This window comes from Aplidium turbinatum, chromosome 11, assembly GCF_918807975.1.
Source record: "Aplidium turbinatum chromosome 11, kaAplTurb1.1, whole genome shotgun sequence".
In the NCBI taxonomy this organism is placed as follows: domain Eukaryota; kingdom Metazoa; phylum Chordata; class Ascidiacea; order Aplousobranchia; family Polyclinidae; genus Aplidium; species Aplidium turbinatum.
Genome location: NC_137482.1, coordinates 14360206 through 14432294, shown reverse-complemented (window position 1 = coordinate 14432294; position 72089 = coordinate 14360206). Strand labels below are relative to the sequence as shown.

Here is a 72089-nt window from a genome sequence, read left to right as displayed (position 1 = left end):
TGGAGGTCTTTTTGCAGAACCGGAAATTAGAAAGTATCGCTATGGTAGCAAATTGACTTCGACCTCTTCCAGTGATCTGAAAGAGTTTAAAGATGAATTATCGCAGTGTTTGCTTTACGCGCAAGCTTATGGTCAGCGTGACAAATTGGAAGGACGTTTTGTTTTGGATTTGGCTAAGCGACTCCCGTTTGACGCTAAGCAGCGTTATCTTGACTTTTTAGGTGATCAGTATGGTGGCACTGATGAGCCTACTTTTCAGAGTTTGTTCGATTTTGTTGTGCGAGAGGAAACGCGTAAGTCGACTGATTTTAGCATTATGCTAATGGGCGATTCTGGTGAGTCGCAGCAATTTAAAAAGTTTGGCAAAGGAAAATTGCCTTCATGTCCGGTTAGGCAGACGTCCGTAAAACCCCACGATGATGTGATGTCAGGGAGTTCGCAGTACCCGACTGTTGTTGGCGCACCGCGCGGTGGTGAAGCCAGACGTAAAAACCTACCGGCATGCATTTGTTGTTCGTCACGTGGTCAAGTTGAATATCATTTTTTGTCTAATTGTAAAGAATTTTTGCGCTTGACACCTAAAGATCGGAGAGATGTCATTGTGAAAGCTGGCAAATGCTTGAATTGTTTGCGCCAGCATATGGTTAGGGATTGCGTTCATGCAAATAACTGTCGTAAGTGTGGGCTTAACAACGATAGGAAACACTATTTTCTTCTGCATGATTTTTATGTGACGTCACGTGATTCTCTGGATTCGGTTGGGAAAGATGATGCTCGTGCCAGAGTTCCTGTGCGTAATGTTAAGATTGGAAATGTTAAAGCAGCCTTTAACCGCGTTACTGCTGCTCGTGTTTTGAATCCAATGACTGGCAAATCGAAGTTGGTGTATTGTCAGCATGATCCTGGTTCGCAGTTGACGTTTGTTTCGAGTGACTTGGTGTGATTCTCGTACTGTGTTGCAGTGGGTTAAAAACCCTGATTTACGTTTGAATAAGTTTATTACGCGTCGAGTTGAGTATATTTTATTGTTGTCTGGAGCCCAGGATTGGCGTTTTTGCCCTACCGATATGAACCCAGCTGATGTTGGCACAAGGCCAAATCTTATTACAAAGAAAGAATTTCGAGAGTTGTGGTTAAATGGTTCTAGTCTTCTCTACCAGTGTGAGGAAATTCCATCTGTAGAAAATGCCACTCCAGTACCTGTCCATAGCCTATATCTTCGTGACGAAGAGGAGTCGCTTGACGTTGGACAGGGTGGTCTTCACAGATTGATCGAGGCCGCACCTTCTTTGTATGTTATGAAAAAAAGAATCGCTTATTTGGTTGCTTTTGTTGAATTTTTGTGCTGTAAAACGAGAAAGCGTAGCTTTGTGAAGCCAAAACTGGATGCATCTTATCTTAACAGTGCTTCAGAGTTGGCTGTGAAGTTTGTTCAGAAGAGCGTGTATGGCGATGTGGTACATTTAATGACCAAACGATCGCCGGATGCCCTTGAGGAAGTGATAAAGCGAGATAGTGTTGGCGCTTCGCAACGTGAGAAGGAACGGTTGAAAGAATTACGTTCACTTAAAAAGTACAGACCTTGTGTAGATGACGCTGGTGTAATCCGCATTGAAGGGCGCTTAAGTAATTCTCCCGAGATCTCTCTTGAAGCAAAGCATCCGATTGTTTTGCCTTCAAAGCACCCCTTCACTAGGCTTGTTGTACTGTCGCATCATAATGGAAATGCGCACTGTGGAGTACAGCACACTTTGTTGTCTACGCGACAGAAGTTTTGGATCGCTAATGGTAATGCTTCCGTGAAGAGGTATCTTAATGATTGTGGTGTATGTGCAATTGAGAAAGCTCGGCCTATAAGGCAGCTCATGTCTGATTTACCTTTGTCTCGCACAACTGCCCATAGGAAACCCTTTTTTGATTGCGGCTTAGACTATCTTGGACCTTTAACTTTCGTTGAAGGTAGAAGTCACAAAAAAGCTTGGGGACTCTTGTTCACATGTATGGCATCTCGCGCTATTCATGTTGAGCTGGTTACGTCATTGTCGCTGAGTGATTTTTTACTTGCCTTTACAAGGTTTACAGATTTACGTGGGCAGGTTAATGCTATCTATTCCGACAATGGAAGTACTTTTCAGGCAGCATCTAAGAAGTTACCCGAGTTGATAGAATCAGCTGAATTTCACAACGCCCTGAGACAGAGAGAGATAAACTGGGAATTTATACCTCCGTATGCTCCGGCGCAAGGTGGCGCCTGGGAGGCAATGGTTAAACAATTTAAAATTGCATTTTTTCACATTTTGGACTCTTCAAGTCGTAAGCCCAATTTTATTGAACTGCTTACGTACACAGGCAGTGCCGTTCGGATCGTGAACGAACGCCCTTTGGTACCTTTGAGTGACGACCCTAGGGATTTTACTGTCATCACCCCTGCCTCACTTTTGACCCCATACTTAGACCCATACTGTGCTGTTGGGCAACCACATGATCGTGACCAATTAAGAAGGGATTATCGGTTCAATTTGTCACTTTCTCAGCAGTTTTGGAGTAAATGGATCGATTTTTACTTGCCAGGTCTTCAGGGCCGGAAAAAATGGCTAAAAATGGCCGAGAATTTGGAGCCTGGTCAACTTGTAGTGGTAGGTTCTCTCCAGGACATTGGTAAACGTGGGAAGTATCAACTTGGGAGGGTGCATGAGGTAGTTCCACAAATTAGGAAATGGAAGCCTGTGATTCGTAGAGCTAAAGTTGCCGTCTGCAACTATGATGAGAGTACGAGGAAAGTGAAAGTAGACTATGTGTTGAGGGATATTTCGTGCCTCGCTCCCGTAAAGAACACCTAAGTGTTAGGGTTTGAGCCTGGTTTTGTCTGCGGTGGCCGACACTTGTCTGAGCCCAGAACAGTCGGTTATTATCGCAATCATTGTATATAGCATCATTTTTTGCGTGTACCTAATACCTATGGTACCAATTTCATGTATCGTCGTGTTTATTCTTATTGCTGTTCATTCTTTGCATGCCCTTTGTATTTGCGTATTAACTTAAACGTGAGTGATTCAAACAATTTGTGTATCATGTGTTTTTATTCATTGGCTCACAATTGTCGTCAATTCTTTTTTAGTTATGCCATGTCAGACTGTCATAACTAGGGGCCGCTATGTTCCAGACGGTTGTTCGCCTGGTCAAACGTCATGTAGAAACCGTTCGGGTCTACTGAATATTACGTCATGGAAATTCCTAAAACATGAGCCAAAATTGCACCATCGTCCGTAAGACTCGTGTCAATCCTGTTGAAACCGGTTTAAACATGAAATGTTGCGTCGCCTTTGAGTTATCACAAATTTTTCTGATTCATTCTCGAAGTTGTTTGTTGGAAGTCGGTCGCACATTTAACTGGTTTATTTGGTGCTTGCTAGCTGGACAAATTCTCCGTCTTTTATCCAAGTAATCTGTATCGTAGTGACAGTTTTAGAGGTGTAGGCATTGCATATCCATTTCGATAGCCGCGGGCTAATTTTACTGGAATACACTTTGAATAGACGTTTCGAAGGTGTGTTTATTTTTCGGTCATTACGTACAGACAAACGGATCCGGGAACTTTATGTTACAATTTTCCCACGAAGAATTATGGTTTACCGCTGTGACCAATATGTAATATCCTTCTTTAACAAACATGTGATCGTTTTCTTTCTTCGGTAACTTATCAAGGTATTCCTGGTACATCCTGGTTATGCTCAAATGAGGCGGTAAATATTTTCGAAATGGGTTTTGCATTTGACTGTAGTGTGATTCGTCAGTTGGAAATGATGCTATATGATTTTTAACATTATCCACTACTGCTTCTGGGATCCTGTTTGATCTGTGTGCATGCTTTCCTCTTCCATCAGGTTTCGGACTTACAGTTTCCTTTTTTATTTGAGCATTGATAAAATCTATTCTTTTATCGGCTAAGCACATAAATTTTAGTCAAGGCTCTTTTGCACACGTATGCTTCTTTCATATGGTTATTTTTATTCGTAGCTACCTTAACCGTGTATCGGAATGACATCGCATGATGCTTTATTGCTCTTTTTTTATGTCGAGGAAAGAAGTTTTCGATGCATCCAAATAGAATGCCCTGCTGTGCTTCATAACTTTTTCAATAAAAGTCTGTGAAAAGTTGATGCCTTGCCTAATAATCGATCTTTGAGGAGCACTTCAACCTACATTTCTCAGGGCAAAGCTGATCTTCACATACTTGCTTTAACTCCCCAGCATTGCGCCTCCTTTTTTTGATGTTTCTAATCCATGACACTGGGTTTCTTCACTTCTATCAAGAGCCTATAGCCTCACGTGTTGGAAAATGAGCTGCTTGCAACACTTCATTGAACACGAGATAGCGATTCCAATAAAAAAACAAATCATTTCGAGAATGCTTTGCTTGGATAAGCTAGGATTTGCAGGTTATATGTTCAATTATTGCAATTTCTTGCTTGCAGTAAGGATATATGTCAGACATATATCCTTTTTGGGCTGAAATGATAAAAAAATTATGTGACATATCCCCTTTTTCCTTCGCACTTCGCCTTTTTTGCACAAGACGCGCAGCAGGCTCATGAACTTCCTGGCTTGCTTAACTCAAATTTGGTAAAAATTGACTATGGGGCGCCGTTTGGAAAAACACAATTTAGCAATTTTGCAACACCAATTTAGCAATTTTGCAACACATTTAGCTATATTGCAACAATTTAACTAAATTGCAAAAATACGATTTAGTTATATTGCAGCAATTTAGCCAAATTGCAAAATACGATTTAGCTAAATTGCAACAATTTAGCTAAATTGCAAAATACGATTTAGCTAAATTGCAACAATTTAGCTATATTGCAGCAATTTAGCTAAATTGCAAAAATACGATTTAGCTATATTGCAACAATTTAGCTAAATTGCAAAATACGATTTAGCTAAATTGCAACAATTTAGCTATATTGCAGCAATTTAGCTAAATTGCAAAAATACGATTTAGCTATATTGCAACAATTTAGCTATATTGCAAAAATACGATTTAGCTATATTGCAACAATTTAGCTATATTGCAGCAATTTAGCTAAATTGCAAAAATACGATTTAGCTATATTGCAACAATTTAGCTATATTGCAAAAATACGATTTAGCTATATTGCAACAATTTAGCTATATTGCAACAATTTAGCTATATTGCAACAATTTAGCTAAATTGCAAAAATACGATTTAGCTATATTGCAATAATTTAGCTATATTGCAGCAATTTAGCTAAATCGTATTTTTGCAATTTAGGGTGCAAGTATAGAATCCGACACCCTGGTCAACATGACGTCACAAAACGGACGCAACTACTACATAGGGGGTGAAAAACAGGATCCTGAAAAGCGGCGGAATGAAGGTGATAAAGCGGAATGGACATGGATTTTTTGACAATTTTACTGTGTTTTTACAATAAAAACATTAAACCAACGTCGAGTGTTGAATATAACTATCTAGAATGACATAAAATTTACCACATAGCATAAATTCAACTAAAAATTTACCCAATTAAACTTTAAAAATAAAAATATGAAACGTTTGCAACTAAATGTGTTGTAGCTATCTAATTTCTGCTCGCATTTTAATTTTTACAATAAAAGTACCAATCTAACGCAACTGCAAAGAGTATGTCTTGCTTCAATTAAATAGTAGCACAAAACAAGTACCATCTTTTTCTTGTGATAACTTCAACTTCACCAACTTTTACCAATTCTCAGCAATTTAATTTATACAATAATATTATTTAACTTTTGCAATTGAAACAGTTTGTCTTGCTTTATGCACATGAAAAGTTTCAGGTTTATATCTCATCTACCAAACGAGCAATCGTCGTTCAAACCTAACCGCCCAGCGAAGCTTTTTTTCAATGCATTGTAAAGGAGAAGGGCTCTTTTTAGGGCTACAAAAAAGTCCTTATTATGGGTACCGAAACAGTCCAATGCTTTACATGCAAAAATGTTCTGTTGATAGCACCCTAAATTGAACAAAAGCCTAAAAGTTGATTATTCTCCTGTTCAGGTGGGGGGGCATAGGCTAGTAAAAGCAAGGTTCAGAAAAACCCGGGCTTTTTTAAAAAAGCCCAGGTGTGTTTGGGCTTTTTGTGTCTTTTAAAAATTGCTTGAAAAAAGTAGCTTCACGCTTATTTCACTTCAAAATGAATTTCGGAGTTGGAGCTGGAGTAAATCCTTTCGGAGCAGGAGCGGAGCCGGAGTAAAAAAAAGTGACTTCGTTCTCCTCTGCTAGGCATGTGGTGAATGCAAAAGTTAATAATAAAAGGTTCTTGGTCAGATGATTAATTTGATTATGTTTTAACAAGATGTTATGTTTGAGCCTTGGTGTAGAGAGCTTGACTTGTTGTACCAGATACATAGGCTATACCAGTAACGTTATCGGATTTAATATTTTCGATTAAACACACACAAAAAAAAACAAGAAAAAACTACTAAATCCAACGTTTTCGACACAACATAGTGTCCTCGTTAGGAATAATCATAGACTACATTTAAGAGAAATAAATAGGCTAAATGAATTTGGAAATTTTACATTAAAGCTGTAGCCCACAAGCGACACCTCTCAATAGCACCATCAACAACTGACACACGAATTCAATGCAGGATAGCCCACAAAAATTGGCGAGGGAAGACAGCCAAAAATACAGCAAGTTTAGTTGAAGCACTATTTACCGATCACAGCAAACAGGGGGTGGCGTATAGCCTACTGAATAAGGATCGATTCGCCTTTACAATGCATTGAAAAAAAGCTTCGCTGGGCGGTTAGGTTTGAACGACGATTGCTCGTTTGGTAGATGAGATATAAACCTGAAACTTTTCAGGTGAATAAAGCAAGACATACTCTTTCAATTTGTAAAGGATTAACGATTTTTTTGTAAAAATTGAATTGCTGAGAATCGATGCAAATTGGTGAAGTTTAAGTTATCACAAGATAAAGATGGTACTTATTTTGTGCTACTGTTTAATTGAAGCAAGACATACTCTTTGCAGTTGCGTTAGATTGGTACTTTTATTGTAAAAATTAAAATGCGAGCAGAAATTAGATAGCTACAACACATTTAGTTGCAAACGTTTCATATTTTTATTTTTAAAGTTTAATTGGGTAAATTTTTAGTTGAATTTATGCTATGTGGTAAATTTTATGTCATTCTAGATAGTTATATTCAACACTCGACGTTGGTTTAATGTTTTTATTGTAAAAACACAGTAAAATTGTCAAAAAATCCATGTCCATTCCGCTTTATCACCTTCATTCCGCCGCTTTTCAGGATCCTTTTTTTCACCCCCTATGTAGTAGTTGCGTCCGTTTTGTGACGTCATGTTGACCAGGGTGTCGGATTTTATACTTGCACCCTAAATTGCAAAAATACGATTTAGCTAAATTGCTGCAATATAGCTAAATTGTTGCAATATAGCTAAATCGTATTTTTGCAATATAGCTAAATTGTTGCAATATAGCTAAATCGTATTTTTGCAATTTAGCTAAATTGCTGCAATATAGCTAAATTGTTGCAATACAGCTAAATCGTATTTTTGCAATATAGCTAAATTGTTGCAATATAACTAAATCGTATTTTTGCAATTTAGTTAAATTGTTGCAATATAGCTAAATGTGTTGCAAAATTGCTAAATTGGTGTTTTGCAAAATTGCTAAATTGTGTTTTTCCAAACGGCGCCCCATAATTGACATACCTCCCTTTTGCACTAGGCCCTTCAATTGTAGTTGAGACTTCTATTGTTGTGCAATTGTAATTTCAAAAAAATTAGTCCCAATTACATTCGGTAGTTTGCATGCATGATATCTGTAGTTGGAGCTACTAGTTTGTGGTTTCAAATAGACTTCTACATTGCTACCTAATCTTATCAAATGCAATTATACTTGTTTTTGATGAAATCAAACTGTACAAAATCATCGATGAACATAAGTATTGAAACATTTAATTTTTGTAATTGAATATGTAGCCTATTTTATTATATTTGGAAGTGACTGGATTCGAAAATTTAAAAAAATGTAATTAAAAATTTTATGGTGTTATTGTAATAAAAACTATGTAATGAATCCAACTCTACTTTACACACAGCTGTGTAAAGCTGTGTAGGCAATTGTGATGCAATTATGATATGAATATTAACAATGAACAAACAAACTTTCTTCAATATTATGACGTACTCCTTGTGCTCACGGCAGCATGATACGGGCGTCTGCTGGGCAAACCAGGAATAATCTGCCAAAAATAAGGCTGTGATTCATCTTTAAAGGAAACTTTCATCCTTCTGCAAGCCTTTGTACCTTTGCCAGACCTGACAATGCCAATCACGTACAAGTAGTGATCGAAGTACACAACACTCATCATCTCTCGGTAAGATTCCTGCAATGCAAAAGCAAAGAATTTCAGATATATTAGCTTGAAGTGTAATCTATTTAAAATGTAAACCGTTAAACGAGAATTTGACTATTTTGTACGAGTGACAGAAAGTGTAACTATATATTTTTAGATTACTAAAATAAGATTCCTGGGCATAAGACTCCGGCTTTTAAACACTTCAAAACTGTTTTGTTTAGTCATTTGCCCATCTGTTTTAGACTGTTTTGCACTCTATTTTTGATTACAGTTTCTTTCTATGATATTTTTGATATTATTCTGCAGTAATTTATTTCGTGTTTTTTTTTTTTGTTAAAAATTCAACTTTTATGGCCAAATGCCATAATTGGTTTTAGGCTACAAAGCATGATCAAATTTGAAATACTGGTATAAAAAAACTGCTTGCTTGAACACATTCTCTTCCAATTTTCTACTTTTTGGCAGTTGTATGGTAAAGTCACAAAGTGAAGAACGAGCAAACGGCATGTAATGAATTGTCTGCTTGGACTAGCAAACGTTTAAAAAATTAATCGCTTAACACGTAACAACGCATTGTTATTGACAAAATTGAAAATTGATTTGCAGAGATGACAATATCGGATAAGAAACTTGAACTCTATGAGTCATTCGATTGCTTCGTGCAATTAAAATGGTTTATTTTGTAAGTCCAAAAATATACTGAATGCTAAGAATATTGGTTTTGGAGGGCACTCATCTACTAGGCCAAAGTTTCTTTACGAGAAGTGCTGAAATTGACTCGTGGTTATTGTGAAGTGCTCAGGGCCGTGTGAGCACCATCTTGCCCCCTTGAAATTCAATAGTGGACCTCCATGTTTAGTGACGGCTCTTAAAAATAAGATAAGAAAGCATTAGGTTATGGTCGCAAGCTCGTTTAATGTAAGTTTGGTGAAAAATTTATATTCATCATTTTCAGCAAAGAGTAAACAACTCGAAGATTTTTTAGAAAACAAGTAAATATGCCGGCAATGCCGTAGCTGATCTAAAAAAAGTTGGGAAGTACCAGAGTGGTTTTAACAAAGCAAAATTTATAAGACAAATTGAAAAGCGCAAAATTTAATGTCCGAAAAAGCAAAGCTGTATAGGGAATGTGAGCGCTTGTCCTCCAAAAATTTTGAAAAACATAATTTTGTTTTGGTCGGTCACGTTTAGGCATTGTTGGAGCTATAGTGTGTTTTTTTTATCACGGTGAACACTTTCTGTGTAACCAAATTCATCAATCTAAAATTGTATGTGGGTAGAATGTTTGGTTTAAAATTTAAGAGCCTATCACTTCGACAAAAAGAAACATTTACGACCACAGAATGATTTCAATAGTTTATTTCTTGAAAATTTGTTTAGCCTAGTATGGTGTAGGCCTACCCTTTCAACAGGCTAAAACTTTGAAATCTATTTGAGGTGTGTTCACCTTTGTTTCACCCTAGTATTTTCACGGCACATTTCACTTTATAGCCTATCTTCATTAACATTGAAATTTATCAATTTATTGTTCAATTAAAGATTATTTGAGTCGTCGACCAGTTTATACTTCGCAATATTACTTAATTTTGTAAGATACAAAAAAAATATTGAATCCTTCCACTTCTGAATTTAAGTTATACATGCTCAAGGTTGCTGGTTAAGTGAATACAATGGAAAAAATACATAGGCTATTAAATGTTAAATATAAAATTGCAAGCCGAAAAACGCTGCACAAAGTAAAGATGCGTGGGCCCGCAGACAGAGGTGGGCCCCAGCCGGGCGTTTGAGAAGCAGTGAATACAGATTTGTATGATTTAAGCTAGGGATGTCCAACCTGCAGCCCGCGGGCCGCACTGCGGCCCACCTGAGATTTTTGTGCGGCCCGCTAGTTATTTTCACTCCAAGTAGTATTTTGAACTTCATGAAGAAAAAGAAACAAAATGTGAACTTTACAGAAAATGAAGAATGGTTGAATGCTTTTTCTTTCTTAGTTGACCTCACAGAAGTGTTAGCTGAGCTCAATTTGCATTTACAAGAGAAAGCTCAGTTGTGTAGTTCAATGTTCGAGTAAATAAGTAGCTTTACCAGGAAATTAAAACTTTTCATAGCACAATTGAAAGCTGGCGTAATTGTACATTTTCGTAGTCTATCTGAAAGAGCTCAAGACAGGTCTGTAAACTATGAAAAGTATGCTAAGTTATGTGAAGTTTCGCTTGAAGAATATACAGCCAGTTTTTCTGGCTTCAAAAAGATTGAAATTGAATTAAAATTATTCAATGACCCATTTTCATTTCAGTCTGATAAAGCGCTACCCGAATTCCAACTTGAACTGGTTGAACTGCGAAGTCGAGAAAGTTTGAAAACTTTCCACAGAGAACACACTTTTTTTTATTTTATAAAGAATTACTCTCATATAATGAATTTATTAAATTAGTTAATTTGTCCAGAAAAATATTGTTAATGTGGGGCAGGACATATTGTTGTGAGCAGTTATTTTTATCCATGAAAAACATCAAAACTGCAGAAAGAAATAGATTGACCGACAAACACTTAGCAAACATCCTAAGAATCAAGACAACGTCCTTTAATGCAAATGTTAATAACATCTCAGCTGGAAAACAATGTCAAAAATCTCATTGACTTTGTATTGTAGAAATAAATTTTTGTTTCTTTCTATGTGTATGTTAGTTGTTCCTATTTTCAAAGATGAAATTAATGGTTTTTAATTGTTTCTTTATGTACCTACTTTTCGTGAAATTTAATAGGTCCTGCGGCCCATTGATTTATTTCAAGTGACAATGCGGCCCGCTATAATAAAAGGTTGGACATCCCTGATTTAAGCTATTGATATCGAATTTATGTAGCAAAGTTTTTCTTTTTGAAATAGTCAAAAACATTGAACAGACTAAAATGAGAGGACCCCTAAACAACTGTGACCCTTCCCGGTGGAGGGGGCGCCGGTTTACACCGGGAAGGGTCAAAAATGTATAACGATATTCATAAAATTCTTTAAAACTCCTACAAATACAGTAAGTGAATAAATATGGCATCACCTCGTATTGAAATTGATTATTTTCTTGTGACTTTGCAGCTTCATCTGCTGATAAACTGGAAGACCTTGCAGCTTGGATCCGTTTTTTCTTAGCAAGATGCATTTTGCTGGCATCTTTCAGCTGGCCACTTTCAGTTTTTCCAGTAACTTCAAAGATGTCAGAAGTAAGATCACGTTCACTTGCACATGGTTCCATTGTAGCTAGTGGAATCCAACAGTAACTGTTTGATACTTTGCATTCTATGCTTCCATCTTCTTTACAGGCACTAGAATTTCCTTGAGGATCTTCTGTGTGACTTGGTTGAGTACTGGTTCCTGGTTGCTTTGTGTCATCACTTGCAGCACCTCTTGAATCATGTTCTGAGGTAGCTGAAGTCGAGCGCACCCTTTTTGTTAGCGATTTAAAAAATGCTTTAGTTGGTTGGACGGTTCTTTTTGCGATATTTGACATAATTCGTTTCTTGGATTCTTGTTGGTCGTCGAAGATTGTATGTTTCAAACAAACCATACGTTCTAGATTGACGGAAGCCATTGAGAAAACCACTGTTTTCTTGAATATAGGCTCTTCTAAAAAAAAATGTTTTGTAAGTTAAAGAGATTATATTGACTAAGTATTTAAATGACATAACATTGTTAAAGCAATACCAAAACCGACATCTCATAAAACCCAAACATTTTAAGCTTATTGTAAACCGACTATATCTGAAGCTGAAATTTATGAAAGATTACAGTTTTTTGTTTTTTTTTCATCCAAAACTCCCTCACCCTGAAAATTACATTTCGCGTAAAATTGTCACATATTGTATTGACGTCACTTTTTGTTCATGGCATTTAAAGTTCAAATGTTATTTACTGCTGTAGCCTACTAAAACACGTTAAAAATGTTGCAAGGCAGCCGCAAACAGTTTTTCTGGTCTTGGTTTCATCGTAAAACACAGTGCAGTGTTCATTTCAATTTATGCGCATGACTACGCACTAGCGCTAAAGCGTACTCGAAATACAGATATTCTGTATCCAAGAAATAGAGAGTAGGCTACCACATTAAATTTATGCAAAACTATTGTACAGCTTTTGCCACCCAACACAAGCATGGCTTTGTCAGCGCATGCCATTCTTACAAAAGTAAAACTTTAAACCTTTTTTGTTTGAAAAGATACTGTAGATAGCCAATGTGGTTACCAATGAAGCCACACCGATGTGGCGATAGCTCCACAATACACATAAATTTATCAATTTAGTGCGGCAGCTTACTCTCAATTTCTTTGAATTGTATAAATCATACTAAGCATCTATTTGAATCACTGGGACTGGCACTGCTCCCTCCTAGATGCGCAAATGCGCAATTATGAGGTAAAACTGAATCATTTGTGCAGTGAGATTTTATTCTTGCACACTTGCAACGCTACAAATTTGAAAATAAAACATTTGCCATTCTGCAATCGCAGTCTTTAATTATCATGATGCGGACAAAAAAAATTTTTTTGCTCAGTGTAAAATTTTCTTAGAGGGAGCACTGATCATTGGTAAATTCAAAATGGTTTTACAGGTTTATTCTTGAAGTTTTATTTCAGAATTTTGTATGAGCTGGCTAAATTAACAAATAGAATAAATATAAACAAATTCCTTTAAAATCCACTTCAAAACCTCTACAGGCTTTTCGCTCTTTCGAAAAGTAAAGTGTATGAATATTTCTGTAATTATTCTCGCGCGAATATATGTAAAAATCTATTCCGCGTCAAAATCCCAGACGGTAACACCTTTATTATAGGCCTATAGCCTACGCAGCTTTTTCTCTCCCACGATATAAATAGCCTATTTACTGTACTGTACTTAGGCTATAGCTATATCAAGTGTCAAGATGCCATTAATTTAGAATATGTGGAAAAACAAATAGAACTTTCCGATTTTGACCAGATATTTTGGAGAGTATCAACTTGTGGAAAAACTAATGTTCTTTAAAATTTGGAATGTTTTTTTAATTTCTACCAAAAATTTATTCTTAATTTGGCTCCATTGTGCTCCATTGTGCTGTCATCTTGTAGAGCTAGTAAGCAATGCTTTGAGGAAGTTTTATTTTTCAGACGTGATGATAGGCTAAATTTGTATCATCATAAAATATAATAATAATAAAATAATCAAATGTAAATATAAATTTTAAGTTTCAAATCTCGAGAGAGTCTCTTCAGAAGAGCTGAAAAGTCGTATGCTCCTTTGGAGAAGCAGGTTGTGACCCACTGGACTAGGGTATATAACCTAATACAAGTTACAATTCCAGTTAAATACTTTCACAATTGAAGGGCCTAGAGCAAAAACGAGATATGTCAAAAATCACACTTTTGAGAAAATGAAGGTTAAAGTATATCGTTGTACCCTGCTCTTTTCTTGGCATTACACTAAATTTCTTGGTGATGTGTCAGTCCCTAATGGTTGTTGAACTGTGCCAGTACAGTTTATTGTTGTTTGAAAACAAGTTGTGTGTCTTTATTTTGCGCAAGAAATGACATACCACCTTTTTGCACAACAATTTATTCACATGAAAGGAGATATGTCACACTCAAGAACAGGATTTCAAGAACAAAGCAAAGAGACAATCTATTTCTTGCTTAAGATATTTTAAAAAAGTTCGTTTAAGTTGTTTGGATCTTTTACGGCCATCCTACTCTTCAAATATTTCTGCATCACGTTGTACGAGACGCTGGTAAAACCAGTGATGTTGGTGAGGAACAAAAAGCATTTGGTTCTGGATATCTGCAAACTTTTTACTGGAAGTTCCACGTGAGTAGTTTTGGTGCAACTTAAGGGAATCAATGTTGTAATCAGCAATTTTTCTTTTATGCTTAATATCCAGAGCTTTCCATTCTTCATCCTCAAAATCGTTTTTATAGCAAGTTGTGCCGAATTTCTTGATAAACTTGGACTACTTAAAAGGAGCAATCATTCTTCCTTACAGGTATTCTTGCTCCTTTTAAGTAGTCCAAGTTGTTCACACTGCAGTATAAAGTCATAAAAATTGTTTGCCATGTCATAGACACGGAATTTGTTTTGATGTTTTGTGTCCAGTATGGCAGTTCTATAATGCTCTGGCAAGTACATATGTTGATCTTTTCTTAGCTGCTTCTCAATGAGACGAAAGTCTCTGTCGCAGTCCATGTTGCTATGCCCAACAATCGGAAATTTATGAAAAACTGTTTCGAATCTCCCCGTTTGAACAAGAAAGTGCCAGAAAGCCATCATATAGAAGCATTTGTTCTGACCTCCACTAGAATCCGCGTGTCACCGTGTACCTCAGCTTCTAACATAAAAGCATAGAGAGATGAGATGATCTCGTTCGACCCTCTGCCTCCTTTATTCTCTACCCAAGAGTACATGAGTCCGTTTTCTTCCACTTTACTCGAATCATCATTTTTTCGGATCAAATGCCTACATCTAAAGTTATAGCCTACTCTACATCTATAGTTGTCTCAAATAAAATGCAACAGATGTAGATATTTTTGGGAGAGGCATTGCTGGTTGTAGGTCAAAACTTATAAAAACGATTCCCGCTTTCTGAAAGATGAGCTGCTTGCAACACTTCATTGAACACGAGATAGTGTTTCCAATAAAAAAACAAATCATTTCGAGAATGCTTTGCTTGGATTTTGCTAGGGTTTGCAGGTTATATGATAAATTGTTGTAATCTGTTGCTTGCAGTGAGGATATATGTCAGACAATTTTTTTATCATTTCAGCGCAAAAAGGATATATGTCAGACATATATCCTTTTTGCGCTAAAATGATAAAAAAATTATGTGACATATCCCCTTTTTCCTTCGCCTATCTCCTTCATTTCTCAAGGTACACCTACGGCCTTTTTGCACAAGACGCGCAGCAGGCTCATAAGCATCCTGATGTGCTTAACTCAAATTTGGTAAAAATTGACATACCTCCCTTTTGCACTAGGCCCTTCAATTTACAAGCTAAAAACTGACAATTTCTGCTAAAATCTTACCTTTCGACATTGTTCCTTCAATATACACTAAATAAACAAACGAATCCTGTAGGGAAAATGAATGCCAATAAATAATGAATATTCTTTAACCGCTTGTCGCCTGAGCTGGTCGATTGAGCTATGTAATAAATATAACAAAGTTATGGTTTTATTTATTGTCGCTCTACAACAGCTAAGGTAGCGACAGATCTACCAGCACTAAAACCGAAGGCGTAACCAGTACCACTCGGCCACTGAGCTGGTTCTACGTTATCTGTGAAAGAACACTATCTCGTTTTTAAAGTTTCTGCTGTAACCCGGTCTGAAATCAAACGCAGACCTTGGTTGGTTGGTTGGTTTTGAATCTTTATCCTAGGACTGGCAAAGCCTTGATTGATTGATTGATTGATTGATTGTTATGGTTTGTTTTATGTCGCTTTACAACATCTAAGGTCTTTTAGCGACATTCATTATTATAATAGCTATTTAGCACAGTTAGAGCACAACAGGGCATAGTGAAGGGTGCAATACGACACAACACAACATAATACGATACAGTAGTTTAAATACATCATTAGTGGAAAAGAAATTCTTGTAGGAGGTTAGGCCCACGAAAGGCAGGTACTTCTTTGGAATTGCACGCTTGGTGTTACAAACTGAAACAAAATAAGGAAAGCCCAGCCAGCAAATCAATCGCTTTCCACACCGATTCAATGTCCAAAGACGCTGAATCAATGTAAAAAACGATCGATCTCTGGCTGGGAGCAGACACGACACGGGTGCACTACAGTACAACATGGACGATTACAGTGATTAAAATAATAATTTAAATAAGCTTATTGCAGGAGTTTATAAAAGCCAGCAGATGTGTAGTAGTTGGACGATTTTCAGCAAAATTTTTAACCGATATGTTTATTCCATACGTGCTCAGATTTTGTTCAAGACACTTCCTTTGAGTTGCATATTTACTGCAATGAGATAGAAAATGATTCACAGTCTCAGGGCTCATACATGTGTCGCATAGTCCAGAAGTGTGTGGCATCCGATCTTGAAGAGGTGTTGGTTTAAACGGCAGTGACCGGTGATGAGTCTAAAGACGGTTGGATGGTCAGGTACTTTGTTTGTTCCTGCACTTTTGATGTCAGGATATATAGATTTGTAGAGTTGGCCTGTGGTACTGTTTATATAGTGATTATTCCATTTTTGCAGAGCTAGATCTTTGGTGAGGTTTTTGACTTCACTTAGGCTGAGTTTTGTGTTTGCGGAGATGGGGGTAATGGCTGATGTTGGTATTGCTGGTATGGCTCCTGAAGCAAGTTTTGCTAAGAAATCAGCAGTTTCGTTTCCAGGAATGCCTACATGACTAGGAACCCATAAAAACTTTACTTTTGTTGTATTTGATATAATGCTGGAATGAAGCAGAAGTATGTCATTGATTAAGCTGTGTTTTGTCCAGGTTGGATTTGAAATCGTCCGTAGTGCACTTAAGCAGTCGCTAATGATGACCGACTTACTTTGTTTGGTCTCTTTTATCCAAATAAGTGCAGCCTTTATTGCAAACAGTTCGGCACTGAACACAGATGCGGATCTATTAATTGTGAAACAGCGTTTTATTCCATAGCGGTTTACAAAAAAGGAAGATCCGGTTTTCGTGTTGGTCTTGGATCCGTCTGTATATATGTTGAGAAATTCTGAGTAATTTTTTGTGAGGTGCTCAGCGACTATTCCAGAGATGGCATTTGGATGGTCAAGCTGGGAGGTTTCAGTTACAAGGGTGTAGTCAGTTATGGGTATATAGACTTCCCAGGGTGGGATAGATGGTTCTTGGATGAGGTTTACGGTAATATTCGTGTCTATTGTCTCGGTGAGGGAATGGAATGGTTGGTAGTTACTTGTGCTGATCAAATTTCTTGGCAAACTTTCCTCGAGGATGTCATGTGCTGGGTGGCGTAAAAATGTCAGAATGTGGGCTTTGTAGTTTAGACAAAGTTGCTCGTATCTAAGTGACAAGGGTAATTCATTGCAGTAGTGTTGTAGGTTTGAAATTGGGGTACTTTTCATTGCTCTGGAGCATATTCTTAGAGCTTCATTTTGTAATGTCAGAATTGGTTGGAGTGTGGTTTTGTTTGTGGCAAAATATGCTTCCATACCATATTCAATAACCGATCGTATTATGGCTCTGTAGATGCAAAGCAGTGCTGATTTTCCTGCTCCCCAGTTTGTGCCCTTCAGTACACGGAGGACATTTAGTCTTGATTTGGATTTTTCTGCAACATGTTTAGCATGGATGCTATACTTTCCATTTGACTGAAATGTGATTCCAAGGTATTTGTAGTCTTTTTTGATGGGGATTAACGAATTTTTTATTTCGAGTGTACACGGATCATATTTACGTTTGTTTGTAAACAGCACAACCGCTGATTTGTTTGCGGAGATCTTGAAGCCCCATTTATCACACCAGTCTTTGGTTTTTGAAAAGTCAGATTTGATTATATTAGTCAGAGTTGAGATGTCTTCTCCAGTTTTCCAAAAACAGAAGTCATCTGCAAAAAGTGCTGTAGAAGAGGTAATTAAGTTTGGTAGATCGTTGATCGCTACGTTGAATAGTAATGGACTAATAACGCTGCCTTGAGGAATTCCGTTTTCTAGTTTTCTTGTGGTAGATAAAGCTTTGACAACCTTGACTTGAAAAGTACGATTTGACAGGAAAGATTTGATCCAAGATAGCATGGCTCCTTTGATCCCTAGGTCATATAGTTTTAGGAGGACTGCGTCGTGATAGACCATATCATAAGCTTTCTCAAGGTCAAGAAATACAGTTTGTACTGATTCACCGTAAGATAAGGATTTTTGGATGGTGTCGTGGAGTCTGATAATATGATCTGTCGTTCGACGTCTTTTTCTGAATCCAGACTGTTGAAGATGAAGTAGATTGTTTTGTTCTAGAAACCATCTGAGGCGATTAGTTACTATTTTCTCCATAGTTTTGCAAAGGGTGCTGGTTAAAGAAATTGGTCTGTAGGAGGAGGGTATACCCGTTGGTTTGTTTGGCTTATGAATTGGAATGATGATTGAATGTTTCCATTTGAGTGGCAGTGTACCTGTCGACCAGACGTAGTTAAACAAGTCGAGGAGGATATTCAAACTGCAAGGGGGTAGATGACATAACATTTGATAATAAATGCCGTCCGCACCTGCAGCAGTGTTTTTATTACCTTTAAGGACTGTCTTCAACTCGTTCATTTGCAGGGGTGAATTGTAAGATTTATTGTAGAAATGGGTTGCCAGTTTTGATTGTAGATTGTTCGAAATTGAAAGACTGGAATTTTCACGGAATTTTTTTGAATAGTTGGTTGAGCTGCTAACTGAGAGAAATTGATCTGCAAGGATGTTGGCTTTGTTGATATCACTTTCTGCTTTAGTGGCAAGAGTGGGAATTCTTTTGGTTTCCTTTATGCCTGAAAATTTTTTAATAATTTTCCACACTTTGTCAAGCTTTGTTTTACTATCGAGGGAACAGCAGAAATTGTTCCAGCTTTCTTTTTTTGCTTGGATGATGGTTTTTCTGGCAATTGCCCGGAGGCGCTTAAAGGCTTGGATGTCTGTTGGGTGTCTGGTACGATGAAGACGTTGTAGTGCTATTTTTTTGTTCCTTACTGCTCGTTTACAATTGTCATTCCACCATGGAACGCCACTTGATTTGAATGGTTTGGTTTTAGGAATTGCTATAGACGCGCAGAGTTGGATAGTTTCGGAGAGGTTTTGGTTAAATGTATTTATATCATTTGAGACAACAGAAGAATTTAGCTTTTCTTGGCATAATTTGGAATACTTTGCCCAATCAGCTCTTTGGAATGCCCATGATGGTACAAACTCTGCATTATCTGGGGAAGAAACATTGACTGTAGTAGCGACTATGCTGTGGTCACTACCCAAAAATTCATTGGTGACATCGGTGATGCATTTGTGACCAAGGGAAGTAGAAGCAATAGTGAGGTCTAGAGTGTTCCATCGGATTTCCGGCTTATTTAAAGACATGTGGGTGGGAACAGTGGTGTTGAGGATTACTGCGTCATGATTTTCAACTACTTCAAGTAGAGCATTCCCTCTATTATTATTGTTGTTGCACCCCCACATGACATGGTGGGCATTGAAATCACCGCAAATTAATAATTTATTATGGTTAGTGAAAATACAGTTTATTTGGTCACCTGCAAATGAGTTTGTGGGTGGGTTATATATACTGCATACAGTTAGGTGTTCGATTTTAATTGCAATAATTTCCAGCCGTGGGTCTGCATCCGGGATGGGTAGCTCTGTAAAGGAGATATTTCTTTTAATGCAGATTCCGACACCACCTCCTTTTCCCAAGTGAGCAGGTCTGTCTTTTCTGTAGAGATGATATCCATTAATATTAGGGGAGTATTTAGGAGTTAGGTGTGTTTCTTGTAAGCAAATGATATCCGGTGGGGTTTGTGAGCTTGCTATTAGTTGATTCAATTCCGGGATTTTCCTATAAATTGACCGACAGTTCCACTGCCACACTGTGAAGAACATTAAATTATTAGTGATTTTAGCATGTCCGAGTTTGTTAGAAATCCCATTCTAGAACCTGCTGCATCGGCGATAATTTGAAAAATGTCAATTTCTTTATTTTGGCTTTGAGCGAACGTTGTCTTTGTAATCACTTCTGCTAAAAATGCAAGAAATAGGATTGGGTTATTTATAAAGTGGCCGCTCTCGTCTCCTACGTTGGTTGGTTTCGAGGGTCCGGGTTTTTCCATTGTGACTGGAGTTATATTTATATTGTCATTAGTTTGGTTAGAGGATAGATTTTTATTCAATTGGCTTGTTTGAGTTGTGCTTGCTACAAGAGGAGGGAAGTCCAGATCGTAACTTGGCATTTCTGTATTTACAGCTCTTTGCTGCTTGCAGGCTTCAGCATATGTTAGGTTCTTAGTGGTTTTCATTTTCTGAATGGCTTTTTCTTTCAAGTACTTGGGGCAGTTTTTAGAAATAGCGACGTGATTTCCACCACAATTTGAGCATTTTACTGCTATACTTGGGCATTCGTCATGCTTGTGTTGATCACCGCATCGGAGACATTTGGTTTTAGATCTGCAGAATTTTGCTATGTGTCCAAATCGATTGCAGTTGTAACATCTTAAGGGTTTTGGAATGTATTGCGAGACTCTAAATCGTTGATAACCTATTTTTATTGAGTCTGGTAGTGATTTGCTATTGAAGATTAATAATACAGTAGTAGATGCAATTAGTTTAGCCGATTCAGAATTTCTTTTATTAAACCTTTTAACCGACCTTATGTTCGCATCCTTCAGCGCCGCAAGAATATCTCCATCCTCCATGCCGAGAGGAACATTGTATATTACTCCACTTGCTCCAGGTGGTCTTTTGGCGTAGGCGGTGATCGGAATGTTGATGGTGTTTCCATCCGTCAGTGTCTTTGTTTTGAGGATAACCTCTATCTGGCTTGGGTTTGCATTTATCTGAAGTCCTCCATCTTGTCTTGCTGAGCAGGATTTGTATTCGCCTATTAGATATTGCAGACATCGGTCGATCAGTATCGGCGAATACATTTTTAATGTTTTTGTTTGCTCTCCCGGCTGGTTCAATTTCAATATGACTGTAGTAGTATTGTTGCCATTTTCGTCTGGGTTGTTTTCCGTTTGGTACTCCTCTTCGGAATGCATTCGTTTTCTTTTTAGAGACGGCGTCTCCTTCTTGTTTTCTGGGTCGTCTGTCTCCAGTTTGGTTGAGTTGTTTAAAATTGAGAGCTCAAATTTGTATTTCAAACTGCACCTTCCTTCTTGTTCTGCACCGCGCAAAACACTTGCTTCTCTGGGCAATTCGCAAGCAAAAAATCGGCTATGCTTACTAGAAGAAATCTCACAACCTTCCTCTAGCTTGAAAACTCTAGAATGGCAAAGCCTTGATTGGTTATTCCTGGTAGTTTCGCAAACTTGTAGAGGCTCTTGACGCAGAGCCGGTTACCGAGATTGGCAGAGTGAAGTTTTCCGATTGTTGAAGTGTACTACCTTCCGGCATCAAATCCAAAGGCACTGATCCGGTGAAGTCTGAAAATTCAATGATTGTTGCGTGCCAAGCTGTTTATTGCAAATGCATGGTTTTGTAGCAATCATAAAAACTGTCAAAAATTTTGATTTTGCGACTGATTAATGTTACTTTACGATACATTTAACATTGTAAAACTACGTAGTTTTAAAAATTGTTTTGCCTTCAGTTTTAATTGTATTCCTCTTCTGCTTCTGGTTGTGGAGTTCTTACTTAGCTTGATAACAATTTTCCTTTACACTGTTTTAAAGTTTTACAATATTTATAGAATCATTCCCAAGACAAAGAAAAACTGCCTCACAAAGCCTATTTGTGCAAAACATGAGAAAGAAATGGTAAATGAAGGTAGGTTTTTGAGTAGAGGTTTCAGCAATAGATTACGCTCAAGCTTTGCACATGATTTTTAGAAAAAGATGGTTTATGAGTTTAGCCATAGAAGTTACGCTTTCACAATTTTAATAAATTAGTTTTGTGTGCAAAACTTTCTCAGTGTATTGGTTTTATTTGCATTTATGGCTTTCACCGACTTTATTTTCTTCAAATAAAGCTTTCCGCTAATGATACCATACTTGAAATTTTATTTTTGTTTTCTATAAGTAATTGGACATATCTTGTTTTTGTTGATTCTGTTATCAGAGAAAGCATTTCTCCCAAATCCAGTCAACATTTCATCAGGTATGTAACTTATTTAAAGAAATTTTTATTGATTTCTACTGTGGGCTACCTAACCAAGGGGCCTCAAAACTATGATTAAACAGCTAGTAAAAAGACTCGGATTTTTTGGAGGCTTTGACTTTGTCTGATTTACATCTCAATTAATTACTAGCAAAAAGCAGCAAGGTAAACTCACCTGTTGAAAAGATAAACACCATGATTATGGATATGTTTACTCATTTTAAATTTTGTGCGTTTGTTTTAAGCACATTTTCTTACGGAATGCAAAAATCTCGTTTCTGGACACGTCGAAAGGATCAACTCTCAATTTCACAATTTTTCATGCTTCGTCACAAGCTTACCTTCTACAAAATCTTTAATTTCTCCATAGTAGCCCAGCATATTTCATAAATCACAAAAAAGTGACCCTTCTAATGTGGCAGATAAGTCGAAAGTCGAGGAACTTTTGAATCTCTTAAACAATTAGTTTATGGCTTGATCTATGTACTTAAAAACAAATTTTAAGGTAAAGATTATTATTTATCATTTAGTGGCATTTATTTTTCCAACAGGATTCGTTTATTTGTATAAATTGAAGGAACAATGCCAAAAGGTAAGATTTTTCATAAAATTGTCCGTTTAGCTTGTGAATTGTGGAAGCATTTAACTGGGCTTGTAACTTGCATGAGGCTACGTACCCTAGTCCATCAGTCCCCAACCTTTTTTTCTATCGCTGCTACAGTGCCTGTTGGTCTAATTTTTTTTATAGCGCTTTAAAGCACACTGCGGTAGACTCGTAAAATAAAATAAGCAAATAAAACTTGAGGTCGGAAAAAGAAACTAATTTGCAGGGAGGCTGGGAAGGTTGCTCCCAAGAAAATGTTGACTATTTTAATATTTTGATGCTTTTTGTGCGCTTTCAGGCACAATGATTTTTTGGCCCAAAAGGCCTAATGATTTTTTGATTAAGACTTTCTTTAGAATTTTTTTAGAATTTTTAAGGATTTCTTTGTGACCCGGTGGTTGGAGATTCATGTCGGCCTGGTCCAGGGGTCACAACCTGCGCTCCTGGGGCGCATATGGCTTTTCAGCTCCTTTGAAGCTGCTCCCTCGAGATCTGATAAAACAACTTGAATTGATATTTTACTAATATTTTACAAATTTAGCCTATAATCACGCATGAGCAATAAAATGGAATCAATCATTACTAGCTCCACAAAATGATGCAGCAGTGAGATTAAATGATTCGATACGTTTTTGGCAGAAATAACAAAAAGTTCAAAAATTTGAAGAGCATTAGTTTCACAAATTTCATGCTCTCTCAAATATCTGGAGATCGGAAAGATCTATTTTCCTTTACATATTTTAATGCCATCTTGACACTTGATATAAGTAGGCTACAGCAAGTAAAATTCAAACTGTAGGCCTATCTAAAGACAAATGATTGAGATATAAAACGTGTCGTCTTATGTTTTTAACTCTAACTGTCAACTACAAATTCATCACTTGCTAAACTGATGCGATTAGTGATCTTAATTTCCAAAGTAGATATATATGGAGATTATGGAGAGGTTTAAGGTTTGGCTCAACAAATTTTTGTTAACCTGATATACCTATAGATACACAATTGACTTAGCCTATTCTATACAAGACAGTGATTGCCATCATTAATTTACATACATTAGGCCTACTCTTGGGCATGACCTACAATGGACCTTGTCATTAAACTTACCACAGTATTTAAAAAGTAATTTTGTGATACAACATATAACATGATTAAACATCTGTAGTTTTTAAAACTCTTTTACGCAAATATTTTATGAAAATTTTGAAGTAAGAAATTTATTTTATGTTCAAAAGGAAGCTGTTTTTATCGTGGATAAAAAGGCTGCATAAGTTAGGCCTATCATAAACATGTTGCCGTGAGGGGTTTTGACCGGAGTAAATTTTTACATAATATATTCGCACAAGAATTACAGAAATATTCATGCACTTCACTACACGAGAGTGAAAAGCCTGGACGTTTCGAAATGATTTTTAGTGAACATGGTTATATTTAGTTTAAAAATTGAATGAAGCTGTTCACCAGGCATGTAGTTATAGTACAAAACATTTGAAATTTAACTATCACAAACAAGAAGTCACCGCAATACAAAAAAGTCACTGCAGTCCAATGCACCTTATTAAGACTGCGGTTAATAGGCCCACTTGCTTAGTAAGCTCAATTTAGTCCGGTCTGGAATTACTTCTGTTCATTCACTGTGCAAAAAGGAGTCACAACTGGTTTTCGTCTTTAGACAATTTTTTGCTTGATTATGCTAACTCCCTTCTTTATGTTCTATAATCGTTGGGTTGTTCCTGACACAACTCGTAAAAAACGCAATTTTCAGCGCTCTCGTAAATATGTATGGCGTATAGGCTATAACAGGAAAGAACCGAACGGATCGTTGAGTGCAGTCAACAGATTTAGCAACCTGTAGCCATAGTATCGTCGGCCACACTTAATTGTGCGTATAGAGTGGCAAAAATTCGCCCCACGATTAAAAGGCCCACCCACTTAAATAGCCAAAAATCGTCCTGTCCCGAGATGGGCTTAAGCGCAGATTATATACTGTTAAAAGACAATTTTACGCCAAAAGTAGTTTTGTGGGTTAAAAATGGGTTTTTGGATGGAAGTTAAAAATATTTATACGAAAGATCTCAGAATATACTGCGGTATTCTAAAATCAGAGCTTAAGTTAAAATTAAAATTCTTCTCCCCCTTATTATTAACAGTGATTAAGTGTTTGTGCTTTATGTATTTGTTTTTTTACTGTTTATTTAAAGTTTAAAAATTGGTATGTTTTTATATAAGAAGCACTTCGACTAGAAAAACCGCAAGGCTTGTTGGTACCTGTCTGTATGTTTTTATTTTTTTATGTATGTGACTTGCAATATTGAAAGGCAAATGAACAACCCTTCTCTCCCTCACATATTAGTAGGCTACATTGCACAGTTCGAGTTCTAAAACATATGCCTCCATCTAGCAATACCCTGCCATTGTCTTGCCATTTCATTCTTGCAACAACACAGTCCTGACAGCTTGTATGCAGCGTCTGGCGGTTTTGCTCAACTTGTCAGGGTTTATTCAAATGCAATCTTTCATACACTTCAGCTTCAGATACCGTATGTTCAATTGGTCATTGTTTCAATAAGCGTAAAATGGTGGGTTGAAAGTGTTGGAATTTTATCAGATGTTGATTTTGTTAATAGAGTTAAGAATGTCATTTAAATATTTAACATTTTTTTTCATTAAGAACATGTATTCAAGAAAACAGTGGTCTTCTCATTGGCTTCGTCCGATCGCGATAAGATGGTTTGTTTGGAACATACAATTTTCGACGAACAAGAACCCAAGAAAGGAATTATGTCAAATATCGCAAAAAGAACTGTCCAACCAACTAAAGCATTTTTTAAATCGCTAACAAAAAGGGTGCGCTCGACTTCAGTTTCGTCAGGACATGATTCTGCAAGTGGTGCTGCAAGTGGTGCTGCAAGTGGTGCTGCAAGTGGTGCTGCAAGTGGTGCTGCAAGTGGTGCTGCAAGTGGTGCTGCGAGTGGTGCTGCAAGTGGTGCTGCAAGTGGTACTGCAAGTGGTGACACAGAGCAACCAGGAACCAGTACTCAACCAAGTCATACAGAGGATCCTCAAGGATGTGCTACTGCGGGTAAAGAGGATGCAAGCATTGAATGCAAAGTATCGAAGAGACACGATTGGATTCCACGAATTACAATGATACCAACTGTAAGGAAAGGTGCTGTTGATTCTGAGGTCATTAACGTTGATGGATGTTGTTTGTCTGAACAGCTGGAAATTAGCAGCGAAATGCACTTTGATACACAAAAACGGATCTTAGCTGCAAGGTCTTCCAGCATATCAGCAGATGAAGCTACAGCAACGTCTTCCAGCTTATCAGCAGATAATCAATTCGAATACGAGGTGATGCAATATTTATTAACTTATTTATATGAGTTTAAAGAATCCTATTCATATCGTCATACATCCTTACTGATATATTGTGAGAATCTCGTCTAAGCTAAACCATTGATGGCTTAAACATTGATCAGCGTTTTACAAACCAAGATATTAAACGATAGAAAAGTGCAAAGCGGTTTTCAACCTTTTCTGACCCTAGGGACTTTTTAGTAACCTTCAGGTCTTAACATCCCAGCCAGGGATGATCCTAGCATTTTTAAGTAGCCTATGCTTACATCCGTTTAATACGCTTTAGCAAAGTTGATTTGCAGCAGATGTTTGACTCTGCTATTTGGCATTTAGAACTTCACAGTAGGCTAATCACGAGTCAAATTCAGCACCTCAACCTGGAGATAATTTCTATAGCCACGGTGTGCTCGGGGTGGTTATCACTTTCCAAACTTAATATTCTTAGCATTCAGTATATTTTTGGACTTACAAAATAAACCATTTTAATTGCACGAAGCAATCGAATGACTAATAGAGTTCAAGTTTCTTATCCGATATCGTTATCTCTGCAAATTAATTTTCAATTTTGTCAATAACAATGCATTGTTACGTTTTAAGCGAGTAATGTTTTGAACGTTTGCTAGTCCAAGCAGACAATTTATTACATACCGTTTGCTTGTTCTTCATTTTCTCGTGCAACTGCCAAGAGGTTGAAGATTAAAGAAGAAAGTTTTCAAGCAAGCACTTTACCAATGTTTGAGATTTGATCATATTATAGGCTGAAACAGATCATGTCATTTGACGGTAAAATTTAAGTTTTTACCAAAAACCCACCAAAAATAGTAGTCTAATGGTTTTCAACTTTCAACTAATTTTTTCGACCTACTGCAGAAGTAAAATACAACCTTGCAACTACACAGCATTTAAGATAATACAATAAAGGGAAAATAAGTTATAATATGCAAACGTTTTTCCATAAACTAGACCATTATTAAGTAACACAATGACAGATCCTATACATAAATCAAAAATACATAACTGAACTATACACACAAATTTTCGATTTATGTATAGGAACAGTAATTTTGTTAAGGGCCAAAATGTGTAATGCGCATGGGCGAAAATGTTTGTAAATTATAGTTTATTTTCACTTTATTGTATTATGTTAAATGCCGTGTTATTGCTGGTTTGTGCTTGTCTATGGTTCAAGAAAATCACCTTTTTACTAAAACTGTAATACTACAGAAGAATATTAAAAAAATCATACAAAGAAATTACAATCAGAAATAGAGTGCAGAACAGAAGGGTAAATGATTTAGCCCAGTGGTTCCCAACCTTTTTTATCCGGTGGACCCTTTTAGTCGATATTCAAATCTAAATTCCACCCCTATAAATTTAACAAGTGAATAAAAAAATAACAGTTAACCTCTCAAGTACATGTAGCTCCACACAGAGTGAAATTTACATGCCTTTTGACTCTTTTTTATTTCTTTAAAAGTATTATTGACTCAAAAAGAATGTCTAAAAAGACATTACGAAAAGTAACTACGGACAAAGGCCAGTGTTTCGATCTTCCGATCTCTTCAGCGTAGTAAAGTGAAAGTTGTCTTGAACTTGAAGCGTTGGTTGAGATGATGATTTGAAACTTGAGTGATTGTTGTGAGACAATGATAAATTAAATTACCTATAGATACCTATAAATTTAGTTTGTTAAATACTCGTTTACGTTAATACTTTAATCTAAGTCTTGGAGGATAAACTAAACTTTCACTAGTAATAAGCTTTTTAGCCTTTAATACACTGGTTCTCAACCTTTTTGTTTAGGCGGAACCCTTTTGGTACCTTCGAAGCAGTTGCGGACCCTTAAAAAATGTTCATCTGAAATTTTGGTATATCGCTTCTGCTACAATGGAATCAAATGTTTCATAAGTTTCAAAACGACACACTTAGAAGGATTTGCTGCTCGCGACGCACTTACGACGATTGATGACATTGACGAAGTTATGTTATGAACTTTATGTTGGCACACAGCATCAAAAATCAGTAATCCATATGTTGATTTGATTTATTTCTATAAATTTTATCAAAAATCAATAGAATTTTGCGACGGTTACAAAGAGTTTCTTTCTTTTTTCATTTCTAATCAATCTTAATTCGTTAATCTTTGTCATTGCAAAACTGTGAGCGGTGTTAGAAATGCAAAGGTTAGTTCGCATATTTTGTAGTTTGGAAACCAAACCTTTGTGCAATGTTCTTTGAAAGTTCAAAGGGCATCGCACCAATTCGTTGGGAAGTACAGTTTGAAAATCACGGTAATACACAAATAAAGCACAACCAACCAATTTTTAAATTAAATTTCGTAATTTATCAATCATTCTGCAAACTCGAAACTTTCACGGACCCCCTGAAATCGCTTCGCGGACCCCCGGTTGAGAACCACTGCTTTAATATTTTTTTTCATATTAAAATAATTTAATTAAGGAAGAACGTTGCTGAAAAGTATTTTAGTCAAAGAATACATTCAAATTCAGAATACAAGTCAATGCATTCAACAGTCTGTGTGAAGCTTACGATTTTTTTTGTTTCGACAACTCATGAATGCGTTGGAAGAGTATTGGAAAAAGCACAACGAATATCATTCTCCACGTCTAATCTGTTTATCTGTTTTGTTTTCATTTGAAAGAGTTGAAAAACCTGATTCGCATAGATAAGCGGAAGTAAACGGAAAGATAGCCTACTTCGAATAGCTTTCTCTGCTACTTTGGGATAAGAATTACACATTAATGGCCAAAATCCAGTGATTGATTTTTCTCTGAATAAGTCTCTTGCGCAAGAATCTGTTGAGTTCTAAAAATTCATCCTGCAATTTATCGGGAAGTTTCCATCAGGGATATCTGGTGTCCATCAACAATGTGAATGAACTTCGTCAAGCTCCTCGTCGTGAATTTCAGGAAAATATCGAATGTCAGTTCTAATGCTCAAGATGTTTCAAAATCAATTCTTTTTCCAACTCTGGAAAAAAATGTTTTTTTGCTATCAACAACCAGCACCGATGATAATTCTCTAAACATGGCAACATGTTCAATTGTTCATTCTAACTTTTCTCTTTCAATTATCAAGCTTGCTGATAAAAGAAAATAAATCAATAGTTTTTTTTCAAGTCTAAACCTTAAACCATTTGACCAGGTTAACACTCACAATAGTATTTCAAAAATTTTCTTCATATAATTTATGTTGTGGAACCGGTTTTCTTCCATAGGATTCATCAGCACAACTGGGTCGAAACGAAAAAATTACAGAAGATTACTATCAGCACAACTAGCCCAAAAAAAACGCAAATTTACATGTTAAATAAATAAAAAAAATAAAAGTCACTGAATGTCCAAAACCTTCATATCCTTGCTTTATTCTTTTTCATTTCTTTTTTTTCTTCATAGTATTGCTAAATATACCAAATACAGAAAATATTGCAACAATTTGATACGGTAACTTACTAAAACTGTCCGTACAAGCAGCAGTAAAAAGTAGAATAATTGAGATGAATTTTATGATTAAGAAATGATTATGATTAAGAAAGCATTTCTTAACAAGTATGATTAAGAAATGCTTATGACGGTGCAATATGGAACAAACGCTTCTATTACATCATCATGCTAAACTTGCAAGATGCAATAGGTTAGCAATCAATGCGGCCGAAATAGGTGACAAGGGATGGAAAAACTAGAAAAACCAATCTATGATCAAAAGTGAGAAAAACTAACTTCCAAAGAATCTTTAAATAATGCTGAGTGGTACTGGCATCTGCACCTGGAAGGGTCACTCAAGCCAGGCTGGTCGAAAGGTAGAGGCCAGACAAAACGTAGCCCCCGCAACAAGGACAGCAGAGCCTTCTATAGTGCCTTAAGCCAATCTCCTAATTACAGTGACATAAATCAATCACTCTCTTTCCAACCTGTCTTAAGCCAGCATGGAAGCAGTAGGCCTACAGTTTGTAAATTCACATGGTATAAATATGTCAATGGCTCATGAATACAGATAACACCCCTTAGTGGGGAATTCCCCCGGTTGGGAACCACTGATTTAGCCAAACAAACTGGGAACATACACTCGGCCGTATTGAGAGGATCGGCTTACCTGCTTATCAACTGATCGTTGAAGGTATGGTGAAAGGAAAGAGATGCATGAGAAAAAGGAAGATGATTTACAACAATGGCTGATTTGCCGATTACAGCAGAAAATCACGACTTGTGGAAACAAGTTGACAGCCAACCGGTTCTAACAGTGAATCCATAAGAATGAAAAATTAAAGCAATCCCATCAAATTTCTTTCACTATACTGAAGAACACTAAGCTTGAAACAGTTGGCGTCTGTCGGCAGTTAATGTCTTTCAAAACATAAACAAAAGAGTTATAATATAAACTTTATAAAGTCATGTAGTTTTCACTTGTGTGGGACAGAGGTGAACAAAAGTCGGAGTTTTAGAGTATTTAAGAACCGAAGTTTCGTGCATAGAAACACTATCTGCTTCAAAAAAATTATGGTCATACTTCCTGTCAGTGACAGCCTGTCACTCGTAAAGATATGCATATTCTCTTACAACGGTTTACATTTTAAGTAGGCTACATTCTAAGCTAATAACCTGAAGGTCTTTGCATTTGCCTTGCAGGAATCTTACCGAGACATGATGAGTGTTGTGTACCACGAACACTTCTTGTACGTGATTGGTATTGCCGGTTTGGGCGTAAGTACAAAGGCTTGCGTAAGGTTGGAAGTTGTCAACAACAGTAGAGAGGGGTCTTATGGTTGGCAGAATTTTCCGTATTTGCCTACCAGACGCCATTATCATGCTGCCGTGAGCACAGTTGGTACGTCATAATGTTCTAGAAAGTTTGTTTGTTTGTTCATTGTTTATATTTCTCATAATTGCATCACAATGGTCTACAGACGCCCAGGTTACCGTCTTCTGTTTTGTTGCAAGAATTTCTTAAACTCGAGCATTTTAATTGCAATAGCCATTGTGTACAAAGCAGAGTTGGATCAATTACATTGTTTTCTGTTCAATTTGATTACGATTACACCATAATTTTTTTAATTTTAGTATTACAATTACATTCTTCTAAACTTTTCAAATTACGATTAGTTTCGAATATAATGAATTACACGTTTCAATTACGGTAGAATTCGCCTATAACGGCACCTCTTGCAAAAAATGACGTTATAGACGAACTATCGCAAACTATTCCAAAACTGTCTTTTGATTAAAGAAAGAGGTGTATAATCCAGTCAGGTTTACTGTGTAGCCTACCACCAAACTGACAAAAGTCACGCAGAAAATACAGTAAACAAAGAAATTGTTTAAAAAAAAAATAACCTACAGTAATAGTTAATTAGTTGAATGAGTTTCGCTTTTAGCAGCATGATCGTTGCTTACTTCACAGTGTAGATTCAAACGATCTGTTATAGCCTGATGCTGCGGGTTCTTTTTGGCAATGTCAAATTACACTAGCTTTCGGAACACAGTTCCCTCGTCATGTGCTACGACGAGGGAACTGTGGTTTGGTTAATTAGTTTACTAGTTTAAAGTTTAATAGTTAATTAGTTTACACAACACTGCACGTACAACTGTTGCTTTGAGTTTGAGAAGTCCCTGCTGCGAACGACGTAGCAAAATAAGGGGAAGACATTTTGCAAGCAGCGCTAACTGGATTAAAAACTGACCGTTCGTGATGAAGGTGATAGCTTAAAGTGACATTATAAACGAACAAAAGACGTCTGGGGACCAATAAAGGGTGCTGTTACATGCGAATTTACATTATAGGCGATGCTGTTTTAGCCGAACTAGCCTACAATCTACGTAAAAGATAGGAGTTCTGCCTGGACGCAACTTTCCAAAAGGTACCATAAAAAATCCCCTATACCGAGATGCAACAATAGTTTGATATCTCTGGTTTGACCAATCGGAGCGGTGCTGATCAGTGGAGCGTGATATGTTGTTCTCAACAGTCAGTGGAGCTTGAGATTGCGTTTTTCAACACTCAAGACTTAGTAATCAACCGTTTTTAAATGTCAATTGAAAGTATGAAGCAAATCGATATACCAAGAACTAAACTTCACACTTAGGCTATCGCCAAATGGGTCGAATGTGAACAGAAAACTGTTGATAAACGTCATCATCATGCTCCACTGATCAGCACCGCTCTGATTGGTCAAACCATTGCTCAAAGGGGATTTTTTAATGATACCTTTTGGAAAGTTGCTGCCGGGACCGAGCGAAATGTGACATAATAGGCGAATTGACTTTATAAACGAAGCCGTTATAGGCGAATTCTACTGTACAAAACTAAAATGTTTCAATACTTATATTCATCGATGATTTTTACAGTTTGATTTTATTGCAGACAAGTACAATTGCATTTGATAAAGATTAAGGTGCAAAGTAGAAGTCCGTTTTGAACCTCAATTAGCGCTCAACAAAAGTACTGACTCTGACTCTGACTACTGATATCATGTGTGCAACTTACTAGATGTAATTGCAACTGGGACTTTAAGTTTTTGAAACTGCAATCACACAACAGAAGTTTCAATGTTTCTCGGCAGCCGATAGCAGCAAGAATTGACAGTGATGGACACGGTGTTTCGCCCATGAGTTCGGGCTCGTCAGTATAGCACCACTAAAAACCAATGACTGCTCGCTGTACCAGTGAGTACTCAGACCTCTGCTGGTAGCCAGAAAGAACGCTCCCTTCACAATAAAAGTTTCGATTACGATAAAAATTACATGAAAATATGTAATTACATTCAATTGCAACTGCAATTGCAATTGATCCGACTCAGGTGCAAAGCTTAAGTTTGATCAAAAAAGTTAAAACTGTTTCATTAGTGCAAGTGTCATTTTAATATGCAACACTACCGAAACTTTCAGAACGCAGCTAGCAATGTAAAGACAAGTGTTTCTGCTGAGAAAGAAAAAAAATACTGCTGAGAAAGGGAAAAAAATGTCCCTTGTCCAGGGCTACGTTAACAACCCCCAGCAACCGTCGTGGTCGCCCAGAGCACTTTTAGTCTGTCCAGAGTTTTGTCTATTAAAAATGAATGCAACCAAGATAACGCATTAAATAAAACCATGATAAGCAATAAAATAAAATAAAATTCAATATTAAGCTCAATGTTTTTTTTTAACTAAAACCCCGCTTGCATACTCCACTGTTTCAAAGTGGTAGCAGGTAACATTCTCAATTTTTTTCATTAAGAAAACGCAAACTGATTGATTATTATGTAAAGTATGGGTATGAAACTTTGCCTAAGCTTTAAGATTATATACTGTCGGGTAAGCAATTACGAAACGTATTTATTTCTACAGTCAACCCCGCTTGATCGAACCATGTGTAATCTAAAGCTACTATTTGTCCTCTTTTAGAAGGATTTGTCCTTTTTTTTGAAATGTGAATTGTCCTTCAACACACTCGAAAAAGCTCAAATGTCCTCCTTGTTTTAATTTTCTTGCTTATATTTTCAATAGGATTTTATTATGTGACTTTTTGGCGAAACCTAAATAAGGTTAAGCAAGGGTTTTTCTTTTTGGTATTAGGTCTACTTAAGAAAAGGACTTAATGAAGTTCAATGTATGGATAGGGTTGGCTACATTTATTTTTGTGGCAAACAAAGGCAAGTGTTAGCCTTGATAATCCTATCAGATAGATTTTACTGTAACTGTAGGCCTACAACTTCTGTGTTGCCTACTTGGATAAATAGATAACTTCATTGGCCGAGTTCATATGTTTTGATTGAGTACTAATGAGTAGCCTACTTTTGTCCATTTTAACTAAAAAATAGAATAACGTTTAGCCGTATGTGAAGTAGGCCTATCTGGCAGAGAAAAATGTTGGTATTGCTGATGCTAAATTGTTCAATCGGTTCAATGTATACCGAAGCTTGTGCAAAGGGTCTTTCAAAACTGATATATTCGCTTTTTCTAAAATGATGGTATAGGCTACATAAAAAATGGACAGAATATTTCAAGCCCTGCAAAACTATGGCAATATTTAATAAATTCTTTAAAATCACGCAATTCTTCTTTTGCAATAGGCTAGGCCTATGGCTCATAAATGCAAATGTGGAACGCATTTGTTCCATGATGGTGCGAGAAAAGAGACCACAGCTTTAAGTTAAGTCTGTTTCTACCAACCTAATGGTTGACTACAACTGTACGTGTAGGCTACATGTACAATTTTAAACATGTTTCGCGTAAGCAATTTTATGATCTCGTTAAAGCTGATCATTCCTTTGTAAAAAAAAATTAAGGAAACAGCTAAATTTTCATGTGCTAAACCTGACAAATAAATTTTTTTTTTCGCTGTAACTTTTTCTGAATCCATTCATAATTATTCAAAAAGGTGTAGAAAATTCTTCGAACGTAAAAATCAGATTTAGGCTTGCAGGTTTTGATTTTAATTTCATGTAACCATTTATTTAAAATAGAATTTGTATGCGTGTTGATAATATCGGAGTTTGCTTTATTTGTTCGTTTTACGTATTTTTCAAAATTTTCTTTTTTACATGTGTAGCTGAAGATGCTATTAGTATTACTAGAGAAATCGACTCTTACTTGATAAATAACACTAAGAGGTTAGATTGTTGTGCAAATGCCAGCATTTGATGAATGCAAAATAGCAGTGCATTTGTAACATTACACATTTTACTTACCAAACATGTTCTGTATTTGGGTGACTAAAGCGCGGTAGGCCTATAGTTTAGGCGTACCATCTGTTTAATCGGATCGTTTTTTGCTGGTCCCGAATCTTAATCGATTTTACTGCACAATTTTCCCTGCTAAATGGGACCACCCTCCGATCAAAATAGGTTTATGCATGGATAACTGAATTTTGTCATCAATGGTTTATGACTAACGCTTTTTGGTTTTTGTGCGTGTGTTTAGCGAGATTACACATCAACAGTTAATGTTGGGCATTGTGCTATGTTTTTGCAAAACTATTTAGTGGCAAGGTTGCCTGATATTTATATTTCCAGCCCAATTGCAACTAAAAAGTAGCTTAATTCATTTACTAACAAGCAAGCCCAAAAGTAGCCTCAAATTTAGAAGTTGCACAAACTAAAATCAAAAACTAACTTTTTTGGTAGAAGTGCATTTATTTTGTGAAACCTGGTTTGAAATAAAACCAAACTAAATCAACCACCGCACAACCCGCGACTACTAACATTTTCTCGATTAGTAAAACAATTTAAATTTAATAAAATTTAAAATTTAGTTTTGTTAACTAAATTTAAATTTAGTTTTGTGTTGATTTTACGTTATCGTGTGCGGACCACACAGAGAAACACAGGACAGGAGTTCAAGCTGCTCTACAGTATAGGGAGTAATGACAGCAAAACGAAGACGTTATAACACGCAAAAGTGAAGTTTGTTTACCCCACTTAATCGGACCATCCACTTAATCGGACCACCTGCTCAATCGAACCAGTTTGGTTTGGTCCCAAATATGGTCCTATGAAGCGAAGCTGACCGAATGTATATTGTACAATGTGCGATTTGAACCGTCTAACAAACGATATATGATTACGTAACAAAGTGGTTACAAATCAAAGGTCAAGCACGTAAGCTGGTCTGCATTATTTTGACTTGGTAGTCTTGCAGGCTAAAAAAATATCCCCATACTGTATTGGGCTACAAGTTTTGAAAATTATGCCACTTCAACTACAAGAATTAAAAAAAGTTTGGGAAGTCTGTCCACAACAAATAAGTTTTTCATGTGATATAACTTTAACCGTATCTGTCACTGCTTCCTTTTGGCTGCAAGAGTTACTGGCCGAGACCATCAGGTCTACGTCTCTCTTATTGCTAATTACTCCTTCGGCTTATATCAAATAACACCGGGAAAAAGTGTGCCGTAGGTCAAAAGCCATATCTATCACTTCAATCAATTTATTTCGCAAAATATATTCGTGATTGTGTATTTTAGGTAGAAAAGGTGATAAAGACTCGGTTTTAGACCTATTTTCGCTATTTTTACTGTCCGCTGGAACAATATCTGCGGCATTGATCTTGGGCTCATATTTTACTTAAGTCCAATCCTCACAGTTTCACATACTTGCAGGACCTTTCAACCACTGACAGAGGCAGGCCCTGTCGCCGAGATTGAAAAAAAAATAATTTTTTATGGTGTTATCTGCAAATTAATCCATCTATGCTACAGTATATAGGGTCTCTGAATGAAAAGATTGTTTAATTTGACCTTTAAGAGCATACTAAACCTTTGTGACTGCAATATTACAGGTCGTATTGTGGTGTCTGGTGGCCTTGGCTCTGGTAGAGATATGATATGTGTTACTACAAAAGTGCCAAAGTATCAAACCGATCAATCCTCTCAGTTCCCTCGGTTTCCTCAGAGGTTTGAATGGAAAACTATGGATATGTACGGTAAAATGGAACAATCTAGAATGAAGCATTGCATCATAATTACTTCAGGTGAAGAATTAAAGATGCAAAAGATTTGCGCATTCCAATATACTCATTGTAAATTACTCATTCGATGGGATAACGCAGCGGATAAGATCTTCGTTTTTCAATGTAGCAGTCCCTGCTTATCAAGCCCGCGGTTAATAGGCCCACCTGCTTATTAAGCCTTATGTGATCCGATCTGGTATAACTCCCTTTTATTCCTACAACAAAAATACGATTTATAAGTGCAAAAACCCGCTTAATAAACCCAACCTTTAAATAAATTTGCTAGAATTTGTGTAAAATGGCATCACAATTTACTATACTGTCAACTCAGTTTTTTACACATATTGCAAAAAACGCAATTTTTGAAATCGAATAGATCGTTGTATATACAGTCAACAGATCTAGCAACTTCAAGCCATATTCAATTATGCGTGCATTAGGCCCACCCGCTTAGGCCCAAAGTCATCCGCTCCCGAGGTGAAATTATAAAGCGGGGACTACTGTAATGTGAACTTGGTTCGATGCCCAGCTTCAGCTGGTTCTTGAAAAGCGCTGCTCAAGTCTACACATGTGAAAGTAGCAGGCTATCTTGTAAACAACATCATCGAATCTGAACTAATGATAGCTAATTTGTAATAAGACACGTTTGGAAAGTTATTGAACGTGATGTATGAATATTGAATATAGAGTGTACATCACTGACAGTTTTCAACGCTGTATTTTTGTTTATGATGAATACTTTAGCAGCGCAATTTAATTTTTTTTTGTAAGAGTAGGCCTATACAAGAAACATATTAAAATTTATCTCGTCAACTTCTCATCATATTTTTAATTCCACTTTCAGACACTTGCTATATACTTGGTGGAGTAGAGGACAACAACAAAAGATTAAAATCCTTCGAAAAGAGTATTGGTAGGTCAAAAGGATTTGAAACCAAGATGTCAATGAATCATGCAAGAGCCTCGTTTATAGCTCTGCACTATGAGCGATACATTTATGCGATCGGTAAGATAATCTAAGCAAGAGTTCAGTTTTAAATATTTTGTATTTAGTGCCGCCTTTTGAATCTGTAAATATTAAAGAAAATTGAGGTTTTGTTCTAAAAGCAGTCAGAAGAAGATTCAGTAGGGGGCTGTTGGTCAAGTGCTCCTCTTCTTCCCTTCCCCCAAAAAAATTAATTTGCATGCTTTTATTTAATCAAGGGCATAAAAAGCGTATTTTTTCCGAAATAGATATAAGGGGTGGGCATTTTTGTTCCCTTCAAAAACTTAGAAAATAATTGCAATATGTCGAAGAAAAATACATTGCCCACTCAACCAATTATTACTTTAAATAAATCTATATTCTAGTCTTAACAGAAGCAAAAGTTGAGATGTGGGTTGAGTTGTATATCGCGAAAGGATTTTCAAGTGCTTTTTTTCTGAGACTGACGCCATAGCTAGCTATAGGTGACTCTATAGCCTAAAAGATCAAACAAAACTTCATTATATATATGACTAATTATTATGATTTAAAGAGTAACTGAAACCCTTCTGTGACTATGAAAAAGATGATTTAAAACAACTTAAGTTATGCCAAACCATGTAGCTCATAAACTTTTATAGAAATCAGGTTTTTGATTAAAAAGACATAATGTTTCAGCACAAACACGCAAAAAGAGACTAAAACAAAGTACAAGTAGCCTAACTTTTCTGGGGGCAAGCTTTCCCATCAACCTTTTTGCTGTTTTTAGATCTTTATATTTACTTTGGTCATTTCATTTGAAATCGTTTCGTGGTTGAAGATCTAGTGCCCCCCCCCAAGTTGTTTTTTTTCTGGATCAGCTACTGAAAACAGTTGGTTTGAATCACCCTTCCCTCCACTAGTCTCACAGTGTAATATATTTCTCGTGAATCAAGCTACAAACATGGCATGCAAAAGGCATAACACTTTTTGCATTCTACTGTCGCCTACAACTTGATGTGGTCTACATGACCTTGCACTTCCAGCTGCAATAATATATGTACAATTGTACATTCTTGTTTTTTGAAGGTGGGAGAGCAGATGAAAAGTTTGAAGCTTCAGTTGAAAGATACAATTTCTTTCATAATCAATGGGAAGATCTAACTGGCTTCGAGACTGATCGGCCTATTCGCTGCTTGCTTGAGTTTATTCATAAAGATCATATTTGCATTCTCGGCGGGTAAGAACTAAAAGTTGTTCCAGGCACTGACAAAATGCAAATCTTGTGAATAAACATCATTGAAATGTTGACAAGCAATTTACTAACAAGCACCTGCGTAGTCAAGCATGGCAATAAAACTTTGAATAAATAACATAGTTTGCACCAGAAGAACGTATAGCATCACTAGATGCATAAAGTGATATTTTGCTTTTGTTCCGACGTTTCATCAATCAGACAAAACTGACGTCTTCAGTGGGCTAGATCAGATAGTGACAGGTCATTTATTTAGTATATCATGTTATTTAATTAAATCAAATATAGTTATTACAATCTAAACCCTTGACAGCTTGTTTCACCTATAGAAGGATCATCAGAAGGTTCTTATTCAAATAGAATTTTGTAGTATTAATAGTTTTCATTATTTAATGTTATTTAATTAAATTCTTGGTGAACACTGAACAGCCTCATTTAACTTTAAACTTTTAAATGTTAACCTACTCTCATTAATAAGCTATTACCGTATAGGCCTATACAGATTTATTTAATGTTTGAAACATTGAGATTCTACCTATTATACCAAACTCCTTGCCTTCTATCTACGCCGCTGGACCTTTGCATGCCTACCTTCGACACTACTCAAGTGCACAGCCTACGGCGCGTCTTTAGCATTTCTGGAGATGGAAATAGAAAATTCAAAATTGGTTACCTTGTCTTTCCGTCCACTATATGTAAACTCTTCACCAAGAAGAGAAAATGTGGATACGACAAAAAGCATAGCCGATGCAATTATGCGTTTTTTTTTTTTAGAAAACCAAAAACCTTCGATTTGACACCAGATCCAGAAGGAAACAACAAGCTTCCATTAGCAACAACAACTTGGAACTTGTCACCAGAGCTAAACTTACCAACAATTAATTTGGAAAATTCAGTCTCCACTATTGCCTGTTGGAATTACAAGGTTATCGAATAAATTCCTATTTTGCTTTGTGAGACATCCCACACAAAGCAAGCGAGCTGTGGTCGTTGTTTTGTTTACAATACACGTGTTGTGCATACAGTACTTGAGTCGTTCCTTTCTTTGATAAGTCAGATGCTGCTTAATCAGTTAAATTTGATCAGTGATGACGTTAGGTAGCCAACTTTTCCAAAGAGCTCATCACTTGACAGAGTATATAAGGGGTGTCCACAGTCCGGCCCATGATACGTTTTTGTATGGCCGCGTCTGTTGCACAATGTGTTATTTTTGGCAAACAGACACACAAAATTATACTGATTCAATTTCCGATCGGTGTGATGACCACATAACAATGCTTTAACATTAAAATGGCCACATACAAACTGATATTTCTCAATGACATCGTGATGACTACTGTACATACAATACTTCACCGAGTTGTGCCTCTAACACAGGGGTGGGGAACCTTTTTAGTATTGCGGGCCACATAAAATGAGAAATAACATTGGCGGGCCACTAAAAAATTCGAAATTTTATTTACAGATAAAAAATGTAGCGAAGTAGACAATGATTTATTTCACTTTCACAGCTAGTGGAAGGGCTGAAAGCTTTTATTTTTGGTGAGTCGTGTGATGTCTGCTGACACGGAAGATGTTGCAACTCTTAACTGCATCTCCAGGTTTTTATCAGTCAGTCTGGAGCGAAGCCGACTTTTGTTAGATTCAATTTGGAAAAAAACTGCTCGCAACGGTAGGTGCTTCCAAACAGAGACACATATTTCAAAGCATGTTTCCGCATGACTGGAAAATCATCAGCATTTATGTAGCGTTGATAAAAGTTGAGCAGTGGAACGTTTTGGTACATCGCTTTCAACGTACAGTCATTCTGGAGCTCTACTATTTCATGTTGGAAGTTACTAGGAACATCAGTTGCAATCACATTGAAAGAAGAGGCAAAAATATCTAACTCCATTTCTTTACTCTTTATGTCCAAAAATCTTGCATTAAATGTCTCCATAAGATTGACACACACATGGGCATATTTGGTTGTTGTAAAAGGCTTTTGCTCTTGCAAGGTAGGGAAATGTGCGGTATTATTGTTTTCAAGTTGTACTTTCTACAGATGTAGTTTAGCTTCAAATGATTTCACTTGTGCAAACAAGGAGCCCAATTTTGACGCGGGCCACATGGAACAGTCACGCGGGCCGCAGGTTCCCCACCCCTGCTCTAACACAACAGAGTAGCCTACACTGCCTTTTCAACGTAGCTACTGGAAGTCGTCTGCTTGTCACGTCACTACACAAGTTTGTGGAATGAATTCCTACATATCTGAAGGGATCTTCTGCAGAAAAATCTTGACAATGTTCGAGACAGGACGTCTCATTTCACGATATGTCACATATGCCTTTATAGTTGACTGATATTAGCCTAAGCGTCAACTGATGCAAACAGGTAGGCTAGTTTGGATCATCCTAGCCCTGTTCAAACTGCAAATATTGAGGTGTTCATCACAAACTACAAGCTACAGTAACTATGTGTAGTTTGTGTACTGATTAAAAGCACAGAACTGTATATAACGTTTGCGCTTTGCAGGCTATAGAATAACTCCATGCTTTAGCCTAACCTTTGAAAAAATGACGTGTTATTGCTTTAAGTTGCATTGTAATTTACGTTGTTGCTGATTGCTTCGTTGCTGATTGCTTTGTTACGTTGCCTTAAGTTCCTTTGTCGTTTTTATTGGTGTTTATTTTAGTCTCAATTCAGTTTGCAGTTTATGTCGTCAGAACAACCTAGTTGCATTTTAGCGTAATAAACTTCTTAATAGAGGAATTGTAGATGGTTTCACTACATTTTATTACGCTAATAAAGTATGGATCTAAAAGACTTGCGCCCTAGACTCTTAGCTGCGGACCCGCAAAGTAAAGACGCTAAACGACAATGGGTGCATTGGTACAAGTCTTTTACAATTTATCTAGAAAAGCTCGGAGAAGTTTCAGCTGAAGACAAGTTGAATTTGCTTATAAATCACATAGACGCTTCAATATATGAACTGGTGTGTGAGACAACAAATTATGATGAAGCTATCGAACAACTGAAGCGCCTTTTTGAAAAGGTTTCTAACCCCATGTTTTCTCGATTTGTTTTAAAAACTAGGAAGCAGAAGCCAGATGAATCACTAGACGAGTACATGCAGACCTTAAAGCGATTGAGCCTCTCCTGTGACTTTCGGGCCGTATCGGCAGTTGCGCATAAAGAGGAAGCTATACGTGACTCGTTTATCGCTGGGATTTCGTCAAATCACATTAAACAACGCTTGCTAGAGGACAAAAATGCTTCGCTACAACAAACTTTTGATAAAGCTCGATCCTTAGATGATGCCCAAACGTTTTGCAATCGTGTCGAAATGACTGCGAGCCAGACTCCGTCTTCACTTGATTGTGGCGCAACAGCTTTTGAAACACGTCCTACCTTTAAAATTGAAGATTCTTCAGATAAGGAAGAAAGCTCAGATGTTAGCGCCGCGTTGGTTGAAAAGTGTAACTATTGCGGAAATAGGCGACATAGTAGAAGATATTGCCCTGCTCGTGAAGTTATTTGTTTCAAATGTTCTAAAAAAGGTCATTTCTCAAAAGTTTGTCGTCTTTCCAGGGTAAATCGAAAACCTATTTATTCATCTGCTTCTACTCCACGAGATGTCATTATGAATATGACAACCGAATCATTCGACACCCACGCAAAGGTCAACGTCCCTGTTACAGTTAACGGAGTTCAAGCCAATGCTCTCATCGACACTGGCTCTACCCTTTGTCACATGAGCGACCGTTTAAGAAAGCGTCTAAATCTAAATCTTGAAGAAAGTGAATGCCGCATTGGTTTAGCCGTGAAAGGATGTTCATCGCAAAGTTTAGGAATCTGTAACGTAAAAGTCGCGCTTTTTGGACAAGAGTATGATAATGTAGGAGTCACTGTTTTGAAAAATTTGCTCACCGACCTAATTATCGGACAAACTTTTATGAAACAGCACAAAAGCGTGAACATTCAATTTGGAGGGCCTATGCCAACGTTACAGATCGGAGCATTAGAAGCTATTAAAACGTCTACTTCAATACAGCTTTTCAAACACTTAAGGAAGGAGTGCCATCCGATTGCTACAAAGCCTAGAAAGTATTCTCAAGCCGATAGAAGTTTTATCTCTTCAGAGGTGCAGCGACTTTATAAGGAAGGTTTAATTGAGCCGAGTCGTTCGCCATGGCGAGCACAACCTCTTGTGGTCACTCAAGAAAATCACAAAAAGCGTATGGTCATCGATTTTAGCCAAACCATAAACAAATTCACTTGTTTGGACGCGTATCCTTTACCTCTTATGTCAGACGTAGTGAACAATGTTGCTAGGAACAGCATCTATACAACGCTAGATTTAAAAAGTGCGTACCACCAGGTAGAAGTTCCTCTGCAAGATCGAAATTATACTGCTTTCGAAGCCGATGGAAGCTTGTGGCAATGGAAGAGAACGCCGTTTGGTCTAACGAATGCAGTACCTGGTTTTCAACGGATAATGGACAACATTATCAAAGACTACAAGTGCAAAGGTACGTACGCTTATCTTGACAATATTACCATTTGCGGGAAAACCCAAGAAGAGCACGATCAAAATTTATCAAAATTTCTTGCAGTAGCTCGAGAATGCAATCTAACTTTCAATGAAGCAAAAAGTACTTATTCGGCAGATACAATCGACTTGCTTGGATATAGAATCTCTAAAGGTACTTTAAGTCCTAACCCCGAAAGAGTGGAATCTTTACTAAAAATCCCGCCTCCAAAAAGTAGTAAACAACAGCAGAGGATTGTCGGTTTATTTGCGTATTATGCGCAATGGATTTCGCGTTATTCTGACAAGATTCAGCCTCTAATTCGAAACACTACCTTTCCTCTGAATGATGCAGCCCTAAACTCTTTCGCGACGTTGAAAGCTGAATTGGCTCAAGTTACGCTTGGGGTGATAGATGAAGAAATTTCATTTACAGTAGAAACTGACGCATCTGACATTGCCATTTCAGCCACTTTAAATCAGAACGGGCGACCCGTTGCTTTTTTTTCCAGGACACTCAACAAAAGTGAAAAAGTTCACTCAAGCATAGAGAAAGAAGCGACGGCAATTATCGAAGCCATTCGAAAATGGAGTCATTTTCTAGCGGGACGCCGATTCAAACTTGTCACAGATCAAAAATCGGTGGCATTCATGTACAACAGCAACAACCATGGCAAGGTAAAAAACGCAAAAATTTTGAGATGGCGACTGGAACTATCACAGTACGATTATGAAATTGTTTATCGAGCAGGGAAGTATAATACTGCTACCGACACTTTATCTAGAGTGTATTGTGCAACTATGATGGACAATTCGTTGTATGAAATTCATGCGGCCTTATGCCACCCTGGAGTAACTCGCATGCATCATTATGTTAAAACAAAGAATTTGCCTTATTCTATTGATGACATCCGTAAAATGACATCCGCTTGTGAAATTTGTGCTGAGTTGAAACCTAAGTTCTACAAGCCAATTGAAATTCCATTGATAAAAGCTACGCAACCTATGGAGCGCTTAAGCATTGATTTCAAAGGACCTTTACCTTCTGCTACGAATAACAAATACATTCTGACTGTAGTAGATGAGTACTCTCGATTTCCTTTCGCCTTTCCTTGTAGTAAAGTAGACACTGAAACTGTAATCTCGTGCATGTCTAGTCTTTTTGCAATGTTTGGTAAATGTGGTTATGTGCATTCGGATAGAGGTGCATCGTTTATGTCTAAGGATTTTGTGTCTTACATGTACAGTTTGCGTATTCCTACCAGCAGAACCTCTATATACAATCCACGGGCTAATGGCCAATGCGAAAGATACAACGACGTAATTTGGACTTCTGTAAAACTTGCTTTGAAAACTCGAGATCTTCCTATTTCTAAATGGGAGTGTGTTCTACCTGATGTTTTACATTCTATGCGCTCTTTATTATGTACTGCAACAAACGTGACGCCACACGAGCGATTTTTTAATTTTCAGCGTCGTTCAAGTCTAGGTCTTTCCATACCTACTTGGGTTAAATGTCCTCAAAAGGTTTTATTGAGACGACACGTTCGTGCTAGCAAGTATGAACCGCTTGTCGAAGAAGTGGAAATGACTCATGCAACTCCGAACTACGCGCACGTTCGTTTCGCGAACGGACGCGAAACCACAGTGTCAATTCGTGACATCGCTCCAACTGCTCGTGGTGGTCTTGACGAGTCGACTCTTAGTTTTCCGGATCCCGGGAGTCCAAACGAAGGGATAAACAATCCATCTGTGGAAATTCCCGAACAAATAACAATTAATAATGAGTCTGTCAATGAAGATGCACCTGCCCCGTCATCGGAAACTCATATACCGACTGATTCCAGCGAGCGCCCCATGCCCCGGCGCTCATCTCGTTCAAGGCGACCGCCAAACAGATTTGTAAATTAATTAAATGTATTTAATGTATTAGCGCCTTTAATTTTTGTTGATCCCTATTGATAATCTATGGAAGGGGTGAATGACGTGTTATTGCTTTAAGTTGCATTGTAATTTACGTTGTTGCTGATTGCTTCGTTGCTGATTGCTTTGTTACGTTGCCTTAAGTTCCTTTGTCGTTTTTATTGGTGTTTATTTTAGTCTCAATTCAGTTTGCAGTTTATGTCGTCAGAACAACCTAGTTGCATTTTAGCGTAATAAACTTCTTAATAGAGGAATTGTAGATGGTTTCACTACACTCCACAGAAAAAATAAAACTCTGTTATACAAAATGTGCTGACCACCTCACTAACACGGTAGCAACACCGCTTTATCTTGTGTAATATAGTGACCGTAACATCATAAATATGCTTAGGCTTAGCCTACAGACCGCAAAAATTGACTGAGAGGACTCATTTTTCAAGAAAAACGTTATGGAAAACACGTAGCCTACTGGCTTCTAGTTGAAATTGTATAGCCTACTTGTGCGTCAGTGTTTCCATTAAAAATCTCTAAAAACAATTCGTTTTTTTCACTGAAAAGTAGCGGGTAGCTAAAGCAAGACTGAAGCAAATGTAGCGTCTATCCGCTTCCTGTTGTATTGTGGAAAAATGAGTTCGCAACTAGAACTGCTACCCTAACAAAAGGTAGCCACTTTAACAAGTCGAAATTCTGCCACTAAACTTGACTAGAATGAAACCGCCAACCAATCATAAGCTACGGTTTAAGTGACGTAAAAAATGGCGAAAAGAGGATGATAGAAAGCAAATTAAGTGATGGATTTTTTGTCACCTGGTGGGCTTAGGGGTTAGAGTTAGTGCTAGAAAGTAGTCATTTAATTGACGCAGGTTCGATTCCTACCACTGTTATTGCTCTTTTTCTTCTGTAATTACTAGGGCAACCAATTTTTTGACCTAAAAACTTGAAATTTTGACTTTATAATTTACATATTTTGACCAAATTTTGACCAATAACTTTCTGCATTTGCAACCCAAATGCGAAATACAAAGTATATTAGAAATCAAACCGTTAGGTAAGGGCCTACTCTTTTTCTAATGAAATAAAAGAAAAATGTGGAAGACTCAACGACACCAGCAGCTATCGAACAGGTAATGAAAGTCACTCGAAAAACTGCAAAAGATAAATATGGAGTGTTTTTAAATATCCCGAAATTACTGAGAGGATTCTGCAGTATTATACTTCAACATCAAGTAATGTTTCACATTATCGCCTTTGATTTGAAGTTCCTTTCTCTCGCCAAAATTTTTCCTAAAATAGAGAAGCTTCTCTACTGATACAGAAGTTGCTTGGGAGTTCCTCAGCAGGCTACATAAATGTGGTGAAATATCATCTCGTCCCATTTTCAAATGCACTTGATGTCATTCCTTGAGATTGCTTGAATATATTTTCCAATTTGGCAGCCATCAACACCAAAGTTAAGGGACGTCATTTTCTGGTAAGCTTCTTGAATGGTGTAACGGCTGTTTTCCATCTTCTGAATGATATCAAACAGTGCACTGTACTGCTCCTACTTTCTACAAGGTGAGTAGCTAAATTGGGAGCTTTTACAGCATCTTGTGCACGCCGCAGCAAGATACCACCATCATGGAAGCCTTCCACAATATTTCTTACTTCTGGTAGACTTCTTGAATAATAGAAAGCCGCTTTCAACGAAGTGCCCCATCTAGTTACAATTGGCTGTGGAGGTTGGCCAATGGAAGTAAAACTAGCTCTTCTTGACCTGTTTTAAATGGTCTTTGCTTCAACCCTGGCAACCAAATCATCAACAGCAAGGTAGTTGGCTAATATTCAGTCGTCAGTAGTGGGCTAAACAAGATTATTACCTCAGAAATTGCAACAAATGGATTATTACGCCAGAATAGCAACAGAAATTGCAACAAACAATCAGTAGGCCTATCAGTGTAGCTTCAATAAAATATCAATAAAGAGAGGAAAAAAGAAAATTTTGACCTAACCATAAAATTTGACTTTTTTTTTACTTAATAACTTTGTAACCTCTCTTCGTGTCAGCCTGAAATTTAGTTTAAGGACGTTTTATAAACTTTGAACAAGGCAGAAAAATTTTGACTTTATTGACTTTTGGTTGCCCTAGACTAATTACCAAATAAAGTTCAAAACAAGCATTAACTCTCTGGATGAGTGCTAGAAGGGTCACAATTGGACGGTAGCCTCTTATAACATGTTCTGATTGGTTGGCGGTTGCATTGTAGTCATTCGCAGTGGCAGAATTTCGACTTGTTAAAGTGGCTACCCTAACAAAAATGCAGCGCCGCTATCGGTACCACAAATGTGATGGCGCTAGTAGCACGCTACTAAGCTACTCACTTTTCTTATTCTTGAACCTTCAACCTGCATGTTTGTTTATCTTTACAATAATCCGTAGACAACAATTCGATCAAATAAAATGCAGATAAACAATCAGAACAAAAAGAATTACACAATTCGTTCACAATCTTGTAACATGTTGACAAAAAAAAATTCAAGTGAAGATCGTAACAATCGAATATATTTAAAAACTATCTCAAGCATTGAAACTCAAAATTAGTTAATAACAGTAAGCGTAGGCTACAGCAGCAAACAATCACACGGGAAAACATTGGCAACAAGCAATTTCTTTATCTTGTTACTATCAACTATAACAAACAGTACATCAGAAACTTTTAGAAGTGATTCATCAAATCACGCTCTTTGGAAAACATAGGTCTAAATTCTATTGTTAAACGTTTTACGTTTGAAACAATTACTGGCGCAAAGTTAACAAAGTAAGCAGCATGCAATGAACATTGAACAAGGTACGCGTAGTGCCGTTTATTACGAGAGCAACAAACCTTTCGAACTGAAAGTGCTGTTGAAAATGGGTCTTGTTTCGAAAAAGAGGGGAAAACGTGATTTATGAACCATAAATCACAGTTAAACTGCGACACGTTTTTTCTCTAGTTGGAGATGCGGTAGACAAACTTTCAAGCCTTTGTACCAAACTGCACAAACACACTTTTTCCCAAATTCGATTTATGACAAACATACACAGCAATAAAAACACTTTGATGAAAGTATGAATAGTTGAATACTGCACGACGCACACAAACCTAAAATAGCTTAACACACCAATGAAAGGACTGACTTGGAGCTGTTTCTAACAGATTCACGGTTTTAGGTTTTCTAAAATCAATGCGAAAATTCATTTGTCGTAAACAAGCTTTTAAACTTACTATCGAAATGGCATATTGTGAAAATATTGTGATGACGTTGTACCATAAGTGGAAGAGGTGAAAACAACGAAATAAATTTAAACCAAACTGCATTCCTTACTGTAGCGTTGTGCTCACACATGTCGTTTATCTTGCACATAGTCTGCAACTATTGGTCATTGATAAACTGATTAAAAATGTCGACACGGAAAGTTGATTCTTGGACCACTTAGGTTGAGATAAACGTCAATGTTTCCCACGTAGCTTCCCTATGCATATTGTGTTCTCGACTTTAGCAAAATAACATGTGCACTAGTGAGGTGATTGCAAACGTCAGCACAATAATCGGCAGTTTGATTGTACGCATTGATGCTCCGTTAGAATCCATGGCGATTACTGTGGCTCCCCTTTCATTTTTGCAAGTATCCGTAGAAGAATACGGCGCCATGTCACTTGGATCAAAAGTGGGAAAACCCCCATCCACAGAACCTGCAAACACGAACTTATCAATTCCATCTATGATACTAACCAACAAACAACAAAAAGCTATTAGTACTACAAACAGTGCTTAATGCCAAGCAGAGCAAATTACTATACTAAATCTGATACGATACTATCCATGTTGACAATTTTATGGCATAACTAGTCTCATATATTCTAATATTTGTTTTTGGTAAATTGGCGTATAGCATTGCCAAACAAAGGTAAGATTACTGTGTGTTCTCTATCATTCATATTAAGTGTTTCTACACGTCTTTTTTTCCACTAGAAAACCACATCACAAAACACAGAGAAGCACCAATAACACAAACTAGGTAGCGCTGCGTCAAGTTCACAATTCACAAGTCTATTGTTAATTAAATTTTTATATTTTTACATTTGAAAGCAACAGCCTGTTTTCATAATTCAGAAAGAACTGAATACAATGCCCTTATTATAAGTGATTAGTTGCTAATATATTTTTTCTTGTTTTTTACATTTTTTGCAGCAAAATCTCAGCTTGAAATGAAACATGTACGTACTAAAGAAAATTCAAACTATTGTAAACCTCACCAACCTGCGATATGAACCATGACTTTTGAGCAGCCACCAACGTTTACAGGCACAGCAATGTTATGAAGAATCACCACTCTGAGCCGAGAGATGGACATCGCTTTTGCGACTGCCGAAGTAAACCGATAACTGAAAAATTATGTTTAGGTTATAAAATAAACAAAAAAATTATCGAGGTGACATCATTATCTACTTTATCTGGCACAGGTTCCACATTTGCCAAATTTCCCCCAAAAAAACACCGTTTTAATTTCACTTTCAAGTTACTTAATAAAACAAAAAACGAGAAGGTAAAATGCATAAACATACTGTACAAATGTTGTGCAAAATATTACATTTCTCTGGTTATATCTTTAAAAAAAAACAAGACAATAAAAAGACAGACACAAAACTTTGCACTCACTAGTCATACTCCACCGTGGAGGGATACGCGAACGTGTAAGCTTCTGTTGGAATTATATTAGCACAGAAAAGCCGCGATGCTCCACCATTCGCAGCGTGGAACACAATGGACCGTCCCAAAACTGAAAACAAGCATTTTTCGATAACGCTTCAGGTATTCACCAGGGCAGATCAAGCTTTTTAACAGCCCTAACACGTTAAGACTTTGGTGGCTTTCATATACATGTGCAATTAAAAATATAACCAAAATGACATAACAAACAGTTTATCGTGTTTATAAATAAACTACACCATTGACAAGCTTTTCAAAATTACATCTGGAAAGTTAAAAAACCAACTGATTTTGTATTGCAGAAAAACGGGTGGTTTAAATTATGCGTTGACTGATAAGTTATGACAGCACTTCCACTATTTGACCTTCAATTCATTTTTATATCAAAGTAAAAAATAAACTTAGTAGTTTAGTTGGTCTGTTATCGTGACTATTCAACATTTGCCTTCAAAAAATGTTTATGTTGCATGCCTTCCGTTGACACATTGAGCGCAGTTTTATTTGGCTCAATAGTTAATCCAACCCTGCTGTTTGCAAAACGATTACTTTGTAGAATGGAACTTCATTTGGTCCTGCACAAACCATACTATAGAGACGGTCGTAATAGCCCTTTATATATACTGGATAAGTATATACTATACAAACTAAAATAAAATATCATACCTAGCCATTGTACATGGACATTCTCAGAAAGAGGAGCGTAAAATCCTTGATTAAATACCATTCAAATATATAGTTGGGTTCTGCATACACTCGGTAATGCGTGTACAAGTGATGCAGGTATTGTCACTACACAGTCCCACAACCTACCAGTTTGTTTTGTATGCAACGGGACGTCCCCATCTATGTACAATCTTCTTTCACCATCTATAGAATATTGGCCCTGTAAAACAACTTAATGATGAAACCTGGTGCAGGTAAGTTATTAATCATCACAATCTGTGACAACAATCAAAGCATTAATAGTAATTAGTCATAGCAGTCTACATAAATCCATGCACAACATGCAACAATATAGCAATAAAGATGGTACCCAACTTGTGATAGTAAATCATGAAGATCAGAGCTTATTTTCGTGATCACATCTTTTGCCAAGAAAAAGGTAAACCCTGGTTCGATACCACATGGAAAGTTTGTCGTTGTGTAAACTTCTACCATGAAAGTTAGGCTGCTACCACCGTTGTTTAACTGTAAAGCTGGTCATAACATTTTTTGTATAAAATCAAACAGACGTCATTTTAAGAAAAACAGCTTGAAATAAACTCAACCAAATTTCGTGTCATTTTAATTTTTTCTAAACACTCGCAAGAATAAATAGTTCGTCAAATCGCATGGCTCACTGTTCAAACACTTTATGTTGTAATGTTTGTGGCTTTCAATTCTTGCTACAATCGGCTTCTGAGAATCGTATCACAATCTTTTAATAAATAATAATTGAATGATTCTTCGTCCTGTCAGTACAAACCAAACAAATATAACTTTTTCGTTGTAAATTGTTGTTTAAAGGAAACACTCAAGCCAGTTCTTTTTGCGTTGATTCAATGTCTGTAGATCTTGAATCATCACATGAGGGCAGAAGGGGCTTGATTTCCTGACTGAACATTGAACAAGGTAACCCTTGTTTGAATTGAAACAAATTCAAATACCATTTTTTTGCTAAGATCTCCAACTTCACATGCGAGTGGATTGTATTTGTTGCATTGTGCCTGGTAGTCAGCTGTGGTGATTTCAGCCATATAAGGATCGTAGTGACCTGAGCAACAAACCGTCAGATTAAATCCTTCCTTGATGGCATAAATCTGACCTATGCATTTGTTTAGTCACATCACGCAATGATTGGGTTCAGCAAGCATTATATCCCAGTCAGCAAATTAGTCGTTTTTTACACTGATTCGACGTCTGTAGACGTTGAATCAGCGTAAAAACTGACTTGCTGAATAAGATTGTTTTGTGATGTAACTACAGTATTTACTCTATAACAATAACGCATATGCTGCAATTAGATTACAGGTGTGAGGGTGAAAACTTACCTAAAGCCATGTCGCATTCATCTTGCTTCAGCACTGGATCAACATGAATATGCCAATTGTGGTTCAATGTCTAAAATATAAACAAGGCGTTTTTAAACTCACACAGACAAGAACCTAGATCATTCACCGTACGTCATCTACCACGAGACAAATCTATTTATTTATAAAAATACGGCAAACAGAAATGGCGTTCACCAGCTAAAGCAAATGTTTAGTTACTAATGCATCAACAACAAAAAATTACAAACTAAAAACTTAATTAAAATCAGTTTTCTGTAGTTAAGGTACTGTAAGTTATTAACAATTGCTTTTTATTCATAAACTGTACCTCATTACCACCAGCATTTGATAAGCTCACAAGCACTGACGTGGTAGAAGCGAACCCGTCCTCGTACACCACTTGTCGCTGAACAAATAAAATGACGTCAAATAAAATTGCAGCGATAAAGTATTTAAAGTTTTTCAATAAAAAAAAAAACGCAACATCAGCATGTGGAGACAAAGTATTGCACATTGTTGATGTTTCATGTTGTGTAAATCAATCAAATTGAGAGGTGGCCTGCAGGATAGTCCGTACTTGACCACACACATGTGTCTGTCGAAAATGTCAATTCCTTTCACTTTCACTTCAAAGTTCGGATTCGCACAAGTAACCTATTTCTATACCAATCACAAGCAAATATACGCCGAAAAGAAAGATAAACATGTTAACGAAAATTAATTTAATACTGATATTGGTTCTGCTTTCTAAAAACTCCGATGCAAATTCCAAGAACACACGATCGTTAAACAAACAGGGTGTTTTGTCTTTATTTTGTTTGCTATTTATTTTGCCGCACGTGAACTGTGTAAAGACTTCCGCTGACAAACGAAATAGAATGTAATTATACTTTTATTACGAATTTTTAGGAACCAGATTTACAAGCAGCAGAACATGGCATTAGTCTAAGTAATCTAGGCTAACTGTCTGCAACAACTTTCAGGTACATTCGATAAAATAGTTTAACTGTCTCGCCACTAGGCATTTTTATAAACTTGATCTACGTCATGCATTAAGTGTGGTATGCCTTCTGACTGATAAGTTTAAGGGGCCCTGCGTTAAGCACACAGTGATTTAAAGTCAAATCATCGGTTTTTACAACACAATACAGAATGTGTCTTGACCCGAAGTCGGGTCGTTAGGGTACAATGCTTTCTTGAGGAAATCATGTCGCATGATGGTTAGAGAACTATTTGGCGTATCGGATTGATAGAAGTACTGTAGTAAGGTGGGACAAGTTACTGAAGCTAAAAAAGCTATTTCGGATTTTATCATTGCTTGCCACTTTCATTTTGCTTTCTATTCACGAGATAAATAATGGCACAGCAGGTTTGAGAAAAGGTTGGGCGTGCCAATACAAAAACTTGCAATGGAAAAAAAATTGTGGCATTTCATAATGGCCAGACATATAACAACAAAAATGACATTATTGGCATTCTAGGTCCGATGTCGGCTGATGATTGCGCACGGGTGTAGCCTGAGGTTAGCTTATATTTATGATGTTGACTCAGTTGCGTGTGATTATTAAATTCATAGCATTGATACACCATCACCAATGTTCTATGTAGTGAACTTTCCTGCACTACCTTCACAAATAAATAGCCTGCGCTCTTGTGTCTGATAGCCGGTTAGCAAAAGTTGCCATTTTAAAATCGTTTCAACGTCAACGTTGGTCTCGTTCAACCTGTAGCAGCATCACTTCTCAAGCCTCAATAATATTTATCAACTAACCAATCGCACGTATCCCACAGCAGGGTCGGTGAATGACGCTTCGGCAGTGATGACGTATCCAGATGGATCGGATGGATAAACATCAATGTCATTGCATTTCCACCTAAACAGTTAAATAAAAAGAAACATTATAAACTGTAATGATCAACAGTAATATTTTGTCATGGAAGATGCATAAAAAATGTGAACATGCTTGAAAGATAGGCCACCCTGTCTTGAATCTGAATGCGAAATCGCTTAGACAGATACAAAACAAGAGAAAGAAATAATATTTGCACAATGTATCGTATCACTGTAAAGAAAAAAGTGCTCGATGATGATATCATGACATACAACCTTGATCCATCTGGATGGTGAATAACTAAAGATCTTCCGACGGCATTCACAGCATGGCTGGTGATTGGGAGATTATTGTCAAGGGTGGTCAGGCCTAAATCGCCTTTATTGTCGAGCGTGCCATATTTTCCTGACAAATCACCAACTTCGTACATGTCGTACGTGAATTTCATGGGAGAAACATCTGAAGGATTGCAATTAGGCTGATTAAATAGTTCTTGTTCAATTACTATTGAAAACTGAAGGGAATTTTAACTTTTCGTTTGACGTTGGAATGCAACATAACTAAAATATTTTACAACCGATTACTCCTACGCAACTGTCGGAAAGGTGCCGTTGTAAATTCCTCCATGCTGAAATCTGACCAATGAAAATGCGACCAATGCGAAATGAAAAAAAAAAACAAGAAAAGAAATGGCTTACTATAAAATTGTAAAATCATAAGCCTAGCTAGAAAACATTAACATATGCAGAAACATGGTCATTACAAATTACAATAATTTATAAAGGATACTTACACCCAACCCCTAAGACACGTGTTCTTGCAAAATTAGCTACAAAAAGGTTCTGCTACACCAAAGCGATTTCAATTAAATAATTTGACCACCACACACATCAGCTCGGCTTTGATTGGTCAAATTTTAGCAAAGAGAAATTTTTGATGGTGCCTTTTTAAAACTTGCTTCCGATACACACAATTACTTGAATAATCACACACAACATAAATATGATGACACAATAGTGTATGGTGCAAATTGAACAAACCAAGCGCTTAATTTTTTTTGTCCAAATATTTATATAATGACTTTAAAAAAGTGAAACTTTCATCTTGTTCTTGCTTAGCAGTCAGCATTTAAGGTAATGTATGTACGGTAACTATGTAGGCTACTTGGTAGCGCTTCTGTAGGCTAAAGCTGAGCTGAGACTTTCGGCCGGGTAGGATTGTTGTCCCAACCTAATCAGCAAAATAGTTTCGTAAATCACTGAGAAACACACAGAAAAATAAAAATTTAAAAACTAAAACTTTTATCACGTTTTGTGCCTTTTTTACAGTATAAAAAATACAGTATCATATGGTAGGTATTTAGTCACAGCAAGATGAAGACCATCATTCGAAAACTGACTCGCACCTTTTCTTAATACTTCCAACACATACACATACGACAAAAAGCACTTCCAATACAACCACTACTTTCAGATCTGCAACTATATGTAAATGAAGTAAATAGGCCTATTTGTTTCTGTTGACCTTCGCGCAGATGAACAACTACAGTAGGCTACGGGTATTTCAGTCATCAGCAGAAACTCACTGGCTGAAGCATTGAACGGGTTGTAGTGTCCTTGGACAGATGATGCCGAACATTGATCAACTCCTTCGGTACCAGATTGTATTGGCAATATATGAATGTGATATCCACTTGCTCTGGAGTCTAATCCAGATAGTCGACTGGTAACCTAGTGCATACAGAAACGCGTTCTCTTTATGTGAGGTAAACTTGTTTGCTTACCAGGGGCGGTTAAAGAAATGATCACGGCAAGTCACCATCACTTTTATAGAATTCACATTATGTCAAAATTATAGCCAGCACCCAGTGATCCCGTTTGGTTTTGCGTATGCCATGTAAGCTGCACATAAACTTAGTTACACGACTGAATGTGAGAAGGTTCCATGGTTGCCTACGTTTTCTTTGTTTTCTTTGTTTTCTATATGCTTACAATGTTTTATTGCTGTTTAACAAGCTTGTGCTTTGACATAGACCACCAAGCTTCAGTTGCATATTAAGCAAAGTGCGTTTATCAACTCCCGCTGGAGAAAACCACTAATACATGGTTACCATAAAAACCAAACAAGTTGAAACTGAAACATGACAACGCACCTGTGTTCTGTCGAATTCCGTGTTTTGTGTAAACGTCGTATCCCCAGTTACAGTTCCATCATTGTCATCTCCTTTCCAAGTGATGTATTTTGATCGTGCAGTTGTCGCCCACATTGTAGTGATGTTAGCGCACGCGTACCGAGGAGCAGCAGCGTTTGGATCGTGGATCACAACGGATCTAAACAGAGTGCACAATTGATTATTGTAATTACCTCACTGATGGGATTGTTTATCTTTAATTTAAATCTGTTTTGTTACATGTAGGCTACAGTGAACTGCAGTTCATGAATACGAGGTTAATGTCTAAAGTATAAAGCCTGCCAAAAGCGTTTATGTTCTTTTTTTTTTCTTTTAATAAATTGCTTTTTAAAGAACATATATTTTATAAATTAAGGCACAAGTTATATAAGCTGAAGGTAGCAGCCTGTGAGTACGATAATCTACAGTCTACTCTACACCCTACAGCATCATATGTTGTTTCACCTAGCAAACGGGTACCTTCACTAGATGATAACCAACGTGATGCAATGCTGTTGTTAATGATAAGAACTCGTTGATCCTCTGATTGTCATGCCAGACCAGAAATAGCGCTTCACATTTTTCAATAACCTCAAGGATCACCTTCTCGTAATACCAAAACATTTTTTAATACAATCAAGTACCGGGATAAATGGAAAGAACTATTCATGAACGCCTAAGCCTGGAACAAGCATGGTACACGAATACGAAGACTCCAATTAGTTAACTAAAACATCACTCTTTACTGCTGTTCCGTTTTGTTTGAAGTTATTTCAAAAGTTACAAACTTACTTTCCAACAATACTGAAAGACCCTTGTAACGGCAAGTTGGAGTCGGTAACAAAAAACTTTGTTAAACTTGACCCGATATTGACTCCACTGTGCCGTCCAGATAGATCACCAATCTCGCATTGAAAAGGATTGTCAGGGGAACATATGCTTGAATAGTTAGTCGAAGCACCTAGCTGAGAAAATGAAAAAAATAAAAACTTAAAAATAGGAATAAGCCTACGTTGTGCATGCTTGCAACCTTGTTGTACAAATGCTTGAAAAAGTCCATTTCAATTCGAGTAGCACAAAACGCTTTCACTAAAATAGCATTATTTTCAAAACTAACTAGATTGAAGTTCAAAGAAAATGAAGGGGTGTACCAGCAAACATCTATAGGATTGGCCCATGATACAAGAGAAGGATCCCCAGAGGATACAAACTGATATGAATGAATCAACAAGTGAATAAAAAAAAAAAAAATTTTTTTTTTTTTTTTTTTTTTTTTTTTTTTTTTTTTATTCACTTGTTAACTAGATTGACTTTGGATTAACCTCATGACACAATCATTCAAATCAAGAAACAGTTTGTATTGGTGCCAAACATTAGTCACCAGGTTACATGTGATTTATTTGTACATTTGCTGACAAGTGATTTAAATACGTAGACTACTACATGAAAAGGGGACATATCGTCACACCGTATTGTGGTCGGATTAATACTTATGAATTAATCAAGCTTGCGTTTCAAACTAGCTGCGCAGTTACAGTTTTAAAATCTAGGTTCTGAAGCAAGTTCATTACCCCAGCTGGGTCGTAGTGTGGTCCAGCGCTGGCGCAGTCCGCTCCGACTGTATAGAGATGCACATGGTAGTTGTGATTCGTAGTCGGCACGTTATTCTGCAAAATTATCACGTAGCACAAATACTAAGAAACCTTGCGATAAGTTTAAAAAGATTGGAACAGTTCAACAAACTGCCTGATGTTGTAAATAGGAAGTTCATCCCTCTTTTTCACAGAAACGTATTGAGTTTTGTGGCCTTGCAATGCTATAAACGTACACGTTACTGCCCAACCTACTGTAAGCTACTGTTTATACACGTTTTAGACCTTGCAAGATTTATTCATTTTCTCCCGTTCATTGGCATGAGGGTGGACGCATACTGTACAGGGGCGCCGAAACGATTTTTGACTGAGGTGGCAAGATTACGAAAAAAAGGGCACTTTTGTTTACTAAAAGGCCAATTTTTTTTTTAAGTTTTAAGGTAAGGTAAGATATAGCGATACTGCAAATCTATCAGCTCACTATGTATTGAGTAATGATAGCCTACAAGTGTCCGACATACAAAGAAGGGCATCATGCTATGTTATAATGATGTAACCTGCTGTCAAGCCTTAAAGTAGCCTGCGGCCATGGCCGCTAAGTAGTGCTTGAATGACCGCCGGTGCTACCTCCTCAATCGGCCAAGTTTGGCCGCCGGTTTCTTCTAGCCAATTATTTAATTTCGCAATAGAATGATCGTGGATTAACTGTCGAAAATATGTAGTATCAAAGAGTGACGCAAAATTAGGTCAGCGCGTCATAATCGCCACTGTTGCATTGTGCGGAAATATTTGTTATTGATGGAATATATCCATCTGCGATCACCAGTGCTGTAAGTCTTGTTTGTAATTCCCGACGTTTATTTTAACAAAGTCTTAATCCGAAGTGCTAATTTACATCGGCTGGCAATATTGTCCTTTTTATGTCGATTCGATGTTGTCGGACATTGAATCGTTGTTAAAAAGGAGAACTAGGTTAGTTGACATCCGAGGGGAAAACATTTTTGATCATATTTTGCCAAAATTATGTTTCTTTTAGTAATATAATGTTTGCAAAATATGAAGGACGTTTCTTTTAGTAATGTCCTTCACATCATTGAAATACTTATTTTATTACCTTGCCGTCAGCGTCAACAAATGTCGAACGTTGTTTTTCGTTTCTAAAAAGAATTCTAGGGGAGTGGCGAACTTCTTTGAAATCAGCCACATTGGAGACACTCGTGCGAGTGTCGTTAGATGGTCCTGCAGTACTGGATTACAATCCCGATAAAGCAGTTATTGCGTGGTTCAACGATTCTATTGTAGGACGTCACCCAGGCCCAGACTTCAACAACGCTAAGTTTTCATTTTAGCATTGTTGCAAGTTTAATTCTATTTACTTGTGCTATCGTTATTTTGTATTTTGGCCTCCAAGCACGCAGATTTAGCTGCCGAGAAAGAGCTCCCGATAAGCCACGATGGCTGCCGAAAAAAAAAACGAGTTTTAAGGCCTGTACTGTGTTGCAAAATTTCGTGCCGTAAATATTTTTTTGAGGCAAAAATGAAAGAGTATAATTAGGCTAAAAGCAAATAGCAGAAATTGTTATATTGCAAAATGTGCAGTAGCTTTTATGACTTTAAATGGACACCATTGCCTCCCTGCCCCTCCATCTGCAGAAAAAAATGAGGGCAGGGGGGCATCCGCCCCCTGCCCCCCCGCTTCCGGCGCCCCTGATACTGTAACTGGTATTTTTTTTGTCCCCGATACGTTAATGAGTGAAACTAATGTAATATCACATGATATGTTGATAGAAAAAGTGCGATTGAATTATTCCGTGATGTTCCGCCTCACCAGGTTGGCAAGTTCTCCGAAAACAATGGTGTCAGTGTCAAAGTCATCGCTTGATTGGCGAAAATACATGTAACCGTAGGCTGGCTCCTTGAACTTGACAACCGCGGTCACAACGTCACCTGGATGACCGATATTTCCGCAAACCCATCTAAAAATATGTTTAATCTCATTGCTAATCGGATTGTTCAGACGTGTGTATACAGATACAAAATATATTTGATTTAATTCGCTCTGCTTGGCTTTTTGGTTGCCATTGAACACTTTTTGTTGTATTAATAGTATTTATTATTTAGTTACAGTACCGTATATCAAATGTAGTTACTAAATCTGCTAAAATCTTTACATCTTGATTGGAATCTTCAAAAGCTTTCGAATATGTTTTAACTCTGACAAGGCGACAATAAAAACGTTTTACCATTTTTAAACAAAGGTCGTCGACTACGTATGTAAAGGCGTCGTAGAAAACCTTCTCAAGGACAGACCATAAAATGTTCAGAAAAGAGATGTTCAATTGATGTGTATAATTGTACATTGCCTGAAAGCTTCCACAACATGAATTGCAAACTTACCTTCTACCATCTGGATAATGAATTACGATTGAACGACCAACAACGCTATTAACTCCGAATAAGGGAAGGTTCCAATCAGTGTATGTGGCTTCTGTGCTACTTTCTGTTAAACTCCCATACTTTCCGCTTAAATCCCCTTCAAATGAATGATACAGTCAAAAGCGATCCATGTATTTGATATGAACCTATATGCAGTGAACTTTCCATTTTCTTAAACAAGCAATTGTGGCGTACAAGTGTTACTCTGCAGACTAAAATGTTAACTAAAGGTGCTTCATATCTACGCTATGAGAACCAATAGAGGCTGTTAGATCTCACCAGGTGGAAAATGAAGATGAAGCAGGAACGTTAAATAGTTGCGTGCTGCTTGGCCAAAAAGCGCAACAGGCTTCCAGAAACAACGCAAGAGCATTACACGAAACAGCATCCGGCATGATCTGTTGGAATGTGTGGTGTCGCCAAACACATACCGGAAACAGTGATAATATTTTAAGTATGTGTGTGTTCGCGCTGCGTTGGTTTCGTGATATTTTGTACCCAAATTTACACAATTCCCAGAACTAGAAAGGTGAAATAATGTGCTAATTCTTAAGTACTGGTGGCAACATGACAAGAAATGTGTATAAGATTTGCGGTAAAAACTTACGTTATTGAATTCTGGCATGTAATCTACATTTATTCCAGTTCTTACCGATTTCGTACTCATCAGTTGACCCACTGTCAGGACTGTTCGCAACAACGACTCCATAAGGATTAAAATGACCTCCAACGTTTGCTGCACTACATCGCTGGTCTTCTTCATTGAGGCGTTGGGGAACTGGGTACTCGTGTACATGAAAACCAGCAGGAGTTTCCTAAATTGTAACAAAACTAGGGTTGGCATCCAAAATAAACTAATTTTGGTAAAAATACTTATTCATAAAAAGTACTTTTTGCTTCGGCAGTGTTTCTGGCTGGGCGGTAGTTTTTAACTTATGTATTGATTCAAAAGTGTTTTTACATGCGAGTTATGCTCCAGCACAAAAAAATCAAAATTGTATGTTTTGCACATAAAAATAATAAATCAAACCGAAAGCTGACACTCTAGTTGTTGCGTAAAGATCAAAATAGCTATATCAGGCTATTGTAACGTGGGTATCAAGACGCGGACTTCGGCATAGAATACTTAAGCAACTCATCAGTCAATACAACAATCTGGTAAACATAATGATAACTGACCAAATTTCGACATTAAAAAACACACCATACAATTATTTTGGAGCACCAGAAAAACGCCACCTGTATTCAGCAAACGTCCAAGTTTGTACAAATATGTCATCCTACCAAAATCATTTTACCTTACACAGTAGATAACTACTGTCCGAACAAAATCATCTTGCAAAGCAACGCTAAATATTCAGTCAATATGAAATAAACTATTTTTTTCAAATCAACTCTAAAGTCCATGCAAAATCACAGAAAATATGTAACCGACATTCATACCCTAATCGATTGGAGTGAAACGGTAGTAAACGTTGCTGTAAATGGCGATTGTTGCTCCATTGATATCGAGCCTGTAATGTCATCCCAACGTATCACTGCTGTCACAGATTTGGGCTGCACCTTGTTGAGCTTGGTACATGATGCTATGACTCCATTTTCAGTGTCCAAGAGACCAAGACTGGTTTCATTAGTAGATAATGATGGAACAAACACTCCGCTTCTTTTACCTACGCAAGAACCGTGTGTTATGAGCTTCGAACAAGTATACACAGCATAATAATTACAATTATATCATTAATTTGAACACCAAGAAAGAAGCACAATTGCTGAAAAAAACAAAAAACATAACGGTTTGAACAAAACGAGATCATTTCATACTATGTTTAGTGAATTCTAAGATTGTTGCCTCAATCGTTTTGTTATCAGAGAACACCTCATGTCGAATTGAGATAAAAATCTGTAGCTTATAAAATAAGTAACAACAGGTTAACATTTAGATCTTTTTAGGTAGCTTTGTTTGGGTCGTAATATGCATACCAAACCCTATTTAAGACGACAATGAAAATAAATGTAAAAAAGTTCAGATTCGACGATGTGCAACGCATTCAGTATAGTTGTGAATGAAAACGTCAGCAAGATTGCTTTCTATACGTACATTACTACATCATACATGTTCATTAAAACACTTACAACTAAGTCACCGTAAGCTATTCCTTCGTTAGCCTTATCTTATGAATAATAACATAAATTAGAAAACAAGCCAAAAATGAGCACACTTTCTACCAATTATCAGACAAATACTAAAAACTAAGATGATGTCAAACCATAAAACCAAACACAATATACCAAAGTAACTCTGCTATTTGGACAATTCAAAGTATCTAAACAACAAGGGTATATAATGTTCTAACCAAACGCAATTACAAGCTGAAGCTCGAACAATATTACAAGATTTAAGACACAAGATTATCACAAGACAAAAATGTATAAGTTCGAATTTAGTACAAAACAAAGTTGAGAAAAAAACTAGTTGTTACAAAATAAAATCGAAGCAAAGAAACTTTGAGGAAACAAAGCAAGTTTTGTGTTAAAAATTCAAGAAAATATTTTTATTTTTGAATTGTAGGTCTGAAGAGTCTCATTCTTCTTTATCAAACATCAACATTACTTCAAAAAGAGGCAATATTTTAGTTCTATAACTTCCAAAACAAATTGAAAGGTTTTCTTTTTTGTTTTCGAAGCAGGAAACCGACAATGCATCATCCCTTATTTGTGAATGCCAAGAGTGATATCATTTTGTTTAATTAAAAATCATATGAATCTTTTTTTTTACCAATTCTTGCGATTTTACACGGTTTGTGGATTTTTGCGTCACAATCGAAATGATAACAAGAATCAGAATTGTTTTCCATAAGATACATTATTTATAGCATGGTTGTAAAGCTGCTCCTTACCTATTTATAAATACATTATTTATAACATATGGTTGTAAAGATGCTCCTTAAATAAGTGTAATTTATGAATTATTACACGCACTATGAGTTACATCGAAATACGTTATGCAGTACTTTGCACGCATAAAAGTAAGTGATATGTGTTATAACACATGCTAATATTTAGCTGCAATTTTATATTGGAATCCAATATATCGTGGAGTAACCTAAGGTTTATCCCAAAGGCCAACAGAGCTGAGAGTGTTCTATTGGCCTCATTTTTTATGTAAATGCAGTAGGTCCACTTAAGCAAAGTACAAACAAAACAATACATGTCGAATTCTGCATTTCGCTCTACATGGACGTGCGGTTTGCTCTTGGATATTATTTCGTTACACTTACACACGAGGAATATTTTACTTGTACAGTAGGCTACTTTAATATTTCCAGAAAGCTAGATGATTTGTGCAATGCACGCAAGCCACTAAAAATAAAGCAACAATTTCTCATCAGGCATTGTTGGAAAGAACACCAGGTAAAATGCTACCACATTTTAGGAATAAATTAATTAATGCGAACAAAACAATTCCAACTACACTATGAAAAAACATGACCCAGACTATAGCTTTTCAAGTTCAACTCTTTCAATAAATTAACTTGTAGACGATAAATAAAATACATGAGTGTAATCAACGTACGGTCGATCCACAAATACACATTCATTTAGTTTTTAGACCTTGTGTTGTTAATGGAAAATGAGCGGTTCAGTTGTTGGTATGAAAAGTAAAACAGGCCAGGCATCTATGCTAGCAGCCACATTTAATGAAAACAATTGGTATAGCTTACAGGAGACAACTTCCTTTTCATCGAACATTGCTGAGATACGGTTGAACGGCTTTCAACCATTTTTTCAGAAAATAAGACGTTATCAGGCCAGGATATCACAAAGCTTGTCATTCACACAATATTCAACAAATTGCAGTAGACCAAACCTGCTGAAGCCACAGAATGTCCTACTGGAATGGAAGCAAACTTTGCCGACCCATCCAACGAATCACATCTCGTTGAGAAAGAAGAACCGATGTCAGCCCCTTCGTCTCCAGTTAAAGTAAACTTTGATATTTTCAATGGCTCAGCAAGAGCATCAGAATATGCCAAGTCAGAGATAATAAACAATCCTGGTGGTGTCGGTCGAGTTCTATAAATACACAACTTTCAAATCGTGTCAACATTACTTAAAATAAAAGATATCGATTTTATAAAGGGCAATGATCAATTAATTGCAACGTTACAAGATTTGATAGGTAAATTCTAAATCGATTTTTAATTTTTCGTCGACGTTTGGTGATTGAAAAGTTTAAGGTTTCAATCAACAGAATGAAAAAGACAAAAAAAACTATCTTCGTGTTCACTTTCAGGCATGCTATTATGCGATTTTGGCTACAATCTTTTCGAGTGTGCTCTTACCATATGGCACATACAGTATCACATGCATTACACAGCCGACTGTAAATAGATTTTGATAACTCGTTCTCAGACAGCACATTAGCCGTCTTTCGACATCTGCAGTGGTTGAATCAATGTAAAAAATAAATGATTTGCTGCCTGAGTTCATACCAGTGGAGACATGTTGAGACCAGATCGAAGACAATAATCTCAATCACTCAACTAAAGTGCCTGTAAGCATGACGTTTGCGACAGAAAAAGATTAACAAAGGACTGTGCGCACACATTCAAGGACAAAATTTATTTTCAACATTTTACGTTGGTCGACAACGTTTTTACCTTATCCAAACTTCTCCAACAATAGGGCCAATGAACTTTGCGTAATAAGTTTTTTCTTCCGAGTTTTCAAGAGAAATAGCGGCGCAGAGTCGAATGCTAGCACTGCTGGACGTGATGAGAAGACCCCTGCTAAATACATCGTCCGAAGAAAGTGAAGGGACAGTAACAACTGATCCGTCGGTAACTCCTGAAGGAAATCGTTTATTATCTTTTTGCCAGGATGAACCGCATCAAGATTTAGAAAAAGAGCTTACAATCGTCTCTCACTGTTTGCAGCATTAAATATTTTTGCAACAGGTTTTAGCTTGCTTATCTATTCTTCTTTAAAAATATGTTCAAATGTGGGTGGCTAATGAAAATATAGCGTACCCTACACGCAATAACTTTCTAAGAAAGTTTTTTACAAGTTAATTTTACTAAATGCTGGGCATGTGGAATACTTCCCTTTGCCACCTACTGAATAAATAATGTATGTCAGGCAGAATTTGTTGCAATCAAGTTACACAAGGGTTGAACCAGGTGTTACGGCTTGATAAAGTAATAGCCGGAAGACGCTCATACATTTAGCATTGCATCAGACTTTTTAATGCGAGTAAGTTGTCCAACTTTCCATTTTGTTTTTTAAACTGACATGTTCATGCACCATTGATCAAAAGAGTGGGCACTATAAGCGACGTCTACGTATTTAGGGCACACAATCTTTTACTTACAGAAAATGAAAACTAAACAGCACTAGCTAAAGCTTGGACTCACACCAATACTTCAACATATTTATCGTTTGCAAACCAAGTTTTGTGTTTTAGTTGGCAAGCAATTTGTCAAACAGTTAACATAATTGTTCTTACCGTTCAACGTTCTTACTACGGGTCCAAGATTTTTACAAACTTCGGACGTATTTTGCAATCGTCTAAAAAGTAACGCAGAGTTATGGCAAAGTCTTTTCAATAAAAGTTCTATTTATGCACTCAACTTGCTCATTAGATATAAGAAAAGGTGGCTTTTGTTCAGATTGTAAGTAACAGAAAACAAAAAGACAAAGCGTACTTTCTCATAAGCCATCTCATGTATGAAGGTAGCAAGACCAGTAGGCATAGCCTACTTTATCGTAAAACAAAGGCAGCTACAAACTTACAACTTACCCAAAAATAGGCGGTAAACTTGCAATCTGAAAAGTGTCAAACAAGTCCGTGCTTCCTTGTGTTGAAAAATTTACTTTCACGTCGAAATCTCCGCCGTTTTGCGTAAAAGTCACTTTTCCAACATATCCAGCCATGTTTATTTCTGCCAAGTAATTCTGTCCATTGCTAGGGACAAGACTAAACACTGAAAAAATGCAACGGAAGTACTTACAAATAAGCAATAAATAAAGAAAAACCATAATGTAAAAAGTTTGTAATTTGTAAACTATGCAATGACATGATTTTTGTAAAAACAAAATAAGTAGTATACTGCAACGAAGCAACTTGAATTAAGTCAGCAGTTTCTGACGTTTTTGAGTCTGCTGCCCAATAACTGATACATCGTGGCTTTCTAACTCCTCTTCGGGCGAGCATCAGACTCAACAACGAACGGGCCATACGAATGGGTATGGTTTGAACGGAACGTCTGAGTGTTGTGGATGGTGAGAGCAAACCTCAGCTGACCTCAGATGACCTCTAGATGTGATCCAGGAAAAATAACAACGAAGAACTCTGTCCCCCACCGTGGCTATGTTCTTGTACTTTTCATATTCTTTATACTAAATCAACAACCAATGACTTACCTGCAAATATGTACGCAATGAATCCACACTTCATGGTTACCATTTTAAATTAAAACTATTCTGAACTCCCAAGTTTACCGACCTACGAAAGAAAGCATACATGCACAGAAGAACACCTAACCTGTAACAAAACAACATGCATTTGCTCAAAACCAGCAACAGTTGGAAACAGTAGCCTACTCTGCTCTATAAAATTGTTTTCGTTTTTTCCTTTCGATCGTTCTTCTGTGTGGACCAGACGTTCTCAAACTGTGCGTCGCGACGACCTGGTGCGTCGTTTTTTTTCCCAGCTCCAGCTCTGAAACTGTTGCATTGGAGACAACCATTACGTTGCCCTGAAGAGTACTTGTGTAATAAGTTTCATATTGTTGGTTTGTTAAAGTAATTCTCTTATAAATTCAAGCAGCAAAACCGAATTCAGCATGTTTACTAAAAACACAAACGATTATATAATTCCGAAATAAAGGAAATGTTTTGCATAGCCATATCGCCAAATAGATTTAATAAAATTAACTCATGAGTTTCTTAGCCGTGATTAAAGCTAGAGCTGTTACGTTTTTTGTGGCTTCAGGTCCGGCAAACACAATTAAACCCCCCAGCTCTACAACAGGCGAAGTTAAAGCTCGGGCTCCGTTAAATACGCTAAGTTCCCCGGCTCTGAACTCCTACTCTGCAAGCTTGCTGGAGACACAAATAATAAGTAAAAATTATTATTGAAGTTTCGATCACCGGGCGCGTCGCAAGTCCAGCAAACTTTTACAAAGGCGTTGCAATGAAAAAGGGTTAACAACCACTGAAGTAGACCATCTAATTTGAATTGATAGTTGATTACCAGCTTTGAGATAGGGAAAATTGGACATCTTACCAGGACCTTTTAAGTAAAAAAAACATTTAGGATTTGGGTGATGCAGTTGTAAGGCTACGTAACCTGTTCGATGTGATACTTGCTATATAGCTTGCTCGATAGCCGCTTGGCAGTTGGGACATTTACAAAACTCAGGCTCAGGGGACTTCATACAAAAATGTGATGCAACAATCCCAGGGGTCCCACTTAAGATTTTCTTTTTTTTGTGATAAAGTCAAAAACTTTATGATTTTTTTGGCTATTCTATGTTTTTTATGATTTTACATCAGAGCTCGATGTTTTGTTATGTTTAATTTTTAGAAGTTTTTCTTTTTAAAGCATAAGAAACAGCATAATTAGGTGAACAGTTATGATTGGATACAATAGGTTTAGGTTAGGGGTAGATTAAGGTTTGGGCTAGAGAATAGAGTTAGTGTTAAAAATATTTTAAATTTCTAAATGGCAACGGCAATTTCTAAATTCGCGTTAAAATGTAGTATAGCAACACATTGCTGGCAAATGGCCTACCTATGGTTTTCTTGCCAAGCCCTGCGCTTTTAACCAAGACATTGCTGACAAATTATCCTTTCACCATGCTCCCATAATATTAATAACTGCAGTGTTTTGAAATCTTGTCAGCGTCTACTTGTCTATGTCTAATGACGTTTAAAACATGCAATGAAAGTATCTAGCTACGCTCCTTTTCTAATTCCTGCTCCACATGCAACGCTGGACTTGATTACGCAACTACATGTTATTTTAAATCAGCACATTCCACAGACGGCGTCACAATCGGTGTCACAAATGATTATGCTGTCATCATGGTTGGAACTATTACACATTACACTATTACAACATTTTTGGTTTTTACATGCTCAGTTGAAGCTCATGCATCATAACCACATTTCATGATTTTTTATGATTGTGTTTAAATTTTATGCTATTTTATGATTTTTTTCCAAATCAAGCAAAATTTTAAGATTTTTTATGATTTTATGCCGAGTGAGAGTGCTGCAATCCAAACACTACCAGAATTACCATATAATTTATTTGTCACTTTCTGTGAAAAAGCGTACTTTTTCTAATACGCTGGGTCAAAACGTTAGCAAGTTTTATCATTTAACAAGTAATATAATTAATACACAAGTTATTTAATCCACAAAGAAGTTGCGAAACATTTGAACTTCAAGAAAGTTACCAACACGAAGTTACAATTTTATAATCTAATCTAATACTCTTCAATAATTCTATTAATACCGTAGTGTATACGTATTGGATTGAAATAGAAAAACATTTTAATCCCAGCTGCGCAAGAGTTTGTAGCCATCAAGCTGCATTTGTCCCTGCCAGACAAGAAATACAGACACTTGCATGGAGAACCAGACAGTAGGCTCGACTTAATTCTACAAGGTTGTGTCATTGAAGTTAATACATTCATCACTCTCATTACACCTGTCCGTTGTAAATTTTTGAATACAGTGCTTGATGAAAACAATATCGATGAGTTGTACGTTTTGGTGTAATTCAGAAGAGATGCCTTCCCAGCCAGCAAATGTCATTTTTTACATTAACTTCATGTCTGCAAACGTTGAATTAACGTGAAATAGGACAGAACGTATTCAATGAATTACATTAAGCCGATTTGGAAACTCTAATAACGTCTGGTCAACGACATTAGCTCAGCAAGGTTACAATCTGTTTCAGAAAAGCTTCTTGGAAGTTGATCATAATACTTGCAAACGTTTATATTGGTAGTTTTCAAAAACATTTAGTTTGATCGTGTTACATGAAACCATACGATAATTACCTAACAACAACTTTAATGAAAGGTTTCCATGCAAAAAATGTGTTTTTTTGCAGTTGAATGCTCACAGTTCTTACGCAAAGACTGCGTAAGTTGGAAAGAATTTTTTTTCATGGTATAAGCGTAAAGCGTTATACTCTCTGATAGCCTTACACCAACGAAAATTAATTGGTTTGTTTGTAAAACAAATAAAACAACGTCATATCTCAAAGCATTGTGTTGCACTTTGCTTCAGCAGAGGATACAACCTTATAGCTTACGTTGAAATTTGGTGTAGGTCTACCATCGTGCCCTTTTATGATTAAAACTACCACTTTATAACAGTATGGATGGTAGTTTATTAGTGTAATTCTAGTCAGTTACGTTAGAAAAAAAATAACATTAAATTATTCAGATTAACACAAATACTTCACATTTGTAAGGAGCCTACATCGTGTTGTCAGTGGCGTAACCTTAAACTTGTATCATGGCAAACGTACCTGAAAGGGGCTCACTAGTTACATTTTTAACACAAAATATAGTCCTACGCGAAAGGGGGCTCAGTTTTACATTTTGTTAGGCAGGGCAATCTTTTTACTTACCGTAACACACCTTTTAACTGCGCCTCGGATGAGGAATGAAATTCTTTAAGTTTTTTTTCTTTAAAAAAAAGTTTTCTGGGCACGCTGTTACAGTACTGCATAACATAGCCTATCGAATTTTCCCAGAACGAATCGAAAAGCATGTAAACCTTTGCATGTCCACTCAAGAACTACGACCTAGCTTAAACTTTGAAGAAAAAGTGCTTTAGGCCTATACGAAAAAAGAACTAGTCTGAGCAGACTGAGCTAACTAAGTCTTGCGATCGTTTAAAATTTGTTTATTCCTGCACGTATCGCTTCACCAGTTCACCTGGTCATTAAAACTGCCACTAACTAAAGCATTCCGTTCGGGTAACAATCTAAAACTTGCGTTTGCAAGCGTTTGCAAGCAAGACTTAGTGCGCAGTGCAATTAAAGTGCAGTAAGTTCAGAAATGTTGCTGAATCAACAAAGCACAAATAGTCTTCACGGGCTGTAATCACGCAGCTGAGCAAAGCAGCAACCAACGGAAACTCTGTTGAGGAGTGAACTCACCTTGGGGGTTTTTTCGGTCATTTATCGGTCATTGACCGATTTTTTAGCAAAATGTCCGAAAAAAATATAGTCAATTCGGTCAAAATGTCCGAAAAATATATAGTCAATTCGGGTGTTGCACGGTTGAGTTTCGCTGATGAACGTTGAAGAAAGTTTTCTCAGATAAAACACGACAACGTTTCTCAGCGAAACTTAATGTTGTAGCTCATAGGCGCCTAACTATTTTTTTGGCCGTGGGGGCGAAAGCGTGTTTCATCAGCAGCAACGCAAATTCAGCAAAATGTCACGCAGATGGATGACATTATGATGTCGTCACACTAGGATTGCTTTTATTGCCACACTCGGAGTTATCGCTACGTTCGACCTACCGTTAATTATTGTAAACAAAACTCGACCACTTCGGTAAAGCAAACACATGCCATGCGTCTGCGTAAACTAGCGGTTGATGGACTGCGACTCTTTAAGCTAAGCACAACATAAAGTTTAGCAACGAATTAGATTTATTACCATGAAACAAGAGACGAAAAGGTTTACTAAAAAGTAAAAGGCATTCTGTAAATGGAATGACAATGTCATGAAAAGGGAATGCAAATACTAACTTGATTATACGCTTGAAAATATACCTGTTGAAAGTAAAATCATTCACGTTTACATCAATTCAACAGCACGTCACCTTGAATAAATTTAGAAGTTGCTGACATCCATAAACAACCCTTGAAAAATAGTTACGGAGAGACGTTTGATTATAGCTCCCTTTTCACTACAATATCGCAACTTATGGCTGACCAGCTTTCAAGTTTCAATTCGCTGTAATACGTCCGTGTTGCAGATGAAACAAAATATGCGCATATTCCCGCCTTTGATCAGGTTTCTATGGCAACGGTCGTGTGTGCGCCATGCAGTTTGCGCGAGTCCGTTGTTGCGTTGATTATTCCGCATGTGCGCAATGCGGTTTGTACCAGCCCTTGTTACGTTGGTTAGTGGTAACCTCGGGCCGAGACTTCAAGTTCATTTTCACAGCGAGCTGTTCACTGCCGCGACAATTCACTGCAGAGGTTTCGACTTTCGAAAGCAACATCGAGTCTGTTTGCAAGCGCATAAAGCTAAACGCACGCTCTGTCTACGTAGCAAATTATGTTGTTTTTGGGTGCATTCAACATCTGATGACATTGAATCGACACAAGATGGTAGATTTTTGCTATGACGCAGGCAGCAAAATCAGTCATTTTTACATTGATTCAACGTCTGCAGACGTTAAATCAATGTAAATATGACAGATTTTTGTCTGGTGTGGAATTGTAGCATCCTACTCGTTCTAGTGATTATTTATCGCGAAGCTGTTGCGGTATGCATTCAAAAAATGTTGTCCTGCTGCCGATCGCTAGTTCATCTATTGTTTTACGTATCAATACAGCATAAAAAGTTGTCGCCTATGTTGTAGCTAGTCAGGAAGTGCAAATTTTGGTTTGTATCAGCTACTTGAAAGGAAATATTTTCCTCAGAAAAAATGACCGAAATAAATTAAAAATGTCCGAATTTTTTCAAGTCATTTCGGACAAATGACCGAAAAGTGTCAAGGAAAAAAAAAACCAGGAACTCACTAATTGTGTTGCCAGACAGTTTTCAATTTTACACTCCCATTGCAACATATTGCAAAAAACAGCTCAAAAGAAAGGAAAACTTGAGCATGGTTTTGGCTCGGCAGCAAGTAGAATGAGTAGTCGCTCAGGTTTAACCGTTTAACCATTGTTGCTACCAGCTTAGCAACGCCTTACTTGTTAAACTTGTACATTATATCGAGAATCGTTTGCAGATTGACAATTGTTAGATGAAATGTTCTTCCTTCTCCTTGATTTACTGGTAACCTATCTTCTACTTTGACAAAAACAAACCACA

The 72089-nt window shown here is 37.0% G+C and overlaps 2 protein-coding genes across 2 annotated transcripts; one reads left to right on the top strand and one right to left on the bottom strand.

Annotated features, from left to right (window-relative positions):
• The first annotated feature begins 25622 nt into the window (after positions 1–25622).
• On the top strand, positions 25623–39807 carry LOC145779220 (uncharacterized). Its single transcript, XM_082590756.1, has 7 exons — positions 25623–25706; positions 25803–26137; positions 30790–30988; positions 36415–36606; positions 37430–37591; positions 38618–38768; positions 39558–39807. The coding sequence occupies exons 2-7, from the start codon at positions 25931–25933 to the stop codon at positions 39718–39720; spliced, it is 1074 nt and encodes a 357-aa protein (XP_082446882.1). The 5' UTR covers positions 25623–25706; positions 25803–25930; the 3' UTR covers positions 39721–39807.
• Positions 39808–47740: 7933 nt separating this feature from the next.
• On the bottom strand, positions 47741–66553 carry LOC145779899 (uncharacterized). The gene is made up of 22 exons (XM_082591574.1): positions 66431–66553; positions 65808–65991; positions 65514–65575; positions 64669–64855; positions 63876–64081; positions 61451–61677; positions 60660–60822; positions 59969–60104; positions 59400–59547; positions 57551–57646; positions 56772–56944; positions 55962–56139; positions 55395–55539; positions 54085–54268; positions 53749–53851; positions 52306–52383; positions 51978–52047; positions 51594–51700; positions 50758–50830; positions 49897–50017; positions 49498–49622; positions 47741–48929 (listed from the first exon to the last, which is right to left on the bottom strand). Exons 1-22 carry the CDS (start codon positions 66471–66473, stop codon positions 48733–48735), a joined length of 3006 nt encoding a protein of 1001 aa, XP_082447700.1. The 5' UTR covers positions 66474–66553; the 3' UTR covers positions 47741–48732.
• Positions 66554–72089: the final 5536 nt, after the last annotated feature.

Bases quoted from the DNA above. Each gene is read 5' to 3' on its own strand.
- LOC145779220 (XM_082590756.1), top strand. From the start codon at position 25,931: ATGATACCAACTGTAAGGAAAGGTGCTGTTGATTCTGAGGTCATTAAC. The intron at 26,138-30,789 runs GTGATGCAATAT...TTTGCCTTGCAG, and splicing joins ATAATCAATTCGAATACGAG to GAATCTTACCGAGACATGAT. The intron at 36,607-37,429 runs GTGAAGAATTAA...TTCCACTTTCAG, and splicing joins TTGCATCATAATTACTTCAG to ACACTTGCTATATACTTGGT.
- LOC145779899 (XM_082591574.1), bottom strand. From the start codon at position 66,473: ATGGTAACCATGAAGTGTGGATTCATTGCGTACATATTTGCAG. The intron at 56,945-57,550 runs GTAATGAACTTG...TCATTTTCTCAG, and splicing joins CACACTACGACCCAGCTGGG to CTAGGTGCTTCGACTAACTA. The intron at 50,831-51,593 runs GTATTTGAATTT...GTTGTTTTACAG, and splicing joins GAGATCTTAGCAAAAAAATG to GGCCAATATTCTATAGATGG.